Source organism: Diceros bicornis, chromosome X (genome assembly GCF_020826845.1).
Source record: "Diceros bicornis minor isolate mBicDic1 chromosome X, mDicBic1.mat.cur, whole genome shotgun sequence".
Lineage (NCBI taxonomy): Eukaryota > Metazoa > Chordata > Mammalia > Perissodactyla > Rhinocerotidae > Diceros > Diceros bicornis.
Genome location: NC_080781.1, coordinates 84,367,954 through 84,440,042, shown reverse-complemented (window position 1 = coordinate 84,440,042; position 72,089 = coordinate 84,367,954).

Here is a 72,089-nt window from a genome sequence, read left to right as displayed (position 1 = left end):
GTGTGCTAGTCTCCCATGGCCAATGAGTCCCTCCCAGCAGCAGACACAAGTTGATTGACTGCATGTACCCATCTCATGCTGCAGGTGAAGATCCTGTTCTCTTCCTATGAGGGGCGGATATACTGATGGGGCTGGTCAGGTGTCATATGATGCACATGCTTAAGCAATGCAAGGACTCTCACTGAGTACACAAAACATGTGAAAGTTTTCTCCTAATAAGGAAGAAAAATCTGGAGCTAAGCAGCAGCTCGGCATGCAGCTTTCATATAAGGGACTATTCCAGGCCTAGAGCACTAGTGGAGTAATCACAAAAAAAAGGAATGGCAGGTCACATGATGGCTGCTTCCCCAACAGGGAGTTTAATCTATTTTCATTTAAAATAGCAGTTGATAGGTAAGGACTTACTATTGCCATTATTTTAAAATTTTTTCCATCTGTTTTGTAATTCTTTTGCCCCTTTCTTCTTCTCTGGCTGTCTTTCAGTGAGTTCTAATTTTTTTAGAGTTATTCTTTGATTCATTTCTCTTTTTCTTTTGTGTATTTACTTATAGGTATTTTCTTTATGGTTACCATGAGGTGTACATAAAACATATTATAGTTATAATAGCATATTTTAAGCTGATAACAATTTAATTCCAATTGCATACAAAAACTCTACATTTTTACTCCCCCTCCCACTTTGATGACACCACTTTGATGTCATGATTTACATCTTTTTATATTGTGTATTCATTAACACATTTTTGTAGTGATAGTTATTCTTAATACTTTTGTCTTTTAACTTTTATGCTAGACTTAAATGTGATTTATACACCACCATTACAATATTGCAATATTCTTAATATAACTACATATTTACCTTTACCTGTGAATTGTATACTTTTATATGCTTTTGTGTCACAGTTTAGCATCCTTTTGTTTCAACTTAAAGAACTTCCTCAGCATTTCTTATAAGGCAGATCTAGTGGTGATGAACTCAATCAGCTTTTGTTTGATTGGGAAAGTCTATATCTCACCTTCAGTTTTGATGGAGAATTTTGTTAGATATAGTTTTCTTGGTTGGCAGTTTATTTCTTTCAGCACTTTGAATATATCATCCCACTCCCTTCTGGCCTGCAACATTTCTGATGAAAATAATGCTGATAATCGTATAAGGGTTCCCTTGTATGTGATGAGTAGGTTTTTCTTGCTGCTTTCAAAATTCTTTCTTTGTCTTTCTCTTTTGACAATTTGATTATAATGTGTCTTGTTGTAGACTTCTTTAGATTCATCCATTTTATGGTCTTTTGGCCTTAAGAAATATAGACGTTCATTTCCTCTGCCAGAGTTGGGAAGTTTTTAGCCATTGTTTTTTTAAATAGGCTTTCTGCCCCTTGCTCTCTCTCTCCTCCTTCTGGGACTCCCATAATGTGTATAGTTGTTCATATGATGGTATCCCATAATTCCCTTAGGCTTTCATCACTTTTTTTCATTCTTTTTTCTCCTCTGACTAGATAATTTCGGATGACCTGTCTTTGAGTTTTCTGCTTCTTTCTTCTGCTTATCTAGTCTAACATTGATTCTTTCTAGTCAATTTTTCAAGTGTGGTTATTGTATTCTTCAGCTCCAGATATCTGTTTGGTTCTTTTTTTGTCATTTCTATCTCTTTGTTGATATTCTCATTTTGTTCATGTATCATTTTCCTAATTTATTTGTTTCCTGTATGTGTTTCTTATAACTCACTGAGTTTCTTTAAGATGGTTATTTTCAGTTCTTTTTCAGTCAATTTGTAGATTTCCACTTCTTTTGGATCAGTTACTGGAGATATATTTTGTTCCTTTGATTGTGTTATATTTTCTTGATTCTTTGAATTCTTTGCATCTGTGCGTTGATATTTACACATTTGAAGAGACAGCCACTGCCACCTCTCCCAGTCTGTATGGACTGACTTCAACTGGCAAACACCTTGACTGATCAACCCAACTGGACATTCTTGCCTTTGTTCCTAGCTGTCCCAGACATTCAGGTTTTCTTTTTTTCAGGAGCTCATAATCTCTTGCTCCCTGTGGAGTCTGACTATGCTGATTCCTTCAGCATTGGGTGTGAGGCACTGTAGAAACCAGCCTCTTGGGGAGCACACTGAAAGGTAAGGAATATTGTAGGCATACTCCACTCCTCTCCCTCATTTCTGGGGGCAAAATCTCAGTTCTGAGACTTTTCTCAATCTCACAGGGCCATGCTGGCTGCAGGAAGCCTCAACCCCTTTTCCTTTGCCCCAAACTGTCTCAGGTATCTGGACTATGCCAATTTGTTCAGCAGTCAGTGTGAAGCAAGACAGAAACTGAAGCAGCACACTGAAAGGCCTGGAGGCTGGACATATGCCTCACTCTTCCATTCCCCTCCATGGAAGAAGTCATGGGCTGAGGTGATCTCTCTCAGCACTGATCTATGTTGGCTTGGAGGAATTGCTGACAAGGATAAAGTGAAATTGCTCTTCTTACCCATTTCAGTGCAACTTTTATTGGTTTTGTCCGTGTCTGGGGTGGATTCTGGACCTCTCACAAAGGTATTTTGGTCTCTGTATTGTGGTGATATCAGTGTTTCTTTAGGGGAATAAGAGCCGGGTTGCTCTATTCTGCCATCTTGCTAGCATCACTTTCTTCTTTTTTATGCTATGATATACTTACAACCAGAATTTTTCCTTGTTTCCTAGAATTCTACTGAATAGACACAACAAAATGTTTTATTAAACTTCTTGTAGTTTTTTTTTTTTTTGTGGAGAGAGGGCTGTTATAAATAATTGTGTGATGAATATGTTTGAACAGGAACTTTGTTTCCTATGTGATCATTTTGTGAGAATAAATTCTTAGACATGTAAGGAAATAAATATATTTAACTATTTTGACACATAGTTCCAAATTTTTCTCCAGAAAGAGAGTATCAGTTTATATTCTTAAGGGCAGTGTGTAAGAGAGTCTTTCCATACTCTCATGAACACTAAATATTATCCTTTAAAAGCCTTGTGCCATATTATTTGGCAAAATATCAACTTATTTTTTAAAAAAAAGCCTTTGATGACTAGTGAATGTCCTATGATGGTTTTGATTATTTATGGGTATATTTTATTTTGTGTGCTGCTTATGTTATTTCTCAATATTTATAGATAGGTATATATTTATGGGCTATTTATCTAGATATCATTCTATCCAATATATAAACCTTTTTCTTTACCATATATTGAAAACATTTTTTATCATTATTTAACTATATATTCTATGTTGAATTTATTTGATATATAGAGGTAGATATCTAACATTGTTTTAACACCTTTTACTGAATAAGCATATATCTTTCCTATTTGTTTAATAATTTTACCTTTATTATTTACTAAATAATTATATATATCTGAATCAGTTGTTGAGTTTTATATGATTAATCAAAGAATTATTCATTTTCGTGGCAGTACCAGACTGTTTATACTATTGAAAATTAGGAAGCATTTAATTAACCAAAAGTGACTGTTTACCTTCATTGCTCCTTTATTGACTTTTTTTTAGTAATTTAATTCCAGTTTCTGGTCTAGCATGTAAAGAGCTTAGAAGTTAACCCTCTCATAGTCAAGACAAGTAAAAGGCTGAAAAATCAACAACTCTTCTTAGATCCATCAGAGATTTGAGGTGATGGGGCATACCACTGCCCCCAAAATTGGAGGAACAGGCAGGCACACACAGAGAATTACAGCTTACCGAAGCAGAAGTAAGGAGAAGAAACCATTTCTGGAGCCATTACCAGGATAGGAACACTTCAACTGTAATTGAAAAATTGCTGGAGGCTCAGGGTGGACAAGTTTGACAAATAAAATCTCCAAGAAGACCTAGTCTTTGGGATACTCCCCACACTTTTACCTTCAGGCGCCCCATCAGGTTCTAATTGTGTAGACCAGAGAAAAATCCCCTTGTGCTTCCAGCAAGAAGAGAGGAAAATAGCCATTTTGAAATAAGCTTATTCTCACATTAACAAGACTTGCTCTTAAGGGAAACTATTTTACCAGAGCCTAATCAGCAGGGCTTTTTCTAACCTGGGGGAAGAGAAATACCCAATTGCAGTAGCTTCTAGCCTCCTATCTCACTTAAAAGGTGGGAACTGAGAAGCACTTGGGAAGGTTGCAGCCCAGGAAAACAGGCTCCTATAAGACTGAGACCTAATTATAAAATTATATAATGCTTCTCCTCTGCCACACCTTACCACAATATCAATAGGGCTCCTAAAGAATAACAGGGGAATACAACTGAAACAACTGCATGTTTCAGAACTTAGTTAAAAAGAAGTCTCTAGGGAAATCCAAAGATAACAGAGGAGACACAAACAAGAGTACTAAAGAAAATCTATACCAAGGACTATCATATTCAAACTACAGGATATCAAATACTATGAGAAAACTTTGAAGGAAGCCAGAGGAAAAGAATCTTAGTTACAGAGCCTATAGAAAAACAAGAGTAAGAATTATATCAAGTTTTTCAGAAACCATGTAAGCAAGAAGACAGTGGAAGGAAAAACAGTTTTGAAAGAAAAAACCCACCAAAATAGAATTCTGTAACCAGTGAAATTATTTTTCAAAAGTCAATGAGAAATAAACACTTTCTCAGAAGAAAAAAGGCATTTTTGAGGGAATTTTTTGCCAGTAGACCTATCTTGCAAAAAATGTTAACAGAATTTCTTCAGAAAAAAAGGAAAGTAATAAAGATCAGCAATTCAGTTCTACATACAGCAAGAACATTAAAGAAGTAAGATATGAATGTTATTTTTTATTTTTTTATTCCTAATTAATCTATAAGATAGTTTGTTCAAAATAATAATTACAACAATGTGTTTATAGCTTATGGATAAGTGAAATGAATGACAAAAATGTTATAAGGGTTGGGAAGCAAGAATTGGGAATACTCTGCTAGAAAGTACTTGTACTACCCAACAAAAATATATTAATGGAAACTATTAATAATGGAATTGATTTAGTTATAAATGTACATTCCAAACTCTATGGCAACCAAATTTTTTTAAAGAAATATAATTGATATTCTAATAAGAATATTAAGTAGAATCATATAAAATGCTCAATTAAAACCAGAGAAGGCACAAAAAGGAGAAGACAAAGTAAAAAGGACAAGGACAACACACAGAAAACGGTTACAAATATGGTAGATATTAATCCAGCTATATCAATAATCACTTTAAATGTCAATAATCTAAATACACAAATTAAGAGACGGTGGCTGCCAAAGTAGATTAAAAAAAAAGAACCCAAATACACATTTTCTACAAGAAACCCATTTTAAATATAAAGACACAGACAGAATAAAAGTGAGACATGGGGAAATACATACTATGCTAATGCTAATCAAAATAAATATTAAGAAGATATATTAAGTTCAGACAAAGTAGACTAGAGAAAGAAAAATGATCAGAGATAAAGAGAAGTGTTATATAATGATAAAGGGTAGATTCTCTAAGAAGACATAATTCTTAATGTGTATGGGCCTGATAGCAGAGTGCCAAAATCCATGAGGAAAAAAAAAACTGATAGAACTGCAAGAAGAAATGAATGAATTCACTATTATAGTTGGATATTTCAACACTTTTCTATCAGTAATTGACAGTTCTAGAGGCAGAAAATCAGTAAGAACACAGTTGAACTCAATAGCTCCATCATTCAACTGGATCTAATTGACATCTATAAAACACTTCATTCAACAGTAGCAGAATATACATTTTTCCCAAGCTCACATGGACTATTCACCAAGATATATCACATTCTTGGTCATAAAACACACCTTAACAAATTTAAAAGAATAAAAATCATGCAAAGTGTGCTCTCAAATCACAATGGAATGAAACTAGAACTCAATAACAGAAAGATAACTGAAAAACCCTAAAACACGTGAAGATTAAACAACACACTTCAAAATAGTATATGAGTCAAAGAAGTCTTAGGAGAAATTTTTAAAAATATTTTAAACTAAATTCAAATAAAAAGCAACTTATAATTTGTGAGATGCAGCAAAACCTTAGAGGGAAATGTATAGAATTGAATGCCTATACTAGGAAATAAAGTTCTAAGATTAATAGTCTACGCTTCCACCTTAGGAAATTGGGAAAAGAAGAGCAAATTGAATCTCAAGTAAGTAGAAGAAAAGAAAAATAAAAACTAAAACAGAAAACAATGAAATAGAAAACAGGAAATCAATAGAAAATTATTGAAACCAAAAGCTTGATTTTTCATGAAGAACAATAAAATTGATAAATGTCTAGCCAGGTTAACTAAAAAAAAGAGAAGACAAATTATTAATATCAAAGATGAAAGAGGGGCCATCACTACTGATCCCATGGACATTAAAAAGATAATAAAGGAATAATATGAAAAACTCTACGGCCAAAAATATGATAACTGAGATGAAATGAACTAATTTTTTTGAAGACTTAATCTTCCAAACACACAGAAGAAGAAATAGATAATCTGAACAGGTCTGTATTTATTAAAGAAATTGAATCAATAATTAATAACCTTACAAAATAGAGAGCACCAGACCCAGATGGGTTTACTATTGAAATCTACCAACACTTAAAAAGAAAAATAACATTTCTCTGCAATTTCTTCTAGAAAATAGAAGCAGAAGGAGTACATCTCAACTCATTCTATGAGGTCACTCTTACCCTACTACCAAAACCAAAGACATTACAAAAAAGAAAAACGTCTCATGAACACATGCAAAATTCCTCAACAAAATATTAACAAATCAAATTCAGCAATATGTAAAAAGAACTATACAGCACAACCAGGTGGGATTTATTTCAGGTGTGTGAGACTGGTTCAACAGTTTTGCAGCAATTAATGTAATCTATCATATCAACAGGCTAAAGTAGAAAAATCATACGATTATATCAATAAATGTGGAAAAAGCATGTGACAAAACCCAACGTCCATTCATGGTAAAATTTCTCAGAAAATGAAGAATAGAAGGGAATTTCATTAACCTAATAAAAAAATCCACAAAAATCTACATCTAACATCATACCTGATGGTGAGAAACTAGATACTTTCCTGCTAAGATCAGGAACAAGGCAAGCATGTTCTCTCTCACGTATTCTATTCTGCATTGCACTGAAATTCCTACTTAGTGCAATAAGACACAAAAATAATAAATAAAAAATAATGGAAGATCAGATAAGAAGAAATAAAACTGTCATGGTCTCAGATGACATGATTATCTATGGAGAATATCACAAAAATTAACAAAAAATCCTGGAATTAATAAACAATTATAGTAATATTGAAGGATGCAAAGCTAATATACCAAAATCAATTGCCTTCTTATATATCAGCAGAGAACAATTGGAATTTGGAATTAAAAACACAATGTCATTTTCATTAGCACCAAAAAAAATTAAAAATAACTAGGTATAAAACTAGTAAAATGCGTACAAGATCTATATAAGGAATATTACAGTACTTTGATAAAATAAATCAAAGAAGATCTAAATAAGTGAAGAGATATTCCACATAATTGGAATGTTAATCTCTAGATTTAACACAATCCCAATCAAAATCCCAGTAAGTTATTTTGTGGATATTGATAAACTAATTCTAAATTTAATATGTAAAGGCACAATAGCAAACACTATGTTGAAGGAGAAGACAAACTCAGAATTCTGACACTAACCAAGTTCAAGATTTACTATAAATCTATAGTAATCAAGAAAGTGTGATATTAGCAAAAGATTAGACGTGTAGATCAATGGAAAAGAACAGAGAATCTGTAAAAAGACCTATGCAAATATAGCCAACTGATCTTTTGACAAAGAAGCAAAGGCAGTTTCACGAAGAAAGGATATTTTTTTCAACAAATAGAGCTGGAACAACTGGACAATCACATCCAAAAAAACAAAAAATGAAACTAGACACAGGCCATGCACTTTTCAAAAAAATTAACTCAAAAGGGATTATAGACCTAAGTTTAAAATGCAAAACTCTAAAACTCTTAGAAGATTTCATTGGAAAAAACCTAGGCGAACTTGGATTTGGCAATGACATTTTAGATACAACACCAAAGGCATGAACTCTGAAAGAAATAATTGATAAGCTGGACTTCATTTAAAGTAAATACTTCTGCTCCGAAAAAGGCACTGTCAAGACAATGAGAAGACAAGCCACAGACTGGAAGAAAATATTTTCAAGAGACAGATCTGATAAAAGACTATTATCCAAAATATATAAAGAACTCTTAAAACTCAACAATAGGAAAACAGATAACTCAATTTAAAAAATGGGCCAAAGACCTTAACAGACATGTCAACAAAAAGATATACTGTTGACAAATAAGCATATAAAAAGATGCTCCCCTCTGTATGTCATCAAGGAAACACAAATTGATAAAAACAATGAAATATGACTACATGCCCGTTAGAATTGCTAAAATCCAAGACACTGACAATACCAAATGCTGGCAATGATGTGAAGCAACAGTAACTCTCATTCATTGCTGATGGGAATGTAAAATGGTATAGACACTTTGGAATATTTGGCAATTTCTCACAAAGCTAAACATAGACTTGCCATACAATCTATCACTTGCCCTCTTTTGTATTTATCTCAAATGAGTTGAAAACTTATATCCATACAAACACCTGCACACAAACATTTTTAGCAACTTTATTTGTAATTTCCAAAACCTGGAAGCAATCAAGATGCCCTTTAATAGGAGAATGGATAAACAAACTGTAGTACATCCATATAATGGAATATTATTCAGTGACCAAAAAAAAAAAGAGCTATTAAGCCAGGAGAAGACATAGAGGAACCTAAAATGCAGGATACTAAATTAAAGAAGCCAATCTGAAAATGCTACATACTCTATGATTACAACTATAGAACATGCTGAAAAAGACAAAACTACTAAGACAGTAAAAGATGAGAGGTTGCCAGGGTTAAGAAGTGGGAAGGAGAGATGAATAGATGAATTACAGGGGATTTTTTGGACAGTGAAACTATTCTGTATGATACTATAGTAATGGATACATGTCATTATAAGTTTGTCAAAACCCATAGAATCTACAACACAAAGAATGGACCCTAACATAAACTATGGACTTTAGCTAATAATAATGTATCAATATTGGCTCATCAATTGTAACAAATGCACCACACTAGTGCAAGATATTAACAACAGAGTAAAGTGTATGATAGGGCATATGGAAACTCTGTACTGTCCACTCAATTTTTCTATAAATCTAAAATTGTTCTAAAAAATAGTCTTAATTTTAAAAAAAAGCTTGACTATTCTTATGAGTGTATTCTTCCTTGTCTTATTTCAGTATGCTTTATGATATAATGGAGAGTGTTTGTGCTTTGAAATTAGAGAAATACAGGGTCAAATTCAGGCTCTGTGACATATCAGTTACATGGTATTAGAAAATTTACTTTGTTACTGTGAGTTTTACTTTTATTACCTGTAAATTGATCTTAACATTTCGTTCATCTCTGGCAAATGTGGACTATTTCATTTTCTTAAATTAATTTTTTTTTTTTTTTTTGGTGAGGAAGATCAACCCTGAGCTAACATTCATGCCAATCTTCCTCCTTTTGCTGAGGAAGACCAGCTCTAAGCTAACATCTATTGCCAATCCTCCTCCTTTTTTTCCCTTTTTCTCCCCAAAGCCCCAGTAGATAGTTGTATGTCTTAGTTGCACATCCTTCTAGTTGCTGTACGCGGGACTCCACCTCAGCGTGGCCAGAGAAGCAGTGTGTCGGTGCGTGCCCGGGATCCGAGCCTTGGCCGCCAGTAGCGGAGTGCGCGCACTTAACCGCTAAGCCACCGGCTGGCCCCTTAATTTTTATATATAGGAAAATATTACGTATGTTGTCATGTTTTAGTCAACTATATCTTATCTTTTACCCCTTCCTTCCTTCCACCTTCTGAAGAGATGACTCCTTTATTCTCATATTTATATGATCAATGTAGGTTTACGTGGGGATAAACAGAAGACACTTTCTCCACTAAAGAATTGCCATGGGGACGTGCCTAAGGTAAATGCATGGGGCAGCTGTGTTTATTATTACATTGTCAGCATCTTTGTTTTGCTTTCAAAGCCAGGACACAGAATAATTTTAGGGAGTGCTTCATGTAAAATCATAATCTGAGATTGGAACATAGAGAAAGGAAATTCTTCACCATACTCTGAAAAAGTCTGTCTGTCTCTCTGTTTTTTTGTCCTTTTGCACTATCCCAGAGTTTGAATGTGAGATTGAGTCTGAATATTAAAAATATGTCTGTCTTGGGGCCGGCCCGGTGGCGCAAGCGGTTAAGTGCACGCGCTCTGCTGCGGCGGCCCGGGGTTCGCTGGTTCGGATCCCGGGCGCGCACCGACGCACTGCTTGGCAAGCCATGCTGTGGCGGCGTCCCATATAAAGTGGAGGAAGATGGGCACAGATGTTAGCCCAGGGCCGTCTTCCTCAGCAAAAAAAAAGAGGAGGATTGGCCGATGTTAGCACAGGGCTGATCTCCTCACAAAAAAAAAAAAATATGTCTGTCTTACATGTGCAGAGCATTTGGCTATTTATGAAGAACATGTACATTTCTCATTTCACTTAATTTTTACAAAAACCCTGTGAGGTAGTTGTTGCCAAAGTCTGAACTATGACTAGTTATGATTAGGCGACATAAATTCCTTCAGGCTTTTGATAGAAACCTGAAATTTCTATGTAGTTTAAAACAATGAATATATATTCTCCATTTCCTTCCCAATCTTCTGACTTTTGTGATTCATTCTTGATCTGGAACCAATAACTCTGCTTCACATTAAGGGATTTTATGTATGTGTGTGTTTGTGAGCATGTATGTTCCTTATTTTTGTTGTTGTTATTGTTTGTGGTAGGCAGATTTTTTTCATTGTCATCGTCCCTCATCATTCCTCTCTTTGGTCCATTTATTTCAATCATTATTTTTATATGCATAATTGTGTTTACACTACAATTCTTTTAATTTATATAATAAGATTTTGATACATGAATCATATGATACATAATAATGTTTTATCTAATCTTAATAATAAACTCTGATATCTAACACTCTATTTGCCCTAAGAAGTACTAGACAAGTACATTTGGAATGGGCATGTCTTAAGATAACAATCACAGTAGCATTTTTCAGTATGCTTCATAATTTGCCACTTTTAAATGCTTTTTTTCCTGTCATATTTTAACGTGATTGTATTTATTCAGTGAAATAAGAAAAAGTATACCTACATATGCAATTTACTTAAGTGGTCAGAATTTCATTGTCTCCTCATTTGATAGTTCTCCTCTTACCAAAACAGATATTTTGCAAATATCTGCACTGGTTAAGCTCGTTTTAGACAGGCATCTCCATTCCCTAAGTCTTCTTAAATGGCCAGATATTTTTTTTATCCTACAAATAGATATGTAGGACACTGAAATGGATGTGCCGGTCACAAATATCTAATTGATGACTAAACCAGTAAGAAAGTAAGAAAAAAATAAATATGGAGGAGGTATTTTGAAGGGAAAGAGCTAGAACACTTATTATTTGTAGGAAATGTGCTTATCTGAAAAGATTCCATAGACTATTTTCACTAATAAGAGTTTAGCAAAATGGCTGGGAAATGAACTAACGTAGAAAAATTAGTTGCTTTCCAATACATTAGCAATAGCCAGTCAGAAAGTGTAATATGATAACAATAAAACTATAAAATAGCTAAGAATAGCCTGTATTAGTTTTCTATTGCTGCATAGACACACGCACACACAAACAAAAACAGTAAAAGCATTTAAAAGCTGGCTTTTCTTTTCCTTTAATCACTAGACATTTTTTTCATTAAAAAATTATAATAAAATCTATCCTTTTACCACACTTTCTATAGCATTTTTAAAAAGCAAACTTTATTTTTTTCAAAAATAAAATTTAATAATTGAACATGGGCTCACAAGGTTACTTGGAGCAATTCATTGAAATGACATTTCTATCAGAAGTATTTTTCAGCATAATTATGAAGAACAGATTTATACTTGCAAAGTGCAAAGCTTCACTCAGAAAGGTGACCAGATATCACAATGATTAAAATGCTGTTAGTGTGGAATTAATTTACTGGTGACACTGATTTGCCATAGTTCTTTTTAAACAATGGCATATTTTTATTTCAATCTCATTTATATTTTGTTACTTTTCAATCAGTTCTCCCCTGTAATTAGGCAATTGACTATATAACAACATTAAACCTTGCAGAAAAATTTATTTCCAAGGAGTACTGCTAAGTAAAATAGACATGATTTAGAGTGTTAGTCTTGGAATTTTTATCATATAGTATTATATAGGCTATCATAATTGAAATGCTAGAGTTGTAGAAGTTTAACATAATAGAATGAGTTTCATTTTTTGTATGACCCTAAGGAATTAGATTTCTATCCTGAAATCATTAACAGAAATCTTTAGTATAACACTTAGCATATTTAAGACTATTTTTTGGTTCAAGAGACTGCATGGTCAATTCTTTGAATGAAACTCATCTTAACTCCTTGCTATCTCTTGATTTCAATCAAATGTACTTGTTGTTTTCATTGTAATAGAGCCTTTTAATTTGAATTCCACCTATTTGTAATTGATGATAACTTAAATATAAGGCTGAGAGGGAATTTGTTTCTATCATTTCTATAAATAAAGTATTTGCTTAACGAGTTATTTAACCAAAATGAGTAGTGGGTAAAGAGAAGAAAATATTTTAAAACCATGTTTTCAGTGCACAATTGCAGGTAAAAATGAATGTTTTGATTAGTGATTGGTTTTACCTATTCATCAAATCTTATTTTATTGGACCTGTGTTAGAGATTTAATAGTAGGCAAAATATTGAAAATTTTTCAAGTTAACCAATATTTATTAAGCATCTTGTGCAAAATACAAGGCATGACACCACAGGAATGCATGAAAAGAGTAAGATGTGATCCTTACCTTTAGGGAACTCACAATTGTGAGAGGGAACTAGAAATAAGAATATTAAACAATTGGGAAAAATACAAGAGATGAGGAAAAATATAGCATAAATGGAAGAGATAGAACTGACCCCAAATCTACTAAATTTCCAGAATCATTTTAGGAGTATTGAGTGTAAGATTGGATTACACAAATATGTAAAATCATGGTCTGTGAAAAGCAATTAGAGTGAAATGAACAGACAGACATAGAAATTTCATAGAGGGTATTAGATTTTCAATGGATATATTGGCAGTAGAGGAAGAAAAATGTAAAATATGACTAATATTTATATCGAGAGTGTGAAAAAGATATTTCCATTAACATAATAAGAGGGTTGTATACAGAGATAAGGTAGGAGTTTGTAAAGGTCGTTAAATTAGTTTAATCATATTTAAATTAAACATATTTAGTATAATGATAAATGTTAAATCAGAATGACTCCTGCATAATTAACAAATATTGTGGATCCTCTATACCATCTATTAGATAGCAGAGCCCCAACTCCTCTTGCTTTGTTTTGGGCGGCACGGTCTGATATGCAGAATTCTGTTGTTAAATATATGATTCTCTTACCTCTGCTCAAGTCATCCATTTCAATTATCACAGTATTCCTTACACTGTTACAATACTTCCCTATACAACTATATTACTGTTATAGAGTGAATGTTTATTTTCCCCCAAAATTCATATGTTGAAACCTAACCCTCAATATGATACTATTTGGAGGTGGGGCCTTTGAGAAGTAAATAGGTTTAAATGAAGTTGTGAGAGTGGAGCTCCGATGATGAAATTAGGATCCTTGTAATGAGATGAAGAGCCAAGAGCTCTCTCTTCTCCGTCTTGTGAGTATGCAGTATGAAGAGAGTCATCTGCAAATTAGGGATTAGGCCCTCACCAAGAACCTGATTATGCTGCCACCCTGATCTTGGACTTCCAGCCTCCAGAACTGTGAGAAATAAATATTTGTTGTTTAAGCCACGCACTACATGGTAGTTTGTTATAGCAGCCCAAAAAAAGACAACTACCAATCATCAAAATGGGTTATGCTGTCTCTGTTTAACAGTTTGGCCTCTTTTTTCCTACTACTTCTAAGGATTCAGTGACCATGCCTTGCCATCTTTAGTAGTACAAAGAACCAAGTGTCATATAGGAGTTTTCCATGTTTTGGAGGATGTTTTTAATGAGTTTCATTGGTTCCTCATATAATTTTTGTTAGAATAAAATTTACCCACATTAGTCTAAAATTGGTAGTACTAGCAATTTTTGAATTCTGCCTTCCACTGAATTGGGGCTTTAGATTATTGAGGCTACATACTCAGAATCCCCTATACTACTAATGAGTATAGTGGGGCAATAGAAGGCTTGAAAGTAGAGTCTCAGAAATAACATTCTCTATTCTCAACAAAACATCAAACGGTCACTCCAGTTTATAGTTCCTCTTTCCACTAAAAAAGCACAAGAAGGAATGGAGTGAGAGAAAAGAGAGATTAAAGAAACAGGATAAATAACTGTCTGAGAATTGTACTTTATTTGATGATGAATTTGATAGCTGTCTTAACACTGCAAACTAGAAGTATTTGTTATCTCATCCTAGTTTACTGCTGACATTTATAGCCATTGCAAAACCCAATTAACTGTCAATCTTTCTTCAGAAAGCACCCTAGCTCAGTATTTTCAAATGATACAAGCATGCAATGATCCCTGAGAGATTTAATAAGGTATGAATCCCTTGAGAAGATGATTTATCATTTACCAGTATATCAATAAGCAAGTATTTATTGAGTACCTACAATATGTGTGACATTGTGAGGTATAATAAAGAAGTGTAATTAATTTATTCATTTAAAAAACATTTTTGAGTGCCTATTAAGTGACAGATCTTCTCCTTGAGCACAAAAATAGAGTCTAGATGGGGATATTAACATACGAAATAATTAAGAAATATTTAACCTTATTCTAAGTTATATAATGTAGATTTTAGCACAAAAATGGTTATTACCTATGCAATGGGCTGACAAAATGTAATGAAGGAAAACCAATGAAAAAAGTATAAAAGATATACCTAAAAATTCTCTGAATTTAAAAATTAATTAGGCATACACAAATTAGAAAAAAATTCCTGGCTAAAACTTCTATAGAATTTTGAGTGATAGTTTTGAAATTTCATTGAAAAACTATCTGTAAGTTTAAATATAAAATATGCTTTTATTTTGATTTAATCTATATGGGAATTATAGTATTAACAAATCCTAAGCCTGCAAGCATCTTAGAGCTCATGTTGCCCGATTTCTGTATTTTGTAAGTGGCAAAAACATGGTCCAGACTAGTCCTACGCTTCTGCATGTAGATTAATCTTTTTCTCTTGTAAGACATCAAAGTAAAGATTAATTTTCTGAAAAAATAAAGATATCATTTTAAAGGAAATTCTCTCTTACAGGTACACTAACTGGAATGAAGTTATTGTGAATTTTATGTTGCTGTTGGGATGGGAAATAAGACTTTAGGACAGAGGAGCTTAGGTCTAATAATTCTGGACTTCACATTTTATAATATATCCAGATCAAAATTGGTGCAGACAGTGTGCACTAACCATGGAGTGGGATAAGACAGTCATCAAGTTTTTCAGTTTTTGAATGAAAATGAATAGCTTAATAAATTTGGAAAGCAGAACAAATTCTGTTCCAGAACACCAAATTAAAATTCTCTGTGATAATTAGCAAAACAAAATATCTAAGATTCAAAGCAATTAGAGAGTCTAGCAAAACAAACAGGATTGCAAGTTCCAGGCATTCTCATTGCAGACTAAAGTCCAAAGAAAATGTTAATCTTAATCAGAATCTACTTCCATCTCCAGTTTATACATACAGTGTACTAATATGACAGCAATGTGAAATTAGGCTATGACTGGTGTGACATAAGAAAGCTGCCCACATGTCTGTTTGTCAGGAAATCAGCCAAAACAGAAATCTCTAATGGGAATTCCCCATGCAATGTTAAAATGAATGGAACAGCATTTCATGTCTAGACCAGTTCCGATTTTACTGTATACGCTGACAAATTGAGTACTTGGTGTTTTGTTTGTTGTAGTTGTGTTTGTTTGTTTTGCTTATTTTTTCCTAATTAGTGTTGGAATTACATAATACCAGCCATATTTATGCTCTAACATTTAGGATTTTACACAAAATGTAATATGTTTTTTTTCCCCATAAGTTCAAATATTTTCTAGTTTTCTTCAGTTTATTATAATTAATATTATTAACAGTAATGTCAATAAGTATTCAAACATGTATTTTGAGATATTGGCTTAAGCTAATAAAAATAAATATTTTCAATACTACTTTTTCTTTTGTGTTTTTGTTTGTTTGCTTTTTTGGTAGAGACTCTTGTTTTTGCTTTGATTATATCACTATAGTGTCTATATTTAGAAACAATGATCTATCAGAATGTTGTTAAGATAAATGTTTCCAATTTTAATCTTAGAATGATAGATACACTGAAAATGCAGAAAACTTTATTAGTTTTCTAGATCAGTGAGTTTAGAAAAGGTTTGGTAAATAAAACATTAGAGGAATCTTGCAGAAAATACCCAACTGGGAAGAAAAGGAAGTATTTAATTATTTCCTTTGAATCAGATATTTAGAACTATCAATTTTTGTTACTGAATTGTATTTTATATATTATAACAATATCCTCTTGCCATCTTTCAAATGATTCTATCAAGACAATAAGTAATTAAGTAGAACTTCTTTCTATTAAACAAATTTTACTTAATTTTTATACTAAACTTTCCATATATCTTTTTTATTGCCAAATCTAAATATCAAATCTATGGAGATCTCAAATATTGTAAATATGATTTTTCCTGGATAATATTTTATGTGAAAAGTGATTCAGAATTCATTCACTATAGGTTATTCTGCAACATGAACTAGTCCCCAAAGGTAAAATATCATTTGGCATTGCAAGCAACTTACAATTTTATTTTTCATATAGATACCCATAAAATGATGGTTTTAAAAAACATTGAGAATTCTACAAAAAATTGAAAGTGGAACAACAGATGAAATTTTAAAAGATTCCATTTGAACACATAGAAAAGTATTAGCTCCTTTCTTAAGGTGCCATTCCTCTAGAATATGTAGATAAAAACATGGTGGAACTTCTTGAAAGTTTTTCAGGATTCTCCAGGTATGGTACAAAACAAAAATCATCAAATAGCTGCTGCTATTGAAATATTTTTCTTTTTCTTTTCTTTCTTTTTTTTTTTAATACCATCTGGCATCAGAAGTTGATTTAGTATACGGGTAGAAAAAAAATGAGGATCAAACTTAAATTTAGGCCATTATTATAAAATGTCAGTATGTGATAAAGTTGGATGTTATTTGTGGCTTTACATGACAGACTCTGAGTACTTTATAATTTCAGCTCTTTTTATGATGAGTATGATTTTGAGTAATTTCCCTTTCATTCTGGCTGTTTAATTCAGACTCTTAAAAGACTAAATTTATTTATTTTCTCTTTTTTGTGATTTGTAGCTTATTCTATTCAATAGGTTACTGGAAAAACCAGCACTAGATTTTCATTTTTGAAATTACATTAAGTATTTTCTTTATTTCATATATTCAAGTTATCAAAAATTGAATAGTACTTGGTACTTACTATATGCATGTATTAATATATGTATATATTATATGATAAACAATATATTAAACCTTATACATTAAATATATGTAGTCTTAATCATCAGAACTGTTCTAGGAAAGAGGCATTACAAGTATTTTACAGATAAGAAAACTGAGGCTCAGATAGATTTAGCAATCTGCTAAAGATATAACAATATTGATTTTGACTTTTACTTCTTAATTCTATTTACTTCTTTTACTAAAGTTTTTCATCTTTAAGACCATTTATAAAAGGGTGTTTATTGGTCTTTTCATTATAGTTTGGAAAAGATGATACTTATACCATTGATTAGAGTGCTTTTTGTCTTTCTTTTAAAGCTAGAGATTGAAGAAAATCTTGATTACCTATATACATGATTATATCATAACCCAAAGTGCATCTGAAAATAAAACTCAGGAATTTATTTTTTATTTTTATTTTTATTTTTATTTATTTATTTATTTTTTGTGAGGAAGATCAGCCCTGAGCTAACATCCATGCTAATTCTCCTCATTTTGCTGAGGAAGACCAGCTCTGAGCTAACATCTATTGCCAATCTTCTTCCTTTCTTTTTCCTCCAAAGCCCCAGTAGATAATTGTATGTCATAGTTGCACATCCTTCTAGTTGCTGTATGTGGGACGCGGCCTCAGCATGGCCGGAGAAGCGGTGCGTTGGTGCACGCCTGGGATCCGAACCGGGCTGCCAGTAGCGGAGCACGCGCGCTTAACTGCTAAGCCACAGGGCCGGCCCCAGAAGTCAGGAATTTAGAAAAGCATATTTTATACTACATTATATGTTTTCCTGAATCTCTCTACTACTCTACTTAAAAAAAGATGTGTTGTAGTCGTCTTCTAAATAGGTGGATTGGATGTATTAACAATATACTTTAGTTCCTTTTCTGCAGGTTATTTACATTTTATAAAATTCAATTCCATCCTGAGTCCTAAAGGAATGAATGAAAGAAACAAAAAGAAAAACAAAAATAATAATGATCATTTCAATGGAATCAAGCTAAAATACTTTCCCCAATTTTTCAAATTTGTTCTTCAACAATCTTTAAAATGGAAAAGTAGAAATAAGATAATTCTTTACAGTATTTTCTAAATATGGGGGAACTTATTGACTTGACTCAAATATCAAATATGCCGAGGAAGAAATTACTATTTCTGGTTAAAAAAAACAACAACAAAAACAAAACATGCTGGACACAGGACTTGTTTAACTTAGTACACAGTGAATGGTGATTCCATGAAGTGCTTATTCTACTGCTATCTAATAAGGTAAAAAATACTGGTTTAAAAGTAAGTAACTCAATAGTGTGAGAACTTTTTTAACATTTAACACTTTGGTTTATTAATCAATTGGTATGTTATTAAATCAAAATGTTTAAAACATGAAGGCAGGAGACAAGTTTTAATCTGTATCATTGTACAAGTTTATATATATACATATATTCCTAGGCAATAGATCTTCAAAATATTTTGCAAATAGTACTTGAGACTTAGTCAATATTTTCACTAAAACCTGCATGATAAAATATAAATAATATTCTCCTATTTAGTGCTAAGAATGGGATTTTAATAAACAGAATTACATTCTCTAAACAAAAATAAAATCCTAGCTAAAATGTGCTGTTCTTATCGAAAATGTTGATTGTTCAAAATACAAGTTAGGCAGTAATGCTTATGAGGTAGTGAAAAGTAAGCATGCTACTAAATATTCACAAACTATAAGCTTTCAATTACTTATTCAATGAATAAATGTATGTTCATTGACAGGTTGAGATTGATTGGTTTGTTTGATTGCTCATCTAAAAGAAAATAGGAATGTGAGAGAATATGACAGGAGACCAGGAAAGTGTTCATATAAAGAAGATATTATAAAACATCCCATAGTACATTATATTACAAGAAAAGAGTGAATCTGGGTCGGACTCTAAAATAGGAGGACTGGGAAAATCAAGTAGAAGCATGAAATCACAGGACAGTGTTATGTGAGGGAGATTAATAAGAAGTACAAGGTGGGCTACATGAATGATTGGAAAGCATTGAAATCAAATTTAGTTTCCTTTAAATTGTACTTATGATCAATTCCCTGGTAGTCTTAAAAATAAAATAACCTAAAATCAAGCTAATTAAGATGATCTCTTAAGATTCTTACCTCAAATTAAGAATCTAGCCTCAGATTTAAAACTAAGCTCCAAGGCTTAAATCTCTTTGATAGAAATGGATTTAGGGATTTTTATTTAATAGTCCCTAAAATGTTTACACTATCTCAAAATGCTGGCAACAAAGACATAACATCTTATAAAGAAGATAAATGCAGATTATAATCATTATATATATTCTCTCTCTCTACGAAAGAAAAGTATCTCAAGATTTTATACAAACACTCATTTTTTTTAATCAAAAAGCATTTTTTTTTACTGTTAGCAATATTGGGAGAGGATTGTATGCCTTGTTGCCTTTCATAAAAAATGGTAACAAGATTTTTTTCTTTTAACCAAACATATTCTTAAGCTAGAATAACTGAATATTCTTGAAGAATTAACTTCAGGGACACATCCATGCTCAAAAATATGAACCCAATCATCCCGATGTTTCTGTCATTTTGCCAGCCCAGTATACTTGGCTTATGTAATGACATGGTGACATTGTCTTCTAGGCTTTTGCCAGTCCTCTGGCCTTCTGACAGCTTAAAAGTTCATTTGATTTGTATTTCTACTAGTTGGATCAAATTTAGAGACGACCAACACATGTGGATCTTTATTAGCTTTGAATAATACCTATTTGGTTCTACTCTTAAGATTTGTAGGACAAAATTATGTGTTTTCTAGGTCTTATGATACTGTGTTTGCCTAATTGTAGGTTTATTATATCAATTAAGTATAATATTAATATAAAACAAAATTCAGTTTTTACTTTGTTTAGTGGTTCTTTCCTGAAAAAGTCTTATTAGTTTTTAAATGACTACTTGTTACCATAATTTTCATAATAATAGTGGTCAGTATTAGTTTGTTCTCTCATCAACATACAAATTGATACTGAGGAAACCATATCTATAGTCACCAATTGGATTTTTAGCTTTTCAATTGAGAGACTGCATCTTCTATATTTTTTTGTAATTTATTTTTTCAATACACATTTTTTAGTAGCTTACTGTCCTTGGCCCTGAGTGTCATCACTCTTTTCCTTTTTTATCTCCATCTAATTTTCCTTCTGCCTATCTCCTTACTACTTTGCCTTTTTTGCTTAGTCTTCTTTTTCATGTCACTCTCTGATGTTCTGGTATGTTTCCTGTCAGTCTCTGCTCTACCACTAAGGATTCTTTGTTTCATGACCACTGTGCACTACCATTTGGTACCTTAACTTGCACAAATCTACCTTTTTTTTCTGGTCCAAAAATATATGATCCCAAATGTCGATCAACTAGTGAAATAATAACAAACATGAGATATCCATAAATGGAATATTATTCAACCATAAAAAGAAATAAAGTACTGACACATAGTATAACATAAATGAACCTTAAAAACATGTTAAATGAAAGAAACCAGACACAAAAGACCACACATTATGATTCCATTTATATGAAATGTCCAAATAGAAAAATTCATAGAGACAGAAGATAGATTAGTGATCATCTGTGGCTGGGGAGGATGGGGAGATTAGAGAGTGATGGCTAAGAGATGCAGAGTTTCTTTTTGGAGTAATGAAAATGTTCTAAAACTGATTGTGGTGATGGATGTATATAATTCTCTGAATATAATTAAGGCCATTTAATTTCACACTTTGGGTGAATTTCACACTTTATGGCATGTGAATTATATATCAATAAAACTGTTAAAAAAAAGTGAGTACCAATAGATATAGATACGGGTGTAGATATAGATATAGATGTAGCTGTAGATATAGATATACATAGATCTTCCTCGACTTACAATGGGATTGCATCAAGATAAACATGTAAGTTGAAAATATCAAGTCAAAAATGCATTTAATACACCTAACCTAATATTAAAAAACTAAAAATAAAAAAACCCTAACATAGAGAACATCATAGCTTAGCCTAACCTACCTTAAACGTGCTCAGAACACTTACATTACCCTACAGTTGGGCAAAATCATCTAACTCAAAGCCTATTTTATAATAAAGTGTTAAATATCCTATGTAATTTATTGAATATTGTACTGAAAGTGAAAAACAGAATGGCTGTAAGCATGTCGGTTGTGTGGCTGACTGGGAGTTGTGGCTCGCTGCCACTGTTCAGCATTATTGGAGAGTATGGTACTGCATATCGGTAGCCTGGAAAAAGATTCAAAATTCAAAATTTGAAGTGCAGTTTCTACTGAATGCATATTGCTTTTGCACCATCATAAAGTAAAAAAAATCGTAAATTGAACCATTGTAAGTCAGGGACCGTCTGTAGATTTAATTCCCTCATGGATGATCCCACCTTAACTAATTCTGGAAAAATCCCTGATCTCTCAGTGTAGATCACCTTGGTGTAAAGAAAACAACTAATTAACTTGATGCAAATTAAAGTGTAAATAACTGCTACTCCTGTGTTGTCCTTAACTTTTTTGTGATTTGGAGGATAGGCTGATTGGAGCTGCTTGGGTCTTAGCTAGATTTCAAAACAGTAGCTTGCAGAGATTTTGGGTAAAGTACCTTTTGATTAGAGACTTTTCCAAAAATAATTCTCCGTGGTTTTGTAAGGTCTATATTCCTGGAAAATTTTCTCTTTTCCTACTCCTGACAAGACTCCTTTCTATTTTTCTACCTCACTTCATTCCAACACCAACCTTTTGGAGGCCTTGAAGCGCAGAATGCTCTATTTGAAACTTAAATTCACTTAGGGGAAAAAGTTTCCACTCATGGAGAACTTTCGTTTCCTAAGTCAATCTTAACTCAGACCTCTGTTGCTTTCTAGCACCTGAGATATTGGTATCTCTTTCATCTCTTTGCTAGAGAGGTACTTTGACAGTGAGAATCTCTGGCTAGAGGAAAATGAAGTTGAGCTTTCTGACTCTAGAAATGCTCAGTTTATCTACATAAAGCAATCAATTAGAGTAATTTACAGTAATTGTTTATTATTAGTCCTTCACATGAATGCAGTTTAATAGTGATCAAATTACCATTATGTTTACTAAATGAATATTATTTTATATATAATTTGGTATCAATAATAAAAAGTTCTGTTTCATAATTTTCAGCTGAAGTAACATAAATCGTATTGTTGAAATAATGGAAAGGGTTCTTTTTGAAATTATAACTTGAGATGTGGCTTACTAAAGAGATTCTAGTTATTAATATGAAAAAGAGTCCAACAAGAAGAATGGTAGAGGGGCCAGCCCAGTGGCATAGTGGTTAAGTTTGTGTGTGTGCTCTGCTTCAGCGGCCCGGGTTTGCAGGTTCAGATCCCAGGCATGGACCTACGCACCGCTCATCAAGCCATGCTGTGGAGGCATCCTATACACACAATAGAGGAAGATGGGCACAGACATTAGCTCAGGGCCAATCTTCCTCAGCAAAAAGAGGAAGATTGGCAATAGATGTTAGCTCATGGCCAAGCTTCCTCACAAAAAAAAAAAAAAAAAAAAAAAATAGAATGGTAGGGGGATGAAGGTCTTAACTGAGTTAAGAAAAGGTTGTATGTTAACTTGGAATTGGAAAAAGTATACACAAATATAAATATATTTCTATTTGACAAAGTGCACTGAGCTTTAGGTAAGAAATTGTTTGTGGGATATGATAGGTTCAAATATATAAATGGGAAAGGTCAAATGTGGTGTTTCCCTATTAACTCCCCCCCTTTGCAAAGTGATTTTTTCTCAGAGCTGAGATTCTCATTTAAAGGTAGTCGTGCATAATCTGGAAAAAATGAGCTACTTGTCATCAGAGGTAATTATTATTAGTTTGTACTGGTCAAGAAAATAGAGCCACTCTAAATATTAATGAAAATAAAAGGACATATTATAAAATTTAGGGAAAAAATGAATGTGAGGAGACCTTGGGGGAGTGAAGGTCTATAAGGTTGAATATGAAGTCTACCGAGAAACTCAGCTTGATGCACCAAAGGTGTGGTTCTCAAAAGTTCACCAGGAAAATGATGCAATGATTAAATCTTTGTGAAAGCTCTCACCAAATGTCTCCAACAGCAGCAGCAAAGTGTATATTCATGAAGAAGTCTGAAAGGCTGCTGCAAATCTGTCTGCTCATGTGTCTGGCCTCCATGACCTTACAAGAATAATAGCCTTGCCAAGCTTCTACATTTCAAATCTTTCGGGAGCTCCCCTCTTGTAAATTCTAACCCCTAACCCATAACCATACAAAGAAGAGAAATTCAGAAATGTAGTTATCAGTGGGTTTAACAGCTAACAATTTATAATCTAGCATAGAAATCATGAGACAGAGAAAAGAGATGGAGTTTTCACCGGGAAGGGAATAAAATAATGTATTTCCCTTCAAGTATGAATTTCTATCTTCCCATTCAATCTTCCCTTCCTACTTTCTGGTCCTTCTACTTGTTTTAATACAAGCATACCTCAGAGATACTTCAGGTTCAGTTCCTTACCACCGCAATAAAGTGAATATCACAATAAAGCTTGTTACATGAATATTTTGTTTTCCCAGTGCGTATAAAAGTTATGTTTACACTATGCTGCAATCTATTAAGTGCGCAATAGCATTATTTCTAAAAAAAAACACTGTACATATCTTAATTTAAAAATATTTTATTGCTAAAAAATGCTAACTACCATCTGAGCCTTGAGCAAGTCATGTTTTTGCTAGTGGAGGATCTTGCCTCGATATTGATGGCTGCTGACTGATCAGAGTGGTGGTTGCTAAAGGTTGAGGTGGCTGTGGAAATTTCTTAAAATAAGACAACAATGAAGTTTGCCACATCAGTTGACTCTTCCTTTCCCAAACTATTTCCCTGTAGCATGCAATGCTGTTTGAAGGCATTTTACCCTCTGTAGAACTTCTTTCAAACTTGGAGTCAATCCTCTCAAACCCTGCTGCTGCTTTATCAATTAAGTTCATGTAATATTCTAAATCCTTTGTTGTTATTTCAACAATCATCTCAAGAAACCACTTTATTTTTTCTCCCATAAGAAGCAATTCCTCATCCGTAAAAGTTTTATCAGGAGATTGCAGCAATTCAGTCACATCTTCAGGCTCCACTTCCAATTCTATTTCTCTTGCTTTTCCACACATCTGCAGTTACTTCCTCCACTGAAGTCTCGAACCTCGCAAAGTCATCCATGAGGGTGGGAATCAACTTCTTCCAATCTTTTGTTAATATTGATATTTTGACCTCTTCCCATGAATCATGAATGTTCTTAATAGGATCTAGAATGATGAATCCTTTCCAGAAGGTTTTCAACTGACTTTGCCGAGATGCATTAGAGGAATCATTATTTATGCCAGCTACAGCCTTACAAAATGCATTTCTTAAATAATGAGACTTGAAAGTCAAAATTACATTTTGATCCATGGGCTGCAAAATGGATGTTGTGTTAGCAGACATGAAAACAACATTAACTTCATTGTACATCTCCATCAGAGCTCTTAGGTAACCAGGTTCATTGTCCATGAGCAATAATATTTTGAAAGGAATCTCTTTTTCTGAGCAGCAGGTCTAAACAATGGGCTTCAAATATTCCATAAACTATGTTATAAACAGATACGCTGTCATCCAGGCTTTGTTGTTCCATTTATAGAGCACAAGTAGAGTAGATTTAACATAATTCTTAAGGGCCCTATGGTTTTCAGAATGATAAATGAGCATTGGCATCAACTTAAAGTCACCAGCTGCATTAGCCCCTAACAAGACAGTCAACCCGTCCTTTGAAGCTTTGAAGCCACGCATTGACTTCTCTCTAGCTATGGAAATCCTAGATGGCATCTTCTTCCAATATAAGGCTGTTTTGCCTATATTGAAAATCTGTCATTTAGTGTAGCCACCTTCATTAATTATCTTAGCTAGATCTTCTGGAGAACTTGCTGCAGCTTCTACATCAGCACTTGCTGCTTCACCTTGCACTTTCATGTTATGGAGACAACTTCTTGCCTTAAACCTCCTGAACCAACCTCTGCTAGCTTCAAACTCTTCTTCTGCAGCTTCCTCACCTCTCTCAGCCTTCAGAGAATTGAAGAGAGTTAGAGCCTTGCTCTGAGTTAGGCTTTGGCTTAAGAGAATGTTGTGGCTGGTTTGATCTTCTATCCAAACCACTAAAACTTGCTCTATATCAGCAATAAGGCTGTTTAGTTTTCTTATCGTTCATGTGTTCACTGGAGTAGCACTTTTAATTTCCTTCAAGAACTTTTCCTTTGCATTCACAATTTGGCTGTTTGGTACAAGAGGCCTAATTTCCAGCCTATCTTGACTTTTCTCATGTCTTCCTCACTAAGCTTACTTATTTCTAGCTTTTGATTTAAAGTGAGAGATGCGTGACTCCTCCTTACGCTGGAACACTTAGAGGCCATTGTAGAGTTATTAACTGGCCTAATTTCAATATTGTTGTGTCTCAAGGAATAGGAAGGCCTGAAGAGAGGGAGAGAGATGGGGGAACAGTTGGTTGGCAAAGCAGTCAGAACACACACATTTATTAAGTTTGCCTTCTTACACGGCCCAGTTTATGGCGCTCCAAAGCAATTACAATAGTAACATGAAAGATCACTGATCGCAGATCACCATAACAGGTATAATAATAATAAAAACGTTTGAAATGTTGTGAGAATTACCAAAATGTGACACAGAGACACAAAGTGAGCAAATGCTGTTGGAAAAATGACGCCGATAGACTTCCTCAACACAGGGTTGCTACAAACCTTCAATTTGTAAAAAATGCAATATCTGCAAAGTACAATAAAATGAAGTGCAATAAAACTAGATTTTATTTATTTATTTCAGTTAACTATTTTCAAAAAGTTAGACCTTCCTTTGAAAGAATTCCAATTAACCCTTCCTTTGTTCTTCCCCCTCCTTCCCTCACTTCCCTTCTCTCTTCTTTTCATTTTTGCTTTGCAGAGCATTTAAAAAATATCTCTGTGCATATTTTTTCTACCTCTGTTTGGGCTTCTTATTTTCTAAAGTTCTTTGACAAAGCTTACTGGTTATGAAATATATACTTAAATCTTCTCTGGGATAATTTAACATGTCTTAATTGAACTCAATAGTGCTTGTTTTCTTCTATGAAGCAAATTCAGATGTCTTTTTTGATATTTCTACAACTCTTATGGTCATCTCTAATGAAATTATTTACACTGCAAAATATAAAAATTTTAAAAATATGCTTATTGGTTTGTATCCCATTGGAACTCTGCTTCCAACTACTATACTAAGTCAGAAGTCACTTTCAAGTTATATTCAAAGTCCTGGAAGAATCAGTTTCTTTTCCTTCTTGACTCTTAAGATAATATCACCAAGCTTGTTTTTGTGGTTATCATTAGTTGTTGTGAAGGTTATCATTCTTCAAAGATAAATAGTACTCTTTGTTGGGAGTCATTCGGCTGTATTTTATTCACACGTCTGTATTTTATTATGATAGAACCATGCGAGACCACTGCCTGAAATACTATTATTTACCAAAACATCTAACAACATGTAACATTTCATCTTTCTCAGTTTAACCTTGACACTTTTCCTAGGACAACTATCATAACTGCACCTTTAGTTCTATTTTAGGCTTTAATTTGCATATCAGATTTTTTTGTCAATGTAAACTAAGATAGAACTCTGAGTTGATTTTTTAAGGTTTAATAGTCACTTGCTTCTTTTGAGTTTTCCTGGAAGATGTCAGCTTCAAGCATCCCTAGTTCACAAAAGCCTAATTACAAATTCTTAATATCTGATTTATCCTAGTTGGCCATATTTAGCTTCTAATTCCTTATTATACCAACGACTGCTTGCTGATGAACTAATAAAATGGATTTCATTTAAGAAATTTTATTCTTCTTTGGACCCGTCCACCTAAATAAAGAAGTAAACTAAAGCAAGCTCAAACAATAATGAGTTTATTTGGGAATAGCAGAGGAATTGCAATTCAAGACAAGCAAACTATGGTGAACCAAAGGCAAGTGCGAAAAGACAAAGGGAAAGTCAGCTTTTATTAGGTTTTAGGAGGAAATTAGAAAGAGGTGTTTTGAATAAAAACTCATTGGAGAAGAACAAGAGTTTGCGGTTGTGACAGTTTCTTATTGGCTATAAGCAGCGGTTAGTGCGACGTTGCTGGAACAGTGAGGCATCTTCCTTCTTTTACTTAAAAGCAGGAGATGAATGTCCTCTTTGCACCAGAAGAAAAGTAACATTCTTATCATCACAGATAAGACGCTGAGATTGAGAGAATTTTATAGAAAGAATTCTATACAAACAGACCTTGTTAAAATAATTCTTATCTTCCTTCTTCCTGCTGTTATGGAGGTTACAGCGAGTGGTATGTGGACGAGACCTCTCCCTTTAGGGCTTCCTTACTCCATTTTTCACAGACCCCACAACAAAATTTTCTTTTGTCATACAAGTGGTCAGTAAAATATTTTCTCCTACTCATTTCTGATATTAGTAATTTGTGTGTTCTCTCTTTTTTCCCTCAGTTAGCCTAGCTAGAAGCTAATCAATTTTGTTGATCTTTTCAGAGGCAATATTCAGTTTTGTTGATTATCAATTTCTTGTTTTCAGCTTCACTGATATTTGCTCTAATTTTTATTTTTTATTTTTCCTGCTTACTTTGGATTTAATTTCCTCTTCTTTTTCTAGTTTCCTAAGGTGGAAGCTTCTAGATTATTGATTTAAACCTTTCTTTTTTTTTTTCTAATGTAGGCATCAAATGCTATAAATTTCCCTCTGAGCAATGCTTTTGCTGCATCCCACAAATTCTAAGTTGTATTTTTATTTCCAATAAATTCAAAATATTTTTAAATTTGTCTTGGGATTTCTTCTTTGACCCGTGTGTTATTAAGAAATGTGTTATTTAATCTCCATATATTTTGTGATTTTCCAGATATCTTTCTGTTGTTGATTTCTAGCTTAACTGTATTGTGATCTGAGAACATATATTGTATGATTTCTATTGTTTTAAATTTGTTAAGGTGTGCTTTATGGCCCAGGATGTTCTTTCTCTTGGTAAATGTTCCATGTGAGTTTGAGAAGAATGTGTATTCTCCTGTTTTTGAGTGAGGTATTCTATAAATGTCAATTAGATCCAGTTCATTGGTGGTACTATTGAGTTCAACTATGGCCTCATTGATTTTCTGCCTGCTGGATCTGCCAATTATTGATAGAAAGGTGTTAATTCTCCAACTACTATGATGGATTCATCTATATCTTCTTGCAAATCTATCAGTTTTAGCCTTATTCATTTTGACACTTGGTTGTTAGGTGCATATAAATTTAGAATTGTTATATCTTCTAGGAGAATTATATCTTGATCATTATGAAATGCCTCTCTTTATTCTTGATTATTTTCCTTGCTCTGTAGTTGGCTTTGTCTAAAATTAATTTAGCTACTCATGCTTTCTTTTGTTTAGTGTTAGCATGTTTTTCTCTATCACTTTACTTTTAATAAATATCTGTCTTTATGTTTAAAGTGAGTTTCTTGTAGACAACATTTATTTTGGTCTTGCTTTTTGATTTACTCTGACAATCTCTGTCTTTTAAATGGTGTATTTAGATGATAGAGGTTTAAAGTGATTATTGATGAGTTGGATTAATATCTAGCACATTTGTTACTGCTTTCTGTTCACTGCCCTTGGTCTCTGTTCTTATTTTTGTCTTACATTCTTTTCTGTCTTTTGTGGCTTTTATATGATTCCATTTTCTCTCCTTTCTTGGCATATCAATTATACATTTTTTTTTTTTTTACTGTTTGCTCTATAGTGTGCAATATACATTTACAATTAATCCAAGTCCACTTTGAAATAATATTGTACTGCTTCACGCATAGTACAAGTATCTTATAATAACAGAGTATTCCTAATTCCTCCCTCTCATGTCTTGTATCATTGCTGGTATTCATTTCACCCAGCAGGCCATAATCATCAAATACATCGTTTCTATTATTATTAGAATAAATTGTTATCTGTTAGATCAATTAAGAATGAGAGAAAAGTTATTTACCTTCACTTATTCCTTCTCTATGCTGTTCTTTTCTTATGTAGACCCAAGTGTCTAATCTATATCATTTTCCTTCTCTCTGAAAAACTTATTTTAACATTTTTCACAAGGCAGGTCTACTGGCACCAAATTTCTTCAATTTCTGTTTGTCTGAGAAAGTCTTTTTCTTTCCGTCACTTTTGAAGACTGATTTCTCAGAGTACAGAACTCTAGGTTGATTTTTTTTTCTCTCAGTGCTTTAAATCTGCCTCTCCACTCTCTCCTTGCTTGAATGATTTCTGAAAAGAAGTACACTGTAATTCTTACCCTTGCTCCTATATAATGAAGTGTTTTTTTCCTGGCTTCTTTCAAGATATTTTCTCTATCTTTGATTTTCTGTGGTTTGAATACGATATGTATAGGTGTATATTTTTTGGGTTTTGTTCTTCTTGGTGTTTTCTGAGCTTCCTGAATCTCTGGTTTGGTTTCTGACAATAGTTTTGTTAGATTCTTAGTCATTATTGCTTCAAATATTTCTGCTATTCCTCTCTCTTTTACTTCTCCTTCTGATGTTCTCATTACACATATATGTTTTTAGTTGCCTCACATTCTTGGCTTTTCTTTCTTTCTTTCTTTCTTTCTTTCTTTCTTTCTTTCTTTCTTTCTTTCTTTCTTTCTTTCTTTCTTTCTTTCTTTCTTTCTTTCTTTCTTTCTTTCTTTCTTTCTTTCTTTCTTTCTTTCTTTCTTTCTTTCTTTCTTTCTTTCTTTCTTTCTTTCTTTCTTTCTTTCTTTCTTTCTTTCTTTCTTCTCTCTTTCCCTCTTTCTTTCTTTCCTTCCTTCCTTCCTTCCCTCCTTCCCTCCTTCCCTCCCTCCCTACCTCCCTCTTTCTTCCTTCCTTCCTTCCTTCCTTCCTTCCTTCCTTTCTCTTGTTGTTTTCCTCCTTGTGTTCACTTTGGGAAGTTTCTATTGACATCTTGTCAAATTCACCAATTCTTTTTTGTGCCATGTCCAGTTTACTAATGAGCCCATCAAAAGCAATTTTTTATTTCTCTTACAGTATATTCGATGTCTAGCATTTCCTTTTGATTCTTTCCTAGAATTTCCTTCTTTCTGCTTACATTATCTACCTGTTCTTGCATGTTGCCTACTTTTTTCATTAAAGCCTTTATCTTATTAACATAGTTATTTTATATTCTCAGTCTGATAATTTCAGTATCCCTGCCCTGTCTAAGCCTGGTTTTGACATTTGCTCTGTCTTTTCAAACTCTTTATTTTTGCCTTTTAGTATGCCTTGAAGTATTTTATTGAAAGCTACACATGGTGTATTGGTAAAAGGAGCTGCAGTAAACAAACCTTTAGTGATGTAAGGTGTACATTCTATAATCCTATGATTAGGTTTCAGTCTTTTAGTGAGCCTGTATCTCTGGGCTTTGACCTTTGCAAGTACTTCTCAATTTTTTCCCTCCTTAGTTGGACAGGGTAGCTACAAAAGACTGGGTTTGGGTATTTCCCTCCCCCCATGTGGAAGGTTAGAGTAGGCTCAAACTGGGTGTTTTCTTCCCCCGTGTAGAAAGCTAGAGTGGACTAGAGTTGGATATTTCCTTTCACCCAGGTTGGTTAGGCTCTGACAAAATCTCAATAGGTTAGGCTTTGGTAACGTAGTTTCTCTTTAAAGTAGGCCTTCTTAAGAAGAACAGAATGCTCGGACGTATTTCAAAATGGCTATTTTCCCTCCCCCTGTCAGAAGCATTAGGGGCTTTTTCTCTCATCTTCACTATGAGAAAATGTGATGTCTCCTGAAGGTAAAGCTCACAGAATTGTGAGGGCCCCTATGACTGGGTTCCTCTGGAGTTTTTATCTCATACTTGTCCACAACGAGTCTCTAGTAATTTGTCAATTACAGTTCAGATTTCCCTACACTGTCGGTGGTTCTAGTGGAGGCTTATGCTGATGGGTTTCTTCTTTGATAAGTTGTGATTCTCTATATCCACCTGTCTATCTCCAATTTTGAGAACAGCAGTTTGCCCTCTGACCTCTATTCTCTGGAAGGATATAAGAAGAGTTGTTGATTTTCAGTTTGTTCAGCTTTTTACTTGTTGTTAGGACAGCATGGTGACTGCCAAGCTCTTTACATACCTGACTAGAAAGCAGAAGTCCTTATTTTCTCCTATTCAAAAGCTTCTTTCCATATTTATTAGCACATCAGACTAGAACCTGTCCCTGCCAATTTCTAATATATATTTTTCCTAGACTATTTGTCTGAAGATTTTATGCTTTCTGCTCTAGGAATTTTGATTAAACAAATTTTAATTAAGATAATATTAAAGGATCAATAATCGAAATCCCAGAAGATATTTTCCTGTACGCTATATACAGCATAGTCAACATAAGTCTCTAGGCAACATTGACATTTGTTTGGGGAAATATTAATGAATTTATGAATGGAATTACATGGTATACATGTAATCTGCTTATGGTTTTCCCCATATATATAAGGGGAAGGACATAAAACATTCTTGGGTTTCTGGAAAGTCTAGCAATTCTTGTCAACATATTTTGCTACACAGTCTTAGCATCATTTTTCCTACTTGGTCATCCTACAAGAACCATAAACACAACAGACTAAAATAGAAAGAGATAATCTCCAACCATATGTTACCTTCCCTTCTTATGTGTCCTATCTCATTGGTGAAGCCATCATATATCTAGTTGCCTATGCTAGAGATAGGTGCATAACCTTTGAATCCTTCAACTCTCTCTCCTCCTATCACCAAGTCCTATCAAATATATGACTTCCACCCAACACTGAATCCATCTAGTCTCTCCATCTCCAGTGTCACTCTTCTAGTTCAATCCATAATAATCTTATGCCTAGATTACTACAATAGCTTTCTAACTAATATTCACATTCATATTTCCTCACTCCAATCCATTCTTGACACAATACAGTGGACATTCTATAATTAATGCTTGATTATTATATTCTTCTGCTTAAAAGTCCTCTATGGCTTCCTATCAGTCATAAAAATGTCAAAACTCCTTACCAGTGGAGCTGTCCCCTGTATATCTTCCAAATTGGCTCTCACTATTCTCTTCTCTTGTACTATGCATTTTTTCCGGTCACAATGAACTTGTTTCAGTTCCTGGAATATGTCTTACTATCTTTTCTTCAGACTTTCAAATGTATTCTCTTCCCTGAATAAAACACTTTCCCCTCTCTCTTAGCCTGTATAACGTCAATGTATATCTTAGATACCAGCTAAGACATCACCTCTTCTCATACTTTCCTTGACTTCCCCTGCACCCTCCTCTTTGCTCCTAATGAGCCTTATATCTTATCTATAATAACAGTTGTAACACACTATTATAATTGTCTGTTTCCCTCAATGAAATACAAAATCTCTGATAGGAGAAACTGTATCTTTTATTTACCACAATATCTCTAACTCTTAGTATTGTGTCTGAGATATAATAGATACTCAATAAAAATATGTTTAATGAATGGAACTGATGGATTTTTAATACCTACTAAATATTAGGTGCCATGCCAATTCATAGTATGACACATGATAATACATTGTATTCAAAATATTCACTTAAAACTTCAGAGGGGGAAACTCATATCAATTTGTTTAACTACAAATATGGATTATTTGCAGTTGTCCAAAAGCATTAATCTGCATTATAGGTCACTCATCAACAACAAAGGCAAACTCAGAGAATTATGAAAAAAGAGATACTTTAAAATAAAATAAATATACATGAGTAAGTGGCCAGATTTATAGATACCTTTTAATACCTAAACAGTATCCAGATTAAATTATAAATTCTTTAGGAGTAGAGATTCCATTGTGATTTCATCTCTTTTGTATCATTCATGCTATCTTATATACAATTCACTCCACAAAAGAGGGTCAAAAAGCAAATGTTTACTATATGCCTAAAAATGTGTTTGAATTGTTTGAAAGTTCAAGGTTAATATGCTAGCCCAACTTTTAGCGTGTTCTCGTCTACCTGTCAATAGTTCTTATCTTAAATCATTGCCTTTTCTTATGTCAGTGCTTTATATAGCTGGATAACTTTTTTTCTATTATGTGAGTGCTTTGCGTTTTTAGCTCAGTGGTTTACTTAAATATGAAATGAATTAAGTTAGTATTGGTAGAAATAAAATATAATCTTAATGATATTTTAATATCTTTATTCCTTTTGCTTTATCTCTTCCAATTCTCATTTCTTTAATTTCAAGTTTGCACTGGAGAAGCAGGCTTATTGCTCAGAAGCATTTCATTTGAACAACATCATATAGGCTAGTGTGTTTTCTTTTAAAGTTAGTCATGTGAGTAACTTCTAGAACATACTTGGGGATAAATAAAAATGTCTCCTAAATACATCACATTCTCTTGGTGAGAGTGTAAATTAGCCTTTCAAGAAGAAGATTTCAGTTATTTAAAGCACATTATGACTCTCCCACTCTTTTTTCTAAAGAATATTTTCCATTCAATTTCCTTGAATTATGGTGCTTTACATTTAAATATTCTTGGACTTATGTAAAATACTTTCTGTTCTTCATTGTCTCCAGTCACTGAAATGCTACAAAGACTGCAATAAGAAGAGAAGGCAATATTTCATGCCTAGTTAGTGGCTAGAAATAGTAGATTTCTACATAGTTGACAACTTCATCCTTATTTAAGAGTTTGAGGTAATCCATAAACGTTCACCTCCATAATGTAAGAAATTAGTTTTTTATCCACTGTAAATTCTGTCTACAATTCCCCCATAAGAACTTTTAATTTAAAAATTGTCTAAAAGGAGGCTTTGTGAAAGAAGAATCAATATGCACAATGATTGATTTATCTTTTAAAAATGAAAATTTTGTGAGCAAAAGACAAAAAAGATTTCAAGATGTAAATAACACCAGATCTGCTGTAGCATTTTACTATTTGTTTTTTAAAAATTAATATATGTTGATTACCTGTTCCCAGGTAGGGAAGAACACAGCATTAAAGAATCACTTCTCTAAATTCATGCAATACTGCCAAAAAGTAAGAGAATGGATGAGGTAGACTTTCTAAATAAATATCCATTTCTATGATTCCCTGGGAATATTTTATGAGGCAGCTAAGTCCAACAGAGAAGGAATCAATATTGACTTTCTGAAATTGAGCAAGTTACCTTATTTCTGCTTCTTATAGTTCATAAAAACAAAAGTAAAATTTCAGGATGGAAGTATTATTTTTCAAGGAAAGGTCATGGTGTGGGTAGATATTAGAAAGTTTAAATTCAGAGTACCATTTTGAAAATTATCAATTTGATTATTACTTTTTACAAATTAATTTGTATATGGGATCTACATAACTCTAGGGTATAAAAAAATAATTAAAAAGAAATACATATTCCTTCAAAGTAATGGTCTCCAAACATCATAATTTTACACCATATTATTTAAAAAATTAGCAAGCAGCCTTATATATATATTTATGTATGCATATTGATAATTATATGCATGTGCTACTCTACCAATATATTATCATCTTTAAAATATAGACAAACTAAATATCAAAGGTTGAATGGCAAAATATTTTGCTTTCACAAAAAATAATAACAATAATTAACAATAACAAAATTAGCAAAAACATTGGCAATAACATATAGTGACTGAAGTACAACTAATTAGCAGTAACATTTAGCGACAATGTGACAAATCTGATTCATCATTGTTCTTATCTATAATGTGGCTGACTAGAGGTTGTATTAGTAGTAGGTGTGTCAGCTCTGCTATTCTCTTGATGTTTTCTTATTACTTTATTAATATTATCTGCAATGTATGGTTACATTGTAGGGATCTTTTTAATACACTTGTCCTTTTTATGAGGGTTACTTTACTTAAAACAAGATACTATAACTAGCAAATCCACTTAAATAGGCACATGTAATCTGACCTATCTCACAATATGATGTAAGGAAACACATTTCCTTTGCCATTGTCTCTGTCTCATGGAACTATAATTCTATCCTCAGCACGCTATGAGAACCATGTGTCGCATGTTACCATCTGACATTAGAACCAGTGAGGGCATTAATATCAATCAGCATAGAATATATTAGTAAATACAAACTACTTCCCTATTGTTTAGATAAAGGGAAATAATAAATACTAATTTTTGTCTACATCTCAATAGATCATCTTAATGACACTATACTTTGAAGTCACTTCTTCTCAAGACATTTTCCACCCACTTAAGATTTCCTCTAGACTCCCATTTAGGCTCTAGTTTTTTCCTTTGATTGATTACTGATTAAAGATATTTTGGATCCTTTTAAAAGAAATTATTCTCAACAATGTTATATGATGGGTAAGATTATCTTTGCAATTTTACAGATGAGAAAACTGACCATCAGATAGGTTAAATTATTTGCTGAAGTCCTTCACCTAATAGGTACTGAGCTGTATTGGAACAAAGTCTGATTCAGAGCCCATGCTGTCAAACACCACACTATACTGTCTCTTCTTTTGGGAATTATCCAGCAATAAATGGATAAATCCACACTGAATTGACATATGCAACACACATGGTAATAACAAAAACAATAATAATAATTAATCAATAGTAGGAAGTAATTTTTACAATATATTTATTATATGTGAAGTAATGCGCTAAGTTCTTTACATTTCTCGTTCTTTACTTTCTTCATTACACCCCCAAGAATTGAGTACTCTTGTCTTAGTCGATTTGAACTGCCATAATAAAACACCATAATCTAGGTGGCTTAAAGAACAAAACTTTATCTTCTCACAGTTTTAGAAGATAGAAGTCCAATAGCAAGATATCAGTGTGGTTAGTTTCTGGTGAGTGCTCTCTTCCTGGCTTGTAGATAACTGCCTTCCCTCTGGTCTTCACTTGGCAGGAAGAGGTGGATAGTGGTGGAGAGAAAGCTCTGTAGTGAGTCTTCTTATAAGGCCACTAATGTCATCATGAGGGTCCTGCCCTCATGACCTCATCTAAATCTAATTATCTCACAAAGGCGTCATCTCCAAATACTATGACACTGAGGGGTTAGGGTTTCAACATACGAATTTTGGAGGGGCACAATTCAGTTCACAGCAGCTTTTATTATTCTCATTTTACAGATGAAGAAACAAATCCTGGAGAGGTTGAATAACTCACCTAATGTCACTTAGTTTGTAAGTGGCCAAGCATGGAATTAAATACAGGCAATATGAAGATGTACTGCAAGGTTCTATCCAAAATAGAGATCAAGAATTCAAAGTTCTTCTGTGAATATTGCAATTATTATTTATTGCAATTATTTTAATTGGATTTACACAGTACTCCCCTCAAACCAATCAATTTACGTACTGCAAGGAAAAGCGTTTTCAAGTAGGTTGTTTGGTGTCTTGGAGACAAAACTCATTGTTTAATTAACTGAAATTTTCACTTTTAAATAAGTTACTTTTACTTCCTAAAGCCAGGTTAGTAATACAAAGTACTCAGCCCATGCGATATGTTAAAATGTCTAGTACATTAATCACATCTGTCATTTGAGCACTAAGGTTCTTCTGGGTAGTCTTCAAGAAGAAATCAAGTGTAATATTTTCCAGTGATTTAGTCTGCCATTAGTAATATGGATTATGTGTCACCTTTCATCTGTGCCAAATAAAAATGGGAGAAACATTGACTCTAGCTTTTAGCAGAGGATCCAGAAGCAACAGGTAAATGCTATTCGAGTTATTGTAACAGAAAACATCAATAGAAAGGACTGGGCATGATCTTACCTTATGCTCAAGATGCTCAATCATATTTCACAAAACCACTAATTCAGTCATAAACCCAGTAGTTTGTGTTTTTTATTAATTAAAAATTAAATCCTTGTAAAATTTAAAATAACTTTAATAAATAAAAGACTTTTCAATTATAAATGAAACATCTTTGATAAGTAAAAACTACATAGCCTATTCAAATTACAGCTCTGTTGAAGCAAAGTTTATAACTACCTGCCCCCTTTCATTCTTTTAACAAGACATTTTTCATATGTGTGTGTCTACTACTTGGCTTCTTGGAAATCATGAGGAAGTGCAAGAGGATTAGTAAGAAAAGTGATTCCCTTAATGTGCCAGGCAAAATAATGGTCCCCCAAAATGCCCATGTCCTAATCCCTGGAACCTGTGTATGTGTTGCCTAACACAGAATGGGGTTTTATGGTTGCAGATAGAGTTAAGGTTAATAATCAACTCACCTTAAATAGGGAGATTATCCTGGATTATCTGGGTGGGCTTAAAGTAATCACAAGGGTCCTTAATAGTGAAAGACTACAGCAGAAAAGTCAGTGTCAGAGTGATGTGATATGAAGACTCTATCAACTTTTGCTGACTTTGAAGATGGAAGGGAACCATCAGCCAAGGAATGCAGATAGCCTATAGAAGTTGGAAAAGGCAAGGAATCAGATTTATCCTGAGTCTCCAGAAGGAATTCAGCACTGCCAACACCTTGATTTTAACTGATTTTGGACTTCTGAACTCCAGACTATAAGATAATAAATTAGTGTCATTTAAGTCACTAAGTTTATGATAATTTGTTACAATAGAAGTAAAAAATTGATACACTTAAAACTTGAAAAAAATCTGGATCAACTGTTCAATATTCTTCCAAATCTTTTTTTTACTTTTATTTTTTTACTGAGGAAGATTTGCCCTGAGCTAATATCTGTGTCAATCCTCCTCTATTTTGTATATGGGTTGCCACCACAGCAGTGGTGTAGGTCTGTGTCCAGGAACCGAACCTGGGCCGCCAAAGCGGAGCACACCAAACTTAACCACTAGGCCACAAGGCTGGCCCCCAAGTTGTTTTTTTTTTTAAAGAAATCAGCCGATTTAAAAAATAAAGTCAGAATATTTCAATATTTATAGTGAGGTAAAGTCAAACATATGATGTATGAGTTGTAAGAAAATGTGCAACTTAAAGGTTTAAATGTAACTTCAATACCTTAATATTATGAAATAAAACAAGAGATTATATGCACTAGACTTAGCATTATGCGTATTTGATGAAAAATCACATTTGCATTGTTTTTACAAAAGATCATCTCATGGATCTTTCAGGGGTTTTTACCATCAGCAAATGCTATGTCACAGCACTTTCTACTTTAATATATTGATTCAAAGAAGCCTATATCCATCTTGGTACCTGTGCTCCCCCACTCTCCCCACCCTCCACACACACACACACACACACAACCCTTTGCGTACCAAACATACCAAAGCTTTTTCTCAAGAGATTCTCTCTAGTGAAGTTATAATAGTGACTCTTACAACACAATGTTTAAATTTAGTCATCTCATCCAAATGAAGTGAAATAGTGGTTCTTTCTTCCCTCATGCCTTATTTGTTTTTATTCTCTCTCTCTCTCTCTCTCTCTCACACACACACACACACACACACCCTGTCTCTTCCCCCAAATGCATAGACCCTTATCTCTTCTCCTGGTAGCCAAGGATCCTGAGTAGGACAATAATCTACCTTTTTGTCCTTTTCTCCCCTTCAAATTGGCCAAAAATGTGTCTCATTTCCCCAGAAACCTACTTACTCCTTTGTGATTTAAGTTTAATCGGGTAAATAAATATTTGAGTAGCAAATTTTTTAAGCTTTTATTTTGAAATAGAACATTAATCTGCATGTTCAAGGATTTTCAAATACAGATCCACTGGAAACTGCAAAAAAAAAATGTACAGTGAGGTCCCATGTACCTTTACCCAGCCTTCCCCTAATGCTAACATTTTGTATAACTTTCATGCACAGTCCTGGGTCCTGAAGATTTTCTCCTACGTTGTTTTCTAAGAGTTTTACAGTTTTCCGTTTCCATTTAATTCCGTGACCGCTTTGAGTTATTTTGGTATATGGTGTGAGGGTTAGGCCAAGGTTCATTTTTTGGCCTATGGAAGTCCAGTTGCTCCAGCACCATGTGTTGAAAGGCTATCCCTCCCTCGCTGAATTCCTTTTGCACTTGCATCAAAAGTCAAATGGGGTAAAAATCTTTAATTGGACATATTTAAGGGAGGGCAGTCTATTCTGTTCTATTGATTTATGTGTCTATACTTCTTCTAGTATTAGCTGTCTTGATTACTGTAGCTAATGAAATATTTTAGTCTTTGAGTAAAATCATGCTTTATTGCTTCAACTATTTCTCTGAGCTAAGCCCATTTTTTACCAGTACAGAAAATAATATTAATAATTCCAAAGGAAGAGAAACAGCACACACACAAAAATATTATTCCACAAAGTTCCCAGGCACAAATGGCAGGATTATCTTTCCAGGTAGCATATTAATAAACATTTTTTAATCATAGAAATAAATTTACTTTTCATAATTTCAGTTCTTCTTCAAATGACAACCAACACTCCTCACACAATTCTCAAACACTTATGAACAACCAAATTTTTTCCACAAATTTAATGAATTCAAATTCTTATTCCTTTTATTTCTTCTTTTTGTTTAGTTTCCCCTCTAGAGTCTCATAAACTGTGGCTGTGCCTATGTATATTTAACCCTATGTGTATTATATGTTTCTAATTTCAATTAAGCTTTCTTATATCTGTGTGCATTTAATTACAACTTCATAGCTTTCTTTCAATATCTTATGTATTATTTATAAAATTAATAATGTTTTTATTTACAAAAGGAAATAACTTATTTTATATTCTTGTTATAAAAGCAATACATAATCACTGTAGAATACCTAGAAAAATGTAGGAAATAAAAACAAATAGAAGATGAAAGCTTCCCATAATCCTATCACCCAGGAAAAATAACGTCAATATGTTAAAATATGCCCTTCCAGTCTGTCTGTCTTTCTCTCTCTCTCAATAGACAGTTGGATAGATAGAACATTGATAGATGATAAAGAGATAGTAATGTAGAGATAGAGATATAGAGATAGAAATATAGAGATGCATTGAATCTTCATTATTTCTAGATTCCACATTTACAAATTTGCCTGCTTGCTAAAATTTATTTGTAACTCCCAAATCAATACTTTCAGTGTTTACATAATCATTTGTGGACATGGCCAAGTGGTGAAAAATTTGAGTCACCTGAAGTGCACGCTCTCAGCTGAGGTCAAACAAGGCAACACTCCGCCTTGTTGTTTCAGCTTTCATGCCATAAACCAGTGTCCTTTTCATGGTCTATTTAGTTCCATATTTTTCTAATTTTTGTTCTTTTTGTTGATGATTCCACTGCTTAAAATTGCCACCAAGCATAGTGATGAAGAGCTGTCTAGTGTTCCTAAGTGCAAGAAGGTTGTGATATGTCTTATGGAAAAAATACTTGTGTTAGGAGAAACCTCATTCAGACATGAGTTATAGTCCTGTTGGCCATGAGTTTATTGGTAATGAATCAACAATATATATTAAAGTGTCTTTAAACAGAAACATGCGTAAAACAGGGTTATGTACTGATCGGTTAACAAATAAGCTTTATCCAGAGGCTCACAGAAACCTGATCCTGTATTTCCCCTAGAAGCAATGGTTCAATATTTGCTAATTAAGTGTTTATGGCAACTTTATAGAGCATAACTACTGTGAATAATGAGAATTGACTATATATCTTTTATGAAAATGGGATCCTATAGTACACCTTGTTTTCTATACAGTTTTTACTTCATATGTATTTCTTTTTCTATAACATCACTTTTGGTGGCTGCATAAATGTCCTTTAAATGTTTGCTGCAAGCAAATCTCTGAGAATATCCATTAAGATGTTCTTATTGCTCTTGTCTTTCTTTTTTATCTATTTGTACAAAGTTCTATGCTACTTCTCTTGATTTAAGATTTTGTTCCTGGAAAGTTTTCTAACTGAAGCTTGTCTTATTTCTGTTCTTGTCTTCTTTAATTTCCTTAGAAATTTCTCTTTTCAACTTTTCTCTCTCCTTAAACGTTAAAAAGAATATCTTTTTCAAGACAATCCCAGCCTATTACCTTTGCCTGGTAGGAACTATTTATTCCTTTTCTTTGTTCTTTAACTTTGCTATCTGGTTCATTCCTATTTTTTCTATCATAACTTATAGTTTATTTATTGATTGACTGATTATTAGTCTCTCATTTCTCCTTCATCCCTGCTACTATATTATTTCTTGTTGATACTCTCTTGTGCTGCTTTCTATTATTTTTATAGCGTTTTCCTCTCATTCTTTTGGGAAAATGTTACTAGCACAATTATGTCATATTCTCTTTCTTCTTGGGTTCTTAACATTGGGTCAGTTGTGATAACATCATTTGATTATATATGACCTGATCTTTGGCAAATGGCATAAATGTCTCCTTTTTTATCAAGAACTTACCACTCATAATTTCACATAAAGTAGTTCCTTAAATGAAAATTGTTTGTGATTACACAGTGCATTCCAATGACTTCTTAAACTACATTAGAGCACATATGTACCAGTCTCCTTATCAAGCAATTTCACCTCTGCCCCTAAATGTAAAATACCTAACAATTTAACACAATCGTTTTTATGGAATATTTCTTTGTAATAACAATACTGTTCAACCCAAACATTCTATCTCTAACTATTTATGGGTTTATAAGATGACTTAATTCCTGAAGAGAATAAATGAGGTCAACATCCTTCATCTACTCAGTAGAATCACTAGCTAAGGTTTTCTAATATTCCCAGTCATCTTTCTCTGGATGCATTTTCAGATGTCAGTCTCATTTCTTTACTGATCTGGCAATCATATTAGGTTTTTACTCATAGGAATTGAAATGATTACAAATAAAACTCTTAGATTAAACTAATTATAGTGATAATCATCATAATCCAGGCCATGTGCAATTAATACAACACAATTAATTTAAAAATTAATCAGATTCCTAACACATGCTTGCTTGCTGTTTACCTACTTTTAATCACGAATGTAATAGAACTTAACTGCAAAATTTTCACTATTCCTTGCCTACCCGACCACAAATCCTTCAGTACTCTTATCCTCCTTTGTGCTAAAAGCAAAATGAAAACATTAACATTGACTCCTTTCCTTCCTTCTCCCTTTTCTCTCCCCCTGCCCTTTATTTAACCTGTCCTTTATTTAATTCTGCTCCAAATCTTACATTGATTTTTGTGGTTTCCTTTACAGATTCCTTTTGCAGCTGATGAATGACACTAAATATCTGCCTCAAATCATATCAGGGGAATAGCACTTTCCTGTCCTGTCTATTCAAGCCTCCATAAGAAAATCACTTCTATCCCCTGAACTGACTTGAGAGTAGTTCTATATGTCATGTGCACACTCACTCAATACTAGGCCACAACTTCCATCTCCTGGACTTCTTGTGCCTCTTTACAACTCATGCTTTATATGGACCTGATGACATTCTCCCCACCCCCTTTCTCAATATAGATAACATTAGGTTAACTTAAATCAGTGAGATATCCTGCCTAGATGCGATATGAGTAGGATCTCTACCAGGCTGCCAGATATAATTAATTAGTTAAGCTGTTTCAACTTTCAAAAACAAACAAAAGCTCTGGTGATCTCTATAAAAGTAGTTTATTATAAGGACACAAAGAAAAAAGAAGACATGAAACAATCCCCTCACTACACAGTCAGGACCCATGGAAACTGGAAAGCCATTTTAGTTTATATGAAAGAACTATCATCTTAATGTCTCCTTAACAACATGCATCCATTGCTTGTTCTGCTAACACTCTACCATTTAGATAATTTATTTACTAATTTCACTGCTTGTAATGCTTCTGTAGACACCCACAGCCTGACTTTTTTCTAACTCAATGCTTATGCTAATGCATTGCTTCTTCTGCCATATGGCTTCTGTCTGTCTCTGTGCTTCTATACTATTACTTTCTGTTTACTATCTCTCTGAAGGTCTCGTGTTCAACTTCCTGCAAAGACAAGACCCAGTTCAGATATCCAATCACTATCTAGTATAGAGTATAGTTTTGGGGCAGAATTTTCATGTTAGTCATCTAATAAGCCAGTGACCAGCCATTAGATGTTTGTATAATAGACATGGAAATGCCCCATCTAGATATCCACTTAAGGAAAAGACTTGTCCCAGCTTCTAGGAATGCTGTCAGCAAACAGTCTCCCTCTGTCAGTTACTTCCATGTTTCACTCAGTTGCAGAAACCTGACTTGTCAAGGAGTAGGCTCTTCCTATGTGGACCACATCCAGTGACTGATCTCAGTGGGGCCATAAAAGCCTGGTCATTTCAACCCACTATGGAACACTTTGGTGGGCAATATACTCTTCAGAGCTTCATTTAGAGTTAGCTGAGGCTTTATTGAGTTACATAGCAGTTTAACTTCTCTTGCTCAATTCTGCTTCCTCTCTCTCCCCTCCACAGGTATTGATCCCTAACAAATACCTTGCAGACTACACTTCATCTCAGAATCTAGTTTCAGAGAGCCCAATCTGTGACATTTGGAGCCAAAAGTGTTCCAAGAAAGCAGATGATAAGACCCAGTTTCAAAGATCAGTCACTCACTGTCTGGCAGACAATGAAGACCCTATCACTGTTGGTGGGTGGAACACAGACAGGCTACATAGCACAAGGTGGCAGTCCAGTCATTAGAACTCTTAAGAGCTGAACTGAGATAGTATACTGGTAGAAGGAAATGAACTAGTTAGAGTGATTTATCTGGTATTTAATAAGGGGGAAATAGTAACTATGAAATCAATAAGAATGGAGGGCTATTGCTAAGCATCATTAATACCCAAGAAAAAGACGATGAAAAGCTGCAGGCAATAGACAGGTATTTGAAATACAAGTGTGAAAGCCAGAAGGCTTTCCTAATACTCTACAGAGAAGATCTCATTTCCTGAGCAGGAGCGTAGAGAAAGCTGAGGCCCAGGCCCAAGAATGAATAAAGTGGCCAAGCTCCAGAGAAAATTAAAAGGCTTTACAACGCTGGTGTGCCAAGGCCAGAGCCACAGTAGGAAAAAAACATAACTTTTATACATTGAATGGAGATATTTGAGATGATGCTTCCCCCCAATTTTGAACCTCCAGACTTCTGTGAGCCCTCGGAGCCTATAGAAGTGTCTTACTCCATCCTATTAAGAGTTTATAAGGCCCCCTTGCTCAAAGACAATGTACAGAACTATCCTCCAGATGACAATATGTGACCCCTCCCATCAAGATATTCCACTATGTCCCCTCCTGTCCACTAGGCCAATTACTAGGGTTAACCTGCAGCAAAATCCATAATTAAGGCCATGGTGGCCCTAAAATGGGAAGAAACTAAGTATACCCCATAGAAGCTGCCAGACCCTCCTAGCATGAGCCAGGGTATACATATAAGACTGGATTCTGAGGGATCAGGTCAAGGAAGCCAAAAGATTGGGTGGGATAGGGGAAACGTTGATTTGGGAATATTTTCGTAAAATACAGGGTTTATGATCCTGGCAAGGATCCTAGGAAATGATGTGAACTCACTACCAGAATGGCTTATAGGTACATGAAAAAACCAGTAGCCAGAATTGCTATGGCAGATAGTGGAACATTAAGTTAAAAGGCTTCAGGACAGGGCTGGGACTAGAGTGAAGCAAGTGAGGTATCTGGGGCATACAACCTAAGGAGACACTTATTCAACTTTAAGAGTAAGTGCCTTCCTAAATTCTGTGCCCTAAATGGTTGACTCTTAAGGGAGCACTCACCTCCGAGGTTGTGCAAGTTCAGGATCAGTACTTTCACGACCCTGAGAAATTTTGCACCTTAGGCATCTCTCTCTCTTCACCGTAGTTTAGGCTCTGTTCAGGAAAGTGGGTGTGCTGTAGTAGATATACTACATAAATGTGGAAAATTCACTGGATAATTATGTTCCGCAGAAAGATCTGGATGATACAAATTTTACCAAGGCTATCAGGAATGCACTAGTGAGAAGGACACCAGCATCACTAAAAAGATCAATGGTGGCTTTTCTCTGAAGGCCAGGGCTGATAGTAGGAGAGCCTATTATAAAATTAAACTGACGGACAGCAATGAGGATGAAAAATAAGAACACCAAACACTAGAGGTCTGGTGGTGGCATTTAACTGCCCAAAGCCAGATGGATGCAATTTTCATTACAAGTAGCAGTGTCAGAGTAGTAGCCAAGGGGATCTGACCCACAGAAAGTTACAGTTACAGTTAATAAAACATCGTGTTTCTAGGGGCAAGATAGAAGGACAACCAACAAAGATTGCTATCAGAAGATATCAACAATAGAATACAGGGAGGATGAGGACTGTCTCAAAAACAAAGTCATAATTCCTTGCCCATTCTCAAATCTGAGCCAGTTTTCAGATCAAAACCCATTGTCAGAAAAGAAGGCTAGGTCCCCTGGAGGAAAGACCCTGCAAGAACCATGGAAAATATGGAGGGTAATGATTCTTGCAAACATTCCTCAAAGGGATCAACAGACATTTACACAGATAACTTTAAGCTGTGGAAAAAAGATTACCAAGACTTACAGAGGACTAGTAGACATAGGGTTCAAGGGGACATTGATGCTTGGAGATGAAAGTGTTATCATGGCTCCCAGTGAGAACGCAGGCAAAGCCAACTATGTAATAAATGGAGTCCTGAACAAAGATGGTGTACTGAGGATTTCCTGCATCAGTGGACCCATCCAGTGGTTATTTCTGTTAGTCTCCGCATGTATAATTGGGGTTGACATCATACGTAATACTTGGTACACTCCACTCATTGGGCCCTTACCTTGTAGGGTAAGAACTATAATACTATGGAAGGTCAAGTAGAAGACTCTGAAGCTGTCCCTTTCCTCTACAAGATAGTAAATCAAAAATGATATGGCATCCTAGGGGAGAGATGGTAGAAACTAGAGCTGTCTTAAAAATCAGGTTACGGGGATGATGGTACCTATCTTAGGTCTATTTCATTCACCAGTTTGGCCCCTACATAAACCAGATGGATTCCGGAAAATATCAATGTACTACCACAAACTCAACGAAGTAGTAGCTTCAATTGCATCCATTTTTCTGGATGTATTACCTTTGCTAGAACAGAGTAACATAACCTCAGGAAAGTGATGTGTGGTCATTGATTTAGGAAATGTATATTTTTCTGTTACTATCAGAAAAGAGGATCAAGAGAATCATAAATAGTTCACATTCACACTGAAAAAGCAAAATATACAGTTACAATTTTCCTCCAGAGTATGTTAACTTACCTGCCATCTCTTATGTTATAATCCGAGGAAATCAGAGCTGTCTAGACATCCCATAGACTATTGCATTAACTACATTGATGATATCATACTAACCAGGGCAGATGAGCAAAAACTGACTAGCATACCAAAAGCCTTGTGAAGGCAAATGTGTTCCAGAGAATGAGAGATAAGTCCTCAGGGGCTTGTTCACATGCTGCAACATCCTCTCCAAAGTGAAAGAAAAATTTAATACATTCTGTACCTCCCATAATGAAGAAAGAAGCACCATGCTTTACAAGCTTCCTTGGGTTCTGGAAGTAGCATACTCCAAATCTGAGAATACTGCTGTGGTCCATATACTGAATTACACTAAAGGCTGCCAGCTTTGAGTGGGGACCAGGACAGGAAAGTGCTATGCAGCAGCTCTAGACTGCAAGTAGCCTTGTCCCTTGGGCCACATGACCCAGTGGACCCAATGGTATTTGACTGGCCTGTGGTGGGAAAAGATGCCATGTGGAGTATATGGGAAATTCCACAGGGAGAGAAAAACAGAGGTTCTTGGAGTTCCAGAGCATTGTTATTCAATCCAAAGTAGAGAATTATTCACCTTTTGAAAAACAACATCTAACATGAAATTTGGTGCTGGTACAGACAGAGCCTTTATCACAGGACATCAAGTGACCATGCATCCAGAAGTGTCCAGCCTGGGGCTGAGTTCTGTCACATCCACCAACTGATAAATTCAGGTGGGCCCACAAGCATTCTGTTCTAAAATGAAAGTGGTATATCCAAGATTGAGCATCAGCAAGACCAGAGGACACAAGTAAGCTGCAAGAGCAGGTAATCCACACTCACATGGCATTTACCATTGTTTCACCAGTGCCCTTCCCTCAACACACACCTATTACCATATGAGGAATCACTTATAGTATGCTGAGAGAAACGGAAATGCCCACAGCTTGCTTTATAGATGGGTCAACTTGGTATATAAATGCCTTAAATGTCAAGACAAGCAAAATCATTCCAAGTGGGTAAAGTCTCGAGAGGTGCACTTGATCATTAACCTTTGTGGAAGAAAAAGTGGCTTGAGGTTAGAATGTATTCATATTTATGGACAGTGGCAAATGACCTGGCTGACTAGTCAGGGGATTTGAAGGAGAAAGATCAGAAGACCAGGGTCTAGGAAGGTCTGGGGTAGATACATGTAGATGCAGATATGGGAGGAACTGAAGTATGAATATTTTTGTATCTTATGTTAATGCCTGACAGAGAGAATCTACCACAGAAGAGGCACTAAACAATCAAGTAGACTAAGTGACTTGGCTAGTTGACATAAGCCAACTTTCGTTATCAGCCACTTTAGCGCTGGCATAATGATCACATGAATGGAGAGTCCACAGTGGAAGGGATGGAAGCCACATATGAGCCAATCAGCATGGGCTTCTGCTGATTAAGGATTGTTTAGTTACTGTTGCTCCCAAGTGTTCAACCAGCCAGCAACAGAGATCAAAAGTGTGTCCCCAAATGCCACTATTTCTCAATGACACCAATGGCATTTTGGTGTCAAGTGGACAAAATTGCACCTCTTTCATTATGGAAGGGCCAGAGATTAGTTCTAACAGGGATTGATTGGTACTACAGGTATAGTTTTGCCTTTTCTCCCCAAAGAGTCTCAGTTAGTACCACTATCCAAGGGCTTACTGAATATTTGATCAATTGGCATTGGATTACATATATCATCACATCAGATCAGAGGATTTTATTTATAGCAATGGAGGTGTAGGAGTGGGACCATGACCATGGGATCCACTGGCCATATCACTTACTACACTATTCAGAAGCTGCCAGCCTTTTAAGAGCTTTGGAACAGCCTGCTTAGGGCATAGATGAAATGACAGCGTGGAGCAACACTATGTGATGATGGGACACCACAATATACACACTGAATCAAAGAACTTTGTATGATACTGTGTCCGAAATAGGTAAAACACATGGGGCTGAGAACCAAGATGTGAAAACAGGATTTGTCCCACATATATTCCATGGGGTAATGTGTGCTTCTCATCACCACATCTCTAGGCTCTGCAGTGTTAAAAGTACTGGTCACCAAAGGGGAACACTTTTACTGGAGAATGCAACTGAAGTCCTATTGAACAGTGGCTGCCACCTGGAAACTTTGGGATCTTTATGTCCAAAATCCATAAGGCAAGTAGAGGCATCAGCATCTTGACAGGAGCAATTGATCTTTATTATCAGGAGGAAGTATGCCTGCTGATGCACGATGGCAACAGATAGCAATATGTATGGCATTTACATGATCCGCTAAAATGGCTCTTTGTATTCCCTTGCCCATTGTAACAGTGAGTGAAAAATTACAGTTATACTGGCCTGAGAAGAACACCATGACCAGAAGCTCAGCCTCCTTAGAGGTGGGGATCTGTGTCACACCAGTGAGCCACTGAGGCCAACAAAAGTGGTAAATATAGATAAGAAAAATTTAGAATGGTTATTAGAGGAGGAAAATGATGTGTCTGTTTTGGCCTCAAGGGCAGCTACCACAGCAGAGGTTATTAGTTTATCCTACTAATTTTCCTCTTCTAAGTTTTTCCCAAGAAGAGAAATCCACTAGAATCCTGGAGGAGTTGCTTCCAAAAAGTATATCAAGAAATGGATCAAGTGGTCCAAGGGATGGACTGTGGTGGACTCAGAGATGCATCATTCATATTCCCCTTCAAAGAAGGACTTAATTGCCTCAGCTACTGGGAATAATGTTAGCGGACAACCTCTGTCAGATTCTTCCAGGTTTGCCTCAGCTGCAGAGAAACACATCATCTAAGGGTGTGCTCTTCACAGGGTGGCCCTTATTCCAGTGACTGGTCACTAGTCAGTGGGATTATAAAGGCTCCACCATTTTGGCCCATTGTGGGATATTCTGATGGGCCATTTATGCTCCAGAGCTCTTTGTGTGTTTTTCCAATGCTTTTTTGGTCCTGAATTGTAGTGTGACTTCTTATCTTTCCCAATTCTGCTTCCTCCTTCTTTCCTTGTACCGGTGGTAAGCTCTAATAAATACTCTATACACCAAAATCTATCTCGGCTTCTACTTCCAGAGAACCCAACCTATGACATCCTAGTAAAATAAATTGTAGTAAAGTATTGTCATTCACATGATATGACATGTGATTTTTACGTAAAGGATCACTCAGAGGGAATCTATCGGCTGGTAATCTGAGGTGTTCCAGAAATTGTAAGAGTAACTGGATTGCGTGTTTTAATCCTTCTCTGTGCATGCTTTTTAATCAAGTGCAACAAACTGGAGCAATATCAGCAAAGTCTTTAACTTTTACCTAAATTTTACAAATGTATTACATGTGTCACACTCACCATTAATTTTTACACTCTTTAGATTGTGAACAGCAATGTCAAATGGGTGAAACATTACTCTCATTATTTTCAGGTGAAGGAGGAATAAGGGACAGCTCAACAATCAATTTATTTGTTAAAATACTCTTGACGCCATCAATAAGTCAGACTCCCTCTTCTGTGTCTTCAAAGTATATATATTTACTATAGAATCTCTCTACTGTATTATTGGATTATTTGTCTCCCTAATACTGAATTGTAATAGTTTTTTATATATTTTGCATACAAGTCCCTTATTCACCATATGAATTGCAAATATTTCTTGCTAGTCTTTGTCTTGCCTTTTTATTGTCTTGATGATGTCATTTGAAGAGCAAGAGGTTTTAATTTTGATTGAGTCCAATTTACCAACATATTTCTTTTATTGCTTGTGCTTTGGCATCATATCTAAGAAATCATCACCTAATCCAAGATCATGAAGGTTTAGTCCTATGTTTGTTTATAGGAGTTTTATGGTTTTAGCTTTTACATTTAAGTCACTGATCCATTTTGAGTTCATTTTTGTGAGGTAGTGGCCCAACTTCATTCTTTTGCAAATGGATATCCAGTTGTTCCACCACAATTTGTCAAAAACTCTATTCTTTCCCCATTGAATTTTCTTAGCATCCATGTTGAAAATCAATTGACCATAAATGACAGCATTTATTTGTGGACTCTGAATTCTATTTCATTGATGCTCATCTCTATGTGTATGCCAGTTTCACACAGTCTAGATTACCGTCACTTTATAGTAAGTTTTGAAATAGAGAAAAGTGAGTTCCCCAACATTTTTCTTCTTTTTTCAGGATATTTTTTTGGCTGCTTTGAGTCTCTTGCTTTTCTATATGAATTTTAGGATCAGCTTGTCAATTTCTACAAAAAAAAGGTAACAGATTTTGGTAGAGATTGTGTCCAGTCTGTAAATCAACTTGAGGAGTACTACCGTTATTAAAAAAATTTAATTCTTCGAATACATGAACACATGATGCATTTTCCATTTATTTATGTCTTATTTAATTTTATTAAATGATGTTTTATAGTTTTCAGCATACAACTCTTAAATTTCTTTCATTAAATTTATTCTTAAATATTATTTTGGATGCTATTGTTGATGGAACTGTTACCATAATTTCATTTTCAGAATATTCATAGCTAGTGTATAGAAATACAACTGCTATTGGCATATTCATGATATATTCTGCAACTTTGCTGAACTAGTTTATTAGTTCTATTAGTTATTTTCTGTAAATCCCTTAGGAATTTCTATATATAAGATCATGGTTGTGAATAAAGATAGTGTTACTTCTTTTCCAATATGGGTGCCTTTTATTTTATTTTATTTTATTTTCTAATTTCTCTGGCTAAAACCTCCATTAAGATGTTGAATTCAATTGGTGAGAGTGAACAACCTTAGTTTTTCCCTTATCTTGGGGGGAAAGATTTCAGTCTTTCGCTATTAAGTGTGAAGTTAGTTGTGGGATTTTTGTAGATGCCCTTTATTAGGTTGAGGAAATTTCCTTCTATTCCTAGTTTGTTGAGTGTTTTTAGCATGAATAAATGTTATATTTTTTTATCAAATGATTTTTCCATATCTATTGAGATGATCATGTGATTTTTTTTACCCTTATTCTATTAATGCAGTATATTATTTATTAAATGAATGAAATAGTCTGTCAAAAATCACATATATAGTGTCAAGGCCTTGACTATAACTTGTATATCCTATACTAGAATACAATGCACTTTGCAGTCTTGTCTAAAGTGAGTTTCCAATAGTAGTTATAATATACCAAAAATAATAATAGTTAATTTCACTGTGCACTTATTTTGTATTAAGAACTTTGCATGTATTAACTCATGTCGTTCTCACAACAACCCAATTAGGCATATACTATTACTATCCTCAGTTTGCAGATGATGACATTTATACACAAAAACGTTAAATTACTTTCTCAATCTAGCATTGCTAGTGATGGCAGAGTGATAATTCAAACCTGGGCAGTGTTATTTCTGACTATGTGCTTTTAACCACTACACTCCAGGGCCAGCCCCGTGGCTTAGTGCTTAAGTGCATGCGCTCTGCTGCTGGCGGCCCGGGTTCGGATCCTGGGTGAGCACTGACAAACCGCTTCTCCGGCCATGCTGAGGCCGCGTCCCACATACAGCAACTAGAAGGATGTGCAACTATGACATACAAGTATCTACTGGGGCTTTGGGGGAAAACAATAAAATAAAATTATAAAAAAAATAAAAATAAATAAAAAATAACCACTACACTCTGCTAAACACACTATGCTAAACCCTCCATGAGGTACTCTGAACAAATATTTTTCATTTTCAGTAAGTATTGGAAAATAGGTGCATATCATATTCCTCTTTTTGAAAAAAGGACAATTAGTTTTAGCATATTAAAAATTGTCTAAGTCTTTTTGGGGGCTAGCCCCATGGCCTAGTGGTTAAGTTCGGTGCATTCCACTTTGGCAGCCTGGGTTCAGTTACTGGGTGCAGACTTACACCACACTTCGGCGGCCATGTTGTGGCAGCAACCCACATACCAAATAAAGGAAGATTGGCACAGATGTTAGCGCAGGGCCGATCTTCCTCAAGCAAAAAGTGGCAGATTGGCAACAGATGTTATCTCAGGGTGAATCTTCTGCAGCAAAAAAAAAAAAAAAAATCTCAGTTTTTCAATAATGAAACCTAATGAACTTTATAGAGACTTGTTTAAATTTCTATGATCATGGAAAATATGTATGTGTTGTCTATATTAGTATCCTGTGAATATACTTTAAGAAATACTGTGCTACACTGTGCTACTTGATAGGGGATTTATCTTCTAGGAGCCACTGACAATAGAAGGTCAATAGAAAATGAAGCTATGTCACAGTTATCTGTAAAAAGTAAACAGATCCTTAACCAATTTCACGTTAAGATCTCATATCAAGACTATGCAGACAGCAGTTAGCTGTGTGAACCAGGTAAATAGGTTCTGCTTATTGGTCATTTGTGAGTAAAAATTAGGCTGATCTGAAAACATTGAGTGAAAATGAACACATGTAAGAACTCTGGTTTTTTTCAAGCTACTTCACCTTTCTTGCAAGGTCTGCAAATGCAATCCAAGATCAGATTATTACTACTCCAGTCTATTGATAATGACATTTTTTTTTAAACTTTTCTGTATATTTAGAAAGCCTTTTATTATATCCTGAGAACAATTCCCCACCTTCATCCCCTTCCTAAGTATATACCTTCCTGGAATGATTGAATCAATGTGAATAATAAAATTGCAGAAAAATAACAAATCTCCAATTTATGGTGGAGGTCAAAAGCTCCTCTGCTGTATCCTACCAGGATTTTATTAAGTAGTATAAATCAGTTAACATTATTATACATTTTCCCTGCATAGAACTTGTACAAAACTTTTATAAATTTGGGTAAATATACATGTAAGCCATGAAGGCACTATAGTAACCCTTGTGCTATTTAGAGTTTTTGTTAAGCACTAGTTTTTTTGGTTCTGGTATTTAGGATAGCAGATTTGGAAGCTGAATGGAATCTTACTACCTGTTAATTAGAAATATAATCTGGATATTAAAAAGTAATATTTGCTTATTGCCATTAGCATTTCCATTGGCAAAAATGCAAACTACTATATAAAAATGCTCTTTATTGTGTTTTCAAAAATCTTGATATATGGATTGCCCAAAATTAGAATATTTATTCTGAAAATTGAATATAGAATTTTATGACAGCTCCCTGGTGCTTGCATCCTCGGGTGTAATTGGTATTTCTGGGAAAGAAGGAAGTTAGGTTGATTAAGAATTTGATTACCTCTCATTTCTAATGCAAAGGTTTTCTGCTTAGTATATCTTTCATATCCTCAAGGAAATCAAATTGATACTGTATTCAAAGTCAGAGAGATTCTATCACAACAGTTGTGTCACAGTGTCCTATTCCATTTCTCTATAGATTATCTTCTATGAAAGCAATTAAAAGCAATACATTGACACTGATTTCTCTCCTTTCTCATGGGGACAGTGGTGCTGTCAACAGCAGAGATGTGACTGAGTCATTCTTTTGGGAGCTAATTGTGTACACCCCTTAAGATGGTTTCTTAGTCTGGGGAAATTCAGGGGTATGTGAACTTGAATAGGAAAAAACAATATTTTTTCACTAATCTGAACTTTGGTATTTCCCTCAATTATGGATGTAAGTAACAAATCATGACAGTAGTAGTAGTCCTATGATTTTATCACCAATAGAGATCATTAATATTTTCATATCACATTACTGTTGTTAAATGAAACATCATTTATACTCATAACCCCAAATTTATGTTAGTTATTAGACCTTGTTATTTAATAGGTTAACAAAAAAGGACATATATTCTTGTATCACAATTGTATCACGAATTTTTAAAAATGTATTTTCACAACTCTATTTCCATATAATTGATTTTCTTTGTAATTCTGTTTATTTTATGCATTTTAAAGCATTACTCTGATAAGAATTCCACAGGCTTCACTAGAGTGCCAAAGGGGTCCCTGGCACAAAAAGTTTTAAATAACCTCTACTTAGAGAAAGAGACTTGTTGTCAAAGTTTAGATGAAAGGCCTGTGTTATCCTGTAGTCTTCAACCTTCTTCAAAGTGACCAGGAACCATTTAAAATCTAAAACAAATCCTTAGGCACACCATTCTTATAAGGTTAGCCTTATTCTCTGATCCAAAAATAATACGAGGACTGCCGAAAGCCCCTCTGACCTGAAGTACCTTGCCTAATTCCAAGGGCCAAAAGTTCTCAACATTACCTTCCAAGTTTCAAGACTTAAGTCCTTTTCAACTAGGACAAAGCATTATAAGATTAAGTATATTGATAATTGTCCCAAAGAGGAGACAGTATGGCTGGGTTCTTCCTGACTGTGTGATCTTGAAGAAATGACTTCTTTTTTTGATCCTTGATACTTTCACTAGTAAATAGAGTACGTAATACTCATATAGTACACTTTAGAGAGTTGTTTGTAAGAACCAAATGAACTTCAACTAAGAGTAAGTAGGACTGTATTGGAAAGAGACCATGTGATCACAAATATGAGTAGGGGAAGAAAGGGAAAAGTAGATCAACAGAAGCTGGATTTGATATGAGCAGCCCACAAATGGAAAGAAATGACATAGAATGATATCATGATTTGGACACAGACTATACAAGACATGGGGGAGAAAGGAAGGAGGTGAATAAGGGGCAGTGACTGTTGTCCCACAGCAGCTTCAAAATGTAGAAAACAATATATGGTAGAGTGGAGGCTGAACGCTGAAGAAAAACACTTGTTATAAAAATAATTGTCAAAAAGGTTTATATTGAGAGACTATTATTATGTTTGATTATAATGAAATCAAGAGGCCAAACAGAATAAATAAAAAACAATAAGAGAAGACTGACACGTATTACATGTGGTAGCAAACTATACATCTTACTCTTACTAAAACAGAGCCATGCTTATTTATTCATTCATTCAAAAAACAAATTCATTCATTTGATCATACAAAAATATTATTAAACACCTACAATGTTTCTTCTCTAATGGAACTCACTTTCAAGTGAGGATAAATAGAAAATAAAATCATGAATAATATAATTTTACATTGGGAGGTAAGTGGGAGATTTTAGCTAGAATCTCTCTCAAGATATAATATTTTAGTTGAATCATGAGAAGAAGAAAATATTTATTTAGGGTCTTTTGTGTACTTGGGACTGTGCTAGCCACAGACAATGCAACTTCCATTCAAAATAGGAGATACATTAAAAATATTAAACAAATAAATAAACAAGATTATAACAGATTTTAAGTGTTTTATGAATGAAAGAAACAAAGGACTAAAACAGAAAGAGATATTCAATGGTGGTTACTTTAGGTAACTAATAGGTGATGGAAAAATTATTTCAGGCAGCAGGAACAGCAAGTATGAAAGATCTGAAGCAGGAGAGAGCTCAGTGTTATTTGAAGTATGGATCAGACCAGTTGTGACTAGATCATAGAAAATGGGAGTGATGTGGGATGGAGTCAGAGATGAAAAGGAAGTCTAGGTTTATATGAAGTCTTGGAAGACATTTTTTCTTCTTACTTTTTTTTTTAAATTAACATTTTTTTTGAGAAAATCATAGATTCACATGCAGTTGTAAAAAATAATCCTTTATCCAGTTTTTCCCAATGGTAATATCTTGCAAAACTGTAGCACAATATCATAACCAGGATATTGAAATTGATACAGTATAGATATAGAACATTTCCATTATCACAAGGATCCCTCCTGTTGCCCTTTTAAAGCTGCACTCATCTCCTTCTCCCCATCACTCCCATCTCTGACATCTGGCAACCACTAACCTGTTCTCCATTTCTATAATTTTATCATTTCAAGAATGTCACATAAATGGAATCATACAGTATGTCACCTTTTGGAACTGACTTTTTCCACTCATAATTTTCCTTTGGAGTTTTATCTAAGTTGTTGTGTTTATCAATAGTTCATTCATTCCTTTTTGTTTCTGAATAGTATTCCACCGTATGGTTATACCACAGCTTATTTGACCATTCACCCACTGAAGGACTTTTGAGTTGTCTTCAGTATTTTGCTATTATGAATAAAACTGATATGAACATTTGTCTGCATGTTTTTAAGTGAAAGTAAGTCTTCCTTTCTCTGGGATAAAAACCCAGGAGTGCAATTGCTGAATCATATGATAGTTGCATATTTAGTTTTATAAGAAACTGCCAAATTATTGTGCAGAGGGAGGGGTAACATTTCACATGCCAGCCTGTTTGAGTGATCTAGTTTCTCTGTATCCTCACCAGTATTTTGCACTTGCTCTATTTTGCATCTGGCATCCTGATAAATATGCATCTGTCTACATTCTGACTCTCATTGTAGTTTCAATTTGAATTTCCTTAATGGCTAGTGATGTTGAACATCTTTTTATGTGCTTATTTGCTTATTTTCCATCTGTATATACTCTTTATTGAAATTTCTGTTCATATCTTTTGCCCATTTTTTAATTGGATTGTTTGCTTTTATATTGTTAATTTTAAGAGTTCTTTATATATTCTAGATACTAATCCTTCATCAGCTTTGTGGTTTAAAAATATTTTCTCTCACTTTGTAACTTGTCTTTTCATCCTCTTAGCAGAGTCTTTCTCAGAACAAAAGATTTTCATTTTCATGAAGTTCAACTTACAAATTTTCCCTTTTATGGATTATGCTTTTGATGTCAAGTCTGAAAACCCTCTGCCTAGCCCTAGACTGAAGATTTTCTCCTGTTTTTTCCTAAACATTTATAATTTTATGTTTACCTTTAAGCCCATGATCCATTTTGAGTTATTTCAGCATATATATAGTATGAGGTTTAGTTTGAGGGTTTTGTTTGCTGGTTGGTTGGTTGGTTTGTTTTTAGCTGGTGACTGTCCAATTAATCAGCACCATTTGTTGAAAAGGCTATCCTTTCCCCAGTGAGTTGCTTTCACACCTTTGTGAAAAATCATTTGGGCACATTTGTATAGATCTATCTGGGTTTTCTATTCTGCTCCAATGATCTATGCGTCTCTCCCTCTACCAATACTATACAGTCTTGATTACTGTGGCTACTTAATGTCTTGAATTTTGGTAGAATATTTCCTTTCATGTTATCAAAATTCTTTTAGCTTTTCTATTTTGGAAGTCATTTTAATAAATATGAATGTTATTCTAAGAAGAGCAAGATAGTAATGTGACTTGATTTACACTTTCGGATTACTTTTTTTTGCTACTGTGTGGAGACCGAACTGTAGGGGAAAGATTTTGGTTAGGAGTCAGTTGTGATTGTGATAACACAGATGGATAAAGATGGGAGCAGTAATGATGGAGCAAGGAGGATAAATGTGAGATACATTTTGAAGATAGAACTGACAAGATTTATTGATGGAATGAATGCTTTGGGGAGGGGACAGGGAAAAAGAATAGGTCAGTGATGACTGAAATTTTTCGTCCTTTGGTAATTAAGTGGATGCTGGTGGTATTTACTGAGATAGTGGAGATTGGGGAAGATATATTTTTTTTCCTGAGGTGGAATCAAGAGTTTCCTTTGAGTTTGCTACTTCTGAGATGGCTATCAGTCATTCAATTAGACATGCCAAATAAGCCTATGGTTATGCAAGACTGAGCTCAGATGACAGATTTTGAATAGAGAAGCCCACATTGGAGTCACCACTTGACCAATATTTACAGTTATGGAAATTTATGAGAATACCCAGGGAGAAAAAAGGATAGGAAGAGAAAAGACGGCTCAGAACTGAGCCCAGAGCCTGACTAATATTCAGTCTGGGTAGAGGAAAAGTCAATACAACAGAATGAGAATGATTTCCCTAATGATTTGGGAGGAATTGCAAGAGATTGTAGCATCAAAAACATCAAGAGGGGGCCGGCCCGGTGGTGTAGCAGTTAACCGCACATGCTCCGCTGCAGTGGCCTGGGGTTTGGATCCCAGGCACACACCGACGCACCACTTATCGAGCCATGCTGTGGAAGTGTCCCATATAATATGGAGGAAGATGGGCACAGATGTTAGCCCAGGGCCATTCCTCCTCAGCAAAATGAGAAGAATTGGCAACAGATGTTAGCTCAGGGCTAATCTTCCTCACCAAAAAAAAAAAAAAAATCAAGAGAAGGCAGTAGTATTTCAAGAAGGAGGTAGTCATCAACGATATTCATTGTAATGATTTTCATAATAGAGAAACATTGGAAGTAATTTAAATGACCATCAAAAGAAAAATGGACAGATAAATTGTAGTATATTATTACAATGGAGGTCTACACATTATTTAAAATAAGTTAATTCACAAAGTTAAATCTCAGCAACAAAATTCAGAGTATAAAAAGTAAGTTGTAGAAGTAAGATATAACATGTTGTCATTTTGTATTGCACTTCAAGCCTGTAAATCAATATCATATAATGTTTCAGGATATATATATGTTTAATAAAAGAAAAAATTGAATTATAAATACTGAATTCAATAGAATGGCTACCCTCTAAGTAAAAAGGAAAGCAGATAAGAGGGGGAAAATTTTAATTTATTAGTTATTGTTTGTTATTTGAAGCAAATATGGAAAATATTAACATTTATTTCATAGAAGTGATGGATACACGGGTTTCTGTTATATTATTCTCTCTATATTTAAAATATTTCATTATTTAAATAATTAAAACAAATAATGCCACAATAAACATCATTTGAAACAAATCATTGTGAACATCCCTGCAATCAAAGTGCAGAATTCACGGACATATTTAGAAACTTTCCTCAGTTATTTATAATCATTTCCATCTCCCCAATTCAATATCATTTTTTTAAATTTTATTTATTTATTTATTTTTTCCCCCAAAGCCCCAGTAGATAGTTGTATGGCATAGCTGCACATCCTTCTAGTTGCTGTATGTGGGACGCGGCCTCAGCTGGAGAAGCGGTGCGTCGGTGCACGCGCGAGATCTGAACCTGGGCCGCCAGCAGCTGAGCACACGCACTTAACCACTAAGCCACGGGGCCGGCCCTTCAATATCATTTTTAAAGACTTGTCTTCACTGAGTTTTTCCAAAAATTTGGCATAGATTTCACTAAAAACACCTTATTTACAGTCAAAATGATCTACACTGGGAATAGAGCGTAGCTAGTAATCTGGGAAATTGGTTAAGTGGAGGTAAATTAAGAAAATGTCTACTGTACTCCCTCACTTTTAATAATTTTTAGTTGAATTTTTAAATTTTTTGGATTTGAAATATATACATATTATAATAATTGTATCTTCCCTATTCTAATCTTTACATATTTTAGGGTTTTTTTTGTTTTGTTTTCTGGGTTTTTATTTCTGAGGAAGATTTTCCCTGAGCTAACATCTGTTGCCAATTTTCCTCTATTTTGTGTATGTGAGCCACCATCACAGCATGGCCACTGATAGGCAAGTGGTGTAGGTGTGCGCCTGGGAACCGAACCTGGGCAGACGAAGCGGAGTGCACCAAACTTAAACACTAGGCCCCTGGGGCTGGCCCACATATTCTAGTTATTTTTTTATCCAGTCTTGATGACTACAAATTCCAGAATAGTGTTGAGAAATGGTGATAACAGATACTTGTGACATGTTTTAGATAGTAATGGATGGATTGAGATAAATGTTTGTCATCTTGTGTCAATACCTTTCTTTCATGAAACATAGAAGTTTCATTCTGAGTGTACTCTAATGAATTTTTTTTTTTTTTGGTAAGGCATGGTTATTTAGGAAGAAAGAACTAGCTACATTTTTAAATGTCTGATATATAGGACTTAAAGCAGAGAAATAGAAAGGAATACAATAGTCACAATTTGAGAAAAATCACAATCTTTTGTAAAAATAAATATGATTAGAATGTGAAATACATTACTTAATAAAGGAAAATAAAACTAGTAAAGAGGAAAATACAATTTAAGACTGACTGTTAAAAAATTGTTTTTAAAGTTTGCTTTCAATGAAGAATTTCTCCCCTTAATCATGGTTTTGCCTTCTGTGGTTTCAGTTACTCTCAGTCAACCAGGGTCAGAAAATATTACATGGAAAATTCCAGAAAGAAACAATTCATAAGTTTCAAATTGAGTGCCACTCTGAATAGCATGATGAAATTACACACCATCCTGCTCCACCCCACCCCGGACGTGAATTATCCCTTTGTCCAGGATATCCATACTGTGTAAACTACCTACACATTAGTCACTTAGTAGCCCTTTTGGTTATCAGATCAACCAACGGTCACAGTATGGCAGTGCTTGTGTTCAAGTAACCCTTATTTTACTTAATAATGACCCCATAACACAAAAGCAGTGATTCTGGTAATTCACATATGCCAAAGAGTAACTGTGAAGTGATTCCTTTAAGTGAAAAGGTGAAAATTCTTGACTTAATAAGGAAAGAAAAAAAAAAGTATGCTGAGGCGCCTAAGATCTACAGTAACTGTTATTACAGTATATTGTTCTAATTGTTTTATTTTATTATTAGTTATTTTTGTTAATCTCTTACTGTGCCTAATTTATAAATTAAAATTTATCATAGGCATATATGTATATGAAAAAACATAGTATCTATAGGGTTTACTACTATCTATGGTTTCAGTTATCCATTAGGGGTCTTGAAAAGAATCCCTCATGGATAAGGAGGGACTACTGTAAATATATATGAAATTTATATATGTATGTTAATATACATATATATATAAAATAAAAGCTATAAAGATCTAAGGAATTAACTGAAAAGTTTTTAAAATATAATAAAAGTCTCTAAACAAATACAAAGAATCAGTACCAAATGTTGCAGTGTCAAAAACAATTCCTTTTTGCCTCTCAGTTCTAGAGAATGATTTTGTGGGTTCTAAAGTTTTTCTTAATCACTGCAATTTTCAGCTCCAATGGCTCTGTCATCCTGGCGTAGTGATTCCCAGAGTTTATATGCAAAGCAAAGCTCTGTATTTCTAACGATAAGCAAACCATCGTCTTTTTTAGAGTGGTAACTATTAGATTGCCTTAAAAGTATCCTACTTCAGGATAAGTCCTAATATATATTCTCCATAAGTTGTCTTTTAAATATTGTATTAAATAATTAAGCATAACATTAAGCACAGGAGTGATAATGCTAGAACAGAGTTTAGCTCTTGGATATACGTACAAGGTCAGAGTACTTTTCCCTTTGAAATGAGTACACCATTCAGAGATGTGATCTGTGTGTTCAACATGTTACCCATCTCCTAAATCTTTTCAGGCAGCCTAATGTAACTTTAGAAATATACCCTCTAAGATTTAACAGATATAAATTTACTGAAATCTAATTCATTGTCATCTATTTTTGATGAAATAATGGTGTTATGCCAAAAGCTTTTTCCTGATTGATGAGTATTTTTTTAAATATCACAAATGTGCCTCTGAGTCTCCAGTACTATTTACCAGGATTACAGTTCTGATTCTAGATCTTTGTTCTTTAAACATATACATCCCTCACGGAAAGCAGGGAAATTCATCAGGCTATAGGGGAAATATTCCCTGCAAAATGCTTAACCTCCTTTGCACTAATTTTAAGCTGACAAAATATGATAAAAATAAAATAAAATCTTCTAATCAAAAATTTGCGTCTCTCCCCTTGGTACTTATGCCCAAGAGACAGCTGTCACATTAAGCTGTCTTAATAGCTAGTGTGATGAGTATCTCCCATTCTAAGAAATTGATGTTCTCTGTTATCAATTAATATATAGTGAATTTGATTATTGCAAATAACTCCCTACAACCTAATCAACTCTGGATGAATTTATAAAACCCCAGTTCTCAACAACAACTCTTATGCATGACCTGGTCTTGCATTTTCTGTAATCCTCTGCAAACATTCCTAGAAGTTAACCAAGTTTTTCTAAGTACCCAAACTTCAACCAGTTGCCTTAAAGGAAATACAAATTATCTATATGTGCATAAATTATTATATAGTAGTGTATTTCCCTCATCTTTCTTTTGGAATTTTAACTGAAGATATAGTAAAATTGTGTACATCATTTCTAAGTTCCTAGAGCTACACTTAAATTTCTAAACCAATTATAAAAATATTCAAAACTAAGCCACTGTAACCCTAGTACTTATCTCCTATCCTTCTTACCTATCTCCTAAAAAAATCAACAAATTTTATAAAACTACATTTATGAGAGACAGATATACGAGTACTAGTAAAATCCTGGGTGATGGGCTTTCACCAAAGAATAAACCTTAGCCTTTGCCTTTGAGGTGCTCATGGTCCAATGAAAGAGAAAGACAGGCCAACAAACCATTACAGCACAAGATGACAAGTGTCATAATAGAGATATACACAAAACCTTCTAGGAGCACCGAGAAGAGAGTGACTTTTCTCTACCTGAAAAAACTAGCAAGATTTTGTAAAGTTGGGCGTTGAAAATACTCAGAAAGGATCATCTTATAACAATGCCCAAGGACCATTTGTTAATTAGGCATGGTGATGACCAGACCACTGTACTCTGGGCCCATTTCTGTATTGAATCCCAAGGAGTTGCATTCTTTCACGTTGGCAGAAAAACCAAGCTCTGAAAGCAGCTGAACATGGGCAGTGGTTACAAGTGTGGGCCTCCTGCAGATATATTTTGTTCATCTCATCCAGCATTTTAAAAATAATTTTATTTAAATGTCTTTAGACATGCCATGTTCCCAAGTTTACCATATATACTTTACCACTCTCTACTGTCTCACAGGCAGCCAGCTTCATTCATTGATTTTACCTTCCTGACCTTTGTTTGGTTCTGGGGGCATAGTGTTTTATTAGTCCTCAACTAAGATTTTAAATGTAAGACATTTCTTATAGAAAGCATTAACACCTTCAAGAAACAAAAGATTGATTTGTAAGAATAAAGGAACCCCGGTGGAGAAAGTAGGTTTTGATAATTCTATTAACAAGTGTTACCCATGGAGGCATTTAGGATGCAACCAAGAAGTACACAGATTTTTTCTTATTTTTGGACAGAGATTTGATCAAATGGCTCTAAATCACTAGGACCCAAAATAAGCCACAAATAATTGTGTTTTTGAGATCATTATTTTTTTAGTTACTTTTAATTAATAACAAAGAAATGAGTTTTACTTAGACTTTAAATGTTGGCATAATGAATATACCTAATAAACCTTCTGGTCTCACTTTGCATTTAGAATATCTTCTAAAGTAGTACATAAAAAACTTCTAGCTTGCATTGCTACATTGCTCTGGATTTTTGAAAAATGGAGGAAAATAAGTTACATTATTACTTGGGTTTTTTATATAGCTGTAGGCTGCCTTTTAAATTGTACCTGCATACTTGTAATTTCCTGTGAATGAAGAAAATAATGATCATTTTCCATTATTGCCAATATAGCTGTCAGCAGTTAATCAGCTCACCTGCCTTCTTCGGGGTGATAACAGAATAAATGAATCCGGAGATGTGTGCTGCTTGATGCTTTTTAATAATACTCTACTGATCATAGATGACAAGGATTAACTTGCTACAAAAATAATGAATGCACTAACATGGGCTCATGAGCCCTAAGGGAAGCTCTATGTATGTATATTTGCGGAGCTGTGCGTTTGATCACTGGTTTAATAAAGTAATGGTCAGAAAGTCTGTTGCATTTTTCTTAAAGTAAGCAAGTATCCAATTACAGGCAAATCTTATTAAATGGGTATTCATTGAGTATACAAGTTTTTAGGAGTGAGGGTGGAAAGAGACAATGATACTTTCAAACACCTTTAATGGTGATTTTAAGATAGAATCAGATTTGAAGTAAGTGCTGTGGTCAATTACAGAAATTTGATGGTAAAAAATAAATGACTAAAAATCAAAATGTAAAACTTCTGATGCATTCAAAGGACAGTTATTTTCCACATCAAAATTTCCCTTCTTCTTTCCTGCTTTCTCAGGGGCTGTTGAACCCTAGACGAGGCACTGCTTAGAAAAATTCCATCAGCTCATTCACAGAAAGGGATGTCTAACTTACTACTTTATCTTTCCCAGGGATATATGCAGATAAAAAGATGCCTGCAAGCAACAGGCAATATTTGACCAAAAGGAACAAATTGATTGATTACAACTCCAGAAATCAGTGGTAGCAGAAATATTCCTAGAAAGAGGTCATGATTAGGGTAAAGCATTCCATATATTGCCCTCCTTCCTGCTTTAATAATTTATATAAGTGAGTTGTTTCTATTTAGCCCCATACATGCTAGGCAGCCCTGTATATGCTGATTTGATATAGTGTAAACTTTAAAGAGCTTATATAGATGTAAGAGTGTTTCATAACAAACTGCCAGACACCATACAAAAGGAAGAGATCATTATCATATGTGATGTACATCTTAAGTCTTTTGTGGTACCAGCATGTAGCAGTACTCCCTTCTCCCCCACTCTGTGCTTCCCATAAGCTATTAGGAACTGATCTCAGAGACAGATTAGGGTCTCCCAAGGCACAGGAAACATCTTCAATTTATCATGCCTTAAGGACACTTCTGAGACAAAGAATATTGGTGCTTATCTGTTTACATGTATGTTGTATGTAGAGTGGGTGGGGGTTATGAAGGAGAGGTATTATTTGTGCTCTTAATTGCATGCCATACAGATATCTTCCCATTCTACCATCCTGTATTAATAGCTGTTTTTTTTTTTAGTGCTTACTATGGTCTAGGCACTATAATAAATACACATTTATCTCAAGCAACTCTTACATCATACCCTTTGAGATAGGGTCTACCGTATGCCAGTTTCACAGATGGGCAAGCTGAGCCTCATAGAAGTCAAGTAATATACCCAAGGTCACAAAGCTGGTGAGTGGTGGTGCTGAGATGCAAACCCAGGTATGTCTGATGTCCGAGCTCACACAATTAAGCAATATACTAAATTGTGTTCACTGATTGGTGAATAATGATATTATATCATACTGCTAGGAAGAGATAACGTTTACGAAGTATCTACTATGTTCTAGGCATTATACTGGATGCTTAACTTTTATCATCTCATTTAATTCTAACAGTAGCTGAATGATGTTGCCACGATTTTAACTACCATTTTACAGATGAGACTACTGACCTTTAGGTAGGTTAAGTAATATTTCAAAGTCTAGTCTATGTGGAGTTGAATTTACCACCAGGTTTGTCAATTACAGAGGCCTAGCTTTTAACAATTACTTTATATATGTTTCTCTATCATAAAACATAGCCCAGTATCCTTAAGTATTATGGGGAAATCACAAACAGAATTCTATCTTGGCCTACACATAATTTACTTTCAAAAATATATTGCCAATTGACTCTCTTTGTGTTTCTACGGCAAAAGTTGGCATTCAATATCAATTTACTAATTTTCAGTAATTGTCTCTTTGGGATAGTATACATTATTCATTCATGCAAAAATGTTTATTTAGTATCTACTCCATGGCAAGTACTGTTTTGGAATCAGACAAAAAGTGGTCAAAAATCCCTCTTCTAAGGTAGATTATATTCTGGTCATGGGGAGATAGGCAATCAATAAGTAAACAAACAAAATATATAGTCAAGGAGACCATTGAACGTGACATTTGAGCAAGATCCTGAAGGATACAGGGAGGCAATACATGAAGATATCTGTAGAAAGAGTATTCCAGGCAGAAGAAACAAGTGCAAAACTTCTGAGGGAGGAGGATATTTAGTATGTTTGAGTAGAAACAAAACAAGGCCAGTAAAAAGAAAAGTGGGAGGAGTAATAGGTGAGATCAGAGACATAAAGAGAGTCAAATTTTGCAGGGTAATATAAGCCATTGTAGGGACTTTTCCATTTATTCTAAATGAAATGTAGTGCTATTACAGGATTTTGAGCAGAAGGCACACTTTCTGACAAGTTTTAAAAGGATTACTGGTTACTGTGAAGTGAATAAACTGTTGAGAAATGAGTGGATGAAGGGAGCCCAGTTAGAAGTCTATTGCAGGAGTGGAGGAGAGATCTGATGATGAATAGGATGAAAGTGTTATGTAGCAGTAGTGGAGGTGGTGAGAAATGATCAGGGCCTAGATTTACTTTGAAGGCAGAACTGAAAAAATTTGATGACAAATTGGAAAAGCTTATTCATTGGCATCAAACAACTAATTTGTATCACCATCCATAACATAATCTGACATTAATGACTACAGAAAAATTATCTCATTTTAAACAATTATAGATGAATGTCATTATCTTATTTCATTGGCATTTGAAATAAAGCCTATTTAATGCCTCAATGTCCTTTCAGGAAAGTTTATATTTATACTCTAATGACATATCTACTGACTTCAAATGTCATTATAATATAATCCATTTTTCCAGCGATGTGATAATTTCTATTCACTTCAGTAGCATTTAAAAACCTAATTCTTAAATTTTACACAAATATCCTATATTACTATACGTGTTGTCTTTATACTCACATAATCTACTTCTCTTCAGAAAACAATAAAAGCTTATAAAACATAAAAGTTTAGTATTATAAAGTAATTTTATGTAAAAATATCCAGTATAACCTGAATAATAAATTGGGAAGCAGTTACATTCTCAAAAATGAACAAGTTGAATGGCATTATATTGTGAAGATAGTATCAAGTATCGAGAAGAGGGTTTGAATATATTAATGTGACTACAGCTCAATGACTAGTATATGCAAGGTGTTTAATAATATTGAGTGAATGACTGTGCTCTTCCTGACTCATTAACAAATTGTATTGTTCTACTTCAATACTGTATTTTAAAATTTGCATCATCTCATAAGACACTGCATTTTCAAGAGCTTGTAAATATTCTTTAAAAGTTATTAACTGAGTTTTCTAGTCAAGATGGCTTACAGTGTTCACAATTTGATACACTTCTTATGGTATATATTAGTTACCTATTGTGGCATAAAAATATTATCGCAAATTGAACAGCTTAAAACATATTTAACATCTCACAGTTTGTATCTGTCAAGAGTACAACCACGGCTTAGTTGAGTCCTCTGCAAAGCTGCAATCAAGGTGTCAGTGAAAGCTGGACTCTCATCTGAAGCTCAACAAGAGAGGTTCCACTTCCAAGCTCACATGGGTGTTGGCGAAATCCAGTTCCCTATAGGCTGTCAGACTAAGGGCTTCAGTTTCTTGCTGGTTGTTGGCTAGAGACTGTCTTCAGTTTCTTACCATGTGGCCCTCTCCATAGGGCAGCTCACAACATGACAACTTGCTTCTTCAAAGCCAGCAAGAGAGAGAATCTCTTAGAAAGACAGGTTGCAATTTAATGTAATGTTATCGTGAGTGTGATATCCCATCACTTTTGCTGTTCTGTTGGATAGAACCAACTCGGTTTCTGGCAATGTTCAAGGGGAGGGGATTACACAAGAGAGTAAGTAATAGGAGGTGAGGAATTCATAGGGCCCATATTACACTACTTCTTCACGTTGTACAAACACAGAGCAATGATAAAAAAATATAAAAATAGAAATTTGATTAAAAAAATATAGCTGAAAATTTTTATTTATTTTTTTTATAATTTTATTTATTTATTTATTTATTTATTTTTCCCCCAAAGCCCCAGTAGATAGTTGTATGTCATAGCTGCACATCCTTCCAGTCGTGGTATGTGGGACACGGCCTCAGCATGGCCAGAGAAACGGTGCATCGGTGCACGCCTGGGATCCGAACCCGGGCCGCCAGCAGCGGAGCGCACGCACCTAACTGCTAAGCCACGGGGCCAGTCCTAGCTGAATATTTTTAAAACTCTGTGGACAGGAAACAAAACTGAAATTCAAACTCAAAACAATAAACAGGGCTAAAACCACAGGCCTTTGGGCTCTCCATCAGAAGACAGGTCATGATGGATTAGATCTTAGCCCAAGTGGGATAAAAGGGACTAAAATTGTTCTAAACAAGAAGAGGGACTAGAGCAATTATCACTGTTTGAAGCTGGCTGTTGGAGGAGCTGCCAACCTTTCCCAATGAAAAAGAATCTGAGAAAATATATTGTTACACACCACTTCCCAAAACATGAAGTGTGGATTTCAAGCAAGCTGCAGTCTCAGGAATGAGGAGGATATATGCACGATCTTAGAACCAGTGACTTGCTGGCTTCATGAATGAATCTGTTGTATTCCAGATATCACTTTAAGAGGAGGACCTTGAAATTTCTATATGAGTCAAGTTTCTGGGAGGATGCTCAGCATTATTTTTTATTAAAGAATTGAAAATTAAACAACAGTTACACACTTATTACACACCTATTAGAATGGCTACACACCTATTAGAATGGTTAATACTGCACACCTATTAGAATGGCCAAAATCTAAAACATTGACAATATAAAATGCTGATGAGGATGTAGAGCAATAGGAACTCGCTGGAGGGAATACAAAATGGTGCAGCCACATTTGAAGACAGTTTGGTAGTTTCTTACACAGTTAAATAATCCAGCAACTGTGCTTTTAAGTACTTACTCGACTTCTTTGAAAACTTATGTCTACACAAAAGCCTGCATATGAATGTTTATAGCAACTTTATTTATAATCTATAACTGGAAGCATTCAGGATGTCCTTCACTTGGTAAATTGATAAACAGTGGTACATCCATACAATGGAATATTATTTAGTGATAAAAAGAAGTGAGTTATCAAACCACAAAGAAAAGAATATGTGAATCTTAAGTGCATATTATTAAGTGAAAGAAGACAGTCTGTAAAGGCTATATGCTATATGGTTCCCATTATATAGCGTTCTGGAAGAGGCAGAACTGTAGAGACAGTAAAAAGATCATGAATTAGCATTAGTTTGGGTGGAGAAGGGGAGGGTTGAATAGATGAAGCACAGTGGATTTTTTAAGGCAGTGAAACTATTCCATATTATACTGTAATAGTGGATACATGACACTATGCACTTGTCAAAACCCATGTAAATTTACAGCACAAATAGTGAACCTTTATGTATGCAAATTTTTAAAAAATCTTCTAGGAGGTCAGAGGAATACCAGAATGGAATGAAGAATGTGACAAAACAATTTACCTGTATTACCAATGTATGAAACTACCTCACTGAAAGGAGTGAGAGAAAAAGTGCTGATCTGGGTAGCATTAGAAGTAAGCGGAGTCTGTAAAATAAAAGGTAAAATAAACTAGAGATAAGCACTATATGCTAATTGATAAAATTGTTTCCCTTAGGGGTAGGAATTAACAACCCTGAAACTACTCCACATGTATAAAGGAATTGGGCAGCTAAGACAGTGAGAATCAAGTTTCTCACTGTTAAAGTAATAGGAAAATATAAGGAAGGAGGGGAGGCTAGAAATATTCATGTGGTAAGGATTAGAATTGGAGCCATCAGTATGAATTCATGTTTAGGTTAATATAGATACAGATGGATATATATATGTAAATATTTATGGATATGTATACATATATAGGTGTTAGTGTACACACACATATTTCCTTAAATCTTGTAGTGTTATTAAGTAAGAAAGAGCTAAAAAAAAAACACCTCACATTTATGAAAGCCTATCAAAGGGATACAAAACCCATCTGAAAGTTCTCAATGGTCAAAGCTGGAACAACTTGAGCAACAAAATAAAGATGTATTGTATTATAACCAAAAGTATGAAATAAATATCCAAGAGTGCCTACTGATATGAATAAATAAGTCAATAAGGGGAGAATAGATGAATATCCATTGCAAAAGAATTCCAAATAATTTATGTAGATTCCCCCTCCTCAAGGAGGTGGAAGATAACTCTCTACTCCTTAAGTATTGGCTGAACATAGTGACTTCCCTCCAAAGAGTACAGTATGGAAGATGGAGAAAAAAATAGTAACTTTACACTGGAAAAACCTAACAAACATTTCTTCAGCCAGGTGATCAGTGTAAACATCAACAATGATAAATCACGTTGATAGTATATTCCCTTTATATCATGTGATGAGAATGGCACTTTATCTCTGTGGTTTTCCTCACCAGAACTTAAAAACCAATCTGATCATGAGTAAAACATCATGCAAGTCTCCATTGAGAGATATTTTACAAGACACCTGACCTGACAATGCTCCTCAAAACTGCCAAGATGATCAAAAACAATCTGAGGAACTGCCACAACCAATGACAACCAGACGTAATGTGGCATCATGGATGGGATCCTGAAACAGATGAAGGACATTAGCAAAAAACTGAGGAAATCTGAATATAGACATTAGTCAATAATAATGTATCAATATTGTTCCAATAGATCCTACCAAATAAAATGCCTGAAGGATAAAACAGAGAAGATAGTAAAGAAATGATTGAAAAACATAGCTATGAATTTTCCAGAACTGAGAAAAGACACAAGCACCTAGACTCAAATAAGTAAGATAAAGGTAAACATACGTTTGGCCATATTATGTTGAAACAGCAGTACAAGCTAATAGGAAAAAATTCAGAGATCACCTACAAACCAAATAAAAATTAATCTAAAAAATCTAGTTAAATTTCAATAAATGGAGAAAAATTATTTGATAAAATTTAACAATCATTATTTTATAATACAACCTCTTAAAAGTAGGAATAGAAATGAACGTTGTCTTCATGACAAAGAGTACCTACTCGTTAATATAAGAGGTATACAGTAATGACTAAGACAGATTCTGAAGCCAGACCGCCCTGGTTGGAATTCTGTCTGCCACTGAAAGGCTATGTATAACTTGATCACACTACATATCTTCCCTTTATTTCAGAAACAATATCTACCCATGAAAGTTGATGAAACAGATAGGTATTAATACACTTGAAATGCTTAAAATATTTTCTGGCACATAGCAAGAACTCAATTAATGTTGTTGCTGTTGTTATTATTACTATTATTATAGATAGTGAGACTTTGACGGCATTTCCATACAAGTTAGAAATGAGAACAGGTTGTCTTCTCTCATCTAAAAACAATAAGGTATAAAAGCTTGCAAGGAAGAGACAAACTTTTTCTTATTTTTATAAAATATAATTTTATACCTAAAATACTCCAGAGAATCAACAAATTATAAAAGTAATAATGGGATCAGCAAGGTTGCTGGACATAAGATCAGTTGGTAAAAAATCAATAGCATTTCAATGATTACTAGTTAGAAAGTTTACAATAGAGAAAATAATGTCATTTGTATATGTGTGTACACACTTTATAACAGTTAAGATTAACTAGTACCACC